Source organism: Nicotiana tomentosiformis, chromosome 5 (genome assembly GCF_000390325.3).
Source record: "Nicotiana tomentosiformis chromosome 5, ASM39032v3, whole genome shotgun sequence".
Classification (NCBI taxonomy): Eukaryota; Viridiplantae; Streptophyta; class Magnoliopsida; order Solanales; family Solanaceae; genus Nicotiana; species Nicotiana tomentosiformis.
The window spans coordinates 59,600,543-59,672,631 of NC_090816.1; the positions used below are offsets into that span (position 1 = coordinate 59,600,543).

Sequence of the window (72,089 nt, forward strand, 5' to 3'; positions counted from 1 at the left end):
GCTAAATGTTTGCAGGTTGGAATGTATATCATAAGAAGAGAGGAAAAGGTATATGAAACAGTTATAGGAAGAAAGAAAGGTGCTACCATAAGAATTAATGCAGCAGAAATTGGGTGCCATTTCAGTTTCTTTTTTTCTTTTAATGCAGCAGAAAATAGAAGAAACAGCATATCTAACCGTAACCTTACAGGAAAAGAGTTGGAAGTGTCATTTCAGTTTTTTTTTTTTTTTTTTGATGTAGCAAATAAATGGCAGAAATGAGAAGAAAAAGCTAAAATTTTAGGGGGACAAAAAAGATAGATATGAATCTTGGATTAAGAGAAGTGTCATGACAACACTTATTGGTCATATATATAGAGAGAGAGATTGTTCCATCCCTTCCCTTTTGTCTTCTTCGTTTCACTCACCACCGTCGTCAGCCATCTTCTTCATCTGTCGGCCGCTATTACCACTACAATCACCATAACTCAGGTTTGTGAAGAACCCTAATTGAATTTAGCTTGGCTTTAGCTAACTCATCTGGATGTGAGCATGTTGAGAAACATGAAAGTAAAGAAGGGGAATCTTGGCGTAACTGGTAAAATTATTGTAAGTGACCACGAGGTCATGGGTTCAAGCCGTGAAAACAGTCTCTTGTAGAAATGCAGGTTAAGACTACGTATAATGGACCCTTGTGGTCAGGCCCTTCCCTGGACCGGGGCATAGCGGGAGCTTAATGCACCGGGCTGCCTTTTAGACATGAAAATACAATCAAAATTTGACAGCTTGCTACATTGGCAGACTAACAAATTTTACTTTTGCAATCAAATCTCAATAGCCGCAACAATCTTTATTTTACTATATTAATTTTATAACTTTTAATTCTGAACCCTAGCAAAAGAAAGTATAATATCATTCAGAAATCCACCTAAAACAACTTAAGAAGCTTTACGGACTAAATCTTATTACTTATTTAATTAGAATGCTGGGCTACTGGTGAAATCAGTAGCCGTGATGGTGGTGGAACTGTGGGTGACATTATCTGATTGGGATGGTCTGCGCGATGATGGTGAAAGGGTGAAGGGATGTTTGATTGGGGTGATTTCACTGTGGTGGAGGAATCACAATGGTGGTGGTGATTTCAAAAATCATGATGCGTTGTTACTGGACCACGTAGTAAATGTAAATTGAACAGTCAACATAAGATTTGAAATTAAACTCGAAAATGGACATGGAGAATCAACTCAAATTATGGACACATTTGATTGTTATATGTACACTTGACACAATTAGTTGTTGTCATACTTTCAGCAGAAAAGTATAATGAAACAAAGTCAATACTCATTCCACCCAATTTATGTCCAAATCCTTGAGTTTCATGAGCCATTTTTGTGCATCTTGTGCAACAAAAGGTTTAGACGATGTTGTTTCACAATTAACATCATTAGCTAACACTTCAACTTTCGTCTCCTTGGCAAGGTTTGCTTGTCTGTTAGGATGCCTTACCTTAAGTGACAGAAGACGCGAAACTTCATGAAGGCCACCCCATTTTTCTAATGCACGAGCAATATCATAGCGACCTGTAGGAGATAACTTGAAACAATCAGAACCATTTGCGAGGTAAAGAACCACCACAACTCTACGCCTCATAAACATTATGTCAAGTGGCACCCAGATGGAATCCACATATCTGATTGTCCCAAGTGTCAACCACCATTGTGGCCCGGGACTATAGAACTTCCTCAAGATGAGTTACACTTTCAAAACACGTTGTAACGCAGGAACCCTATGAAGTTTGGTACCCATCAAAGTTACAGAGCATTGGAGCTTGATAAATACGTAGTACTATAAACGTAAACCCTCTTATTTGCTGATATTTTAAATTTCTCAGATTCAAATAACTAAATCAAATTTTCTTAAGCAAAGCTCAACAGTTAGCAAAGCCTGATGTTTTAAACTTTTTGTTTACCATTGATTCTTAAACCATCTTTCAGTTTGAACATTGCTGAAGTTGTGTGGCACTAAGCTAACTATGAATTTTGGTACTCGTCAATATTACACAGCTGCAAGTAACCATCATAGGTCTAAAACAAATATACGTATGAATGGAGTGTTTCTTCATGACTACCATCTGTCGCACTAAGTAAAGTATAATATTACCCCTGCAGAGGAAAGATTCAATCATTGCACCTTTATGAACAAAACTAGTTGATATTATTGGACTTCTTACAGTGGACAGTATCCTCCACTTTTATTTCACTTATTTCTTCCATTTTTGTAGGGCAGTGGGTGGAGCGGATGAGTCAATTATACCAAAACAGGAATAAAATCTTGTAATCAAGTTCCATACCTGCACGTTCGAAGGATTTTCTACTGGGCATATATGATGGATCCATTCCCCAATTCGTCTGGAAGCAACTGATCTGAGAAGTTGCAGTTGCGGATTAATTTCCAAACTTGATCAAAATAATCAAAAAAATATGAAATGCAACAAAAAAGGTGGTAAACTTTCTTAAAGAGTGAAACTCAATTATTTTCCCCATTGATCAGTATCTTATGATGTTTTCTGCTTTTGCATGTATTCACAGTTTATGCAAGAAATCAGAAGTTATAATTAGTACGAAGAACTGATATCTAACCTCCTCTTGTAAATTTTCCAAGCTATCCCAGTAACCTTTCGGTTTGCGGTGTTTGTAAGCAAGAGAGAGATTCATCAATGAAGCAATTCTTCTAAAACCTCCCATGCGTGTAATCGCCTTCTCAATGTCCACTCTTCCATGATTCCTGAGTTGCTTTCTCATAGGCATAAATCCTTCCTGTCCATGTTCAGAGATAAAAGCCAAGAGCTCAGCTTTGAGAACTTCAATATCCCTCTGCAGCCCTGGAACTTTCGGCCTTCGTCGAGGTGAATATAAACTACAACTGTCTGAATTCTGCGCAGCTGGCCTATCATAATAAACAGATGAATCCTTGATTGATGAACTAACCGATGCCTCTCTACACGCATCATGGTTAAATTTCTCAAGAGGTTTCTCAGTTTCTCTTTTCTCAATGTGATCACGGATTGCACATAAGTTAGAGGGAAGGTCCTCATATATGACCTGAAAATGTCACAAACTGCTGAAAGTCCAGTGAATCAATGTAATAATACGATAGAATATAGGGAAATTTTCAAAGACCTCTCCTCGGGTTTTGCTTCGTAATACTAACCTCCCTTGTAGTTTGCAGTATTACGCTTACCTCCCTTGTAGTTTGCAGTATTACGCTTACCTCCCTTAGTTTGATTTCTCCTTAACAATTATATTAATCTATTTCCTATGAATGGGAAAAAACTATAATCTGACTGATTTTCCCTTCATAATTTTATGCTCCTCTGATTAATTTATTTTAATGAATATCTTCTTTACAAGTCCCGGTAGAATAAGAAAAGAGAAATACCGTAAGCATGAAAGTTCTCTTCCGTTTTCTCTGCAAATCGACAGTTTGCTGTTTTCGTGTTCCTCTTCAGCCTTCTCATCATCTTCTGTAAATGCAGTCATTCTTCACTCATCATTTTTTCAGCAGCAGAAGGCACATGAAGGTTCTAATTCGTAATATTTCCTGCAGATTTATTGTCTTTGCTTATGTGAATTAGGTATTTTATTACCCTATAAGTTACATGTCAAGACAAGCTATAAGTTGCATATCATATAATTAGTTTCTCAAGGTTTGCGGTTTGCCCTATAAGTAGCATATCATTTAAACCTGACAAGCCAAGCAAGCTCTTTTCAACTTTCAATTGGCGGTTTTTATGGGATATAAAATGCAATGTCTCTCAAAGAAAAGGCCAACATCCTCTTTGGGGTTTGTTTTCATGCTTGTTCAGACTACTGCAGTAAATTGCAAACCTTTGCAGAAAGGAGATCATTCAGATGGAACTGCTCAACCAGGGAGAGAATCTAGATGCGATGAGCAAGCACACACAGAGTATAGGATTTAGCTATGAACTAGGTGCATGATGAAGTACAAAATCAACAAACTACCGTGTTCTCTCCCGGTGATTTGTTAATGCTATTTCCCTTCTCATTAATACCCTCAGCTTCGCAACTGCTACCCATTTTCGTCGTTCGGCATATATACTGGACAACAATACATTGTTACCAGAATTCCAAAGTTCATGCTTAATACTTAAGTGCACATTCAGCAAGATCCATTTCCCCTTAAGTGTAACAAGTGCTAATCAACGCACCCCATATAGTAGCATTTGGTTCCAATCGGCAATGGTTGTAAATTCACCAGTTATGAGCCTCCTTTAGACAACTACCACGACTTAGAAGATCAACCATGCATCAATAATGCTCAAATGTTGGCTATATACCAAGATTTGCAATCATCGAATCAAAAAATCTCCACCTCTTTGGACCAGACCTGCATGGACACAACATGCTATGACACCTACAAAAGTTGAACAATTAGGGCTCACACCTTCATCAAGCAATTGAACTCCCAACTCATTCTTTTCTCATAAAGGGTGTGTATGGGTATGCAGGAAAATGGGGTAGCGGAAATAAAGAATAGGCATCTCATTGAGACTGCTCGTACCGTACTCATACAATCTCATGTTCCGTTGTGTTTTTGGGGGATACAATTCTCACATCTTGTTATCTTATTATTAATCGTATGTCATGCTCAGCTATCCAGAATCAAGTTCCATTCTTTGTGTTGTTTCCTCACTCACCCTTGTTCCCTCTTCCACCTCGTGTCTTAGGGAGCACATGTTTTGTTCATAACCTTACTCCAGGAAAAGATAAGTTAGCACATGTCGCACACGCTGGTCATTTTATGATCTAAAGCAGTCTTCTCGAGTCTGATTTGGTAAGTTTAGCATATCTATCCAGGAGTTTTGCATGACTCATAGTGAAGCTGATCACTCTGTGTTTTATCGGCATTCTGCTTCAAATCTCTGTACTTATCTGGTGGTTTATGTTGTTGCTATTGTTATAACCGGCAATGATCAAGATAGTTATTACTAAATTGAAGCATCATCTCTTTCAGACTAAAGATCTGGGCAGATTAAGTATTTTCTGGGTATTGAGATCGCTCAGTCTAGCTCAGGTATTGCGATCTCACAACGGAAGTATACCTTAGACATTCTTGAAAAGACATGAATGACAGGCTATAGACCTGTTGACACTCCGATAGATCCCAATTCTAAACTTATGCTAGGACAGAGGGAGCCGCTTAGCGATCCTGCAAGATATAGGCAGCTGGTTTGTAAATTAAATTACCTCACAGTGACTAGACCTGACATTTCCGTTCCTGTGAGACTGTGAGTGTTGTAAGTCAGTTTATGGATTCTCCCCGTGATAGTTATTGGGATGCAGTTGTCCGCATACTTCGGTATGTAAAATCAGCTCCAGGAAAATGATTATTGTTTGAAAATCGAGGCCATGAGCAGATCGTTGGAAACTCAGATGCTGATTGGGCAAGATCACCTTATGATAAACGTTCTACGTCTGGATATTGTGTCTTAGTAGGAGGTAATTTGGTGTCTTGGAAGAGCAAGAAACAGAATGTGGTTGCTCGGTCTAGTGCAGAAGTAGAATATCGAGCAATGGCTATGGCGACATGTGAGCTAATTTGGATCAAACAGTTGCTCAAGGAGTTGAAATTTGGTGAGATCAGCCAGATGGAACATGTGTGTGATAAGCAAGTTGCTCTTCATATTGCATCAAATCCAGTGTTCATGAGAGAACTAAACACATTGAGATTGACTATCACTTTGTCAGAGAAAAGATACTCTCGGGAGATATTGCAACAAAGTTTGTGAAGTCGAATGATCAACTTGCAAATATTTTCACCAAGTCTCTCACTGGTCCTCGTATTAGCTACATATGTAACAAGCTCGGTACATATGATTTATATGCACCGGCTTGAGGGGGAATGTTAGATAGTTAATATAATTGTAAATAAGTATAGTCCCACATGGAATAGGATTAGTGTATATTGTGTATTGTTATAAATAGGGTCATTGTGCTATAGTTAAAACATAACAATAATATAATTTTCCCATGTATTATTTCTCACTGTTACATTCGTAACAAGCTCAGTACATATGTGTTATATTAGATAGTTATTATATAGTTAATATGTAATTAGTCCGAGTCCCATATTGAATAGAAGTAGGATCTGTATTATGTATAGTTATAAATAGGGCTCATTGTATTATAATTAATTGATCAATATAGATTTTCTCCCGTGCATTCTCACATGGTATCAGAGCATCAGTGAGAAAAGATCGTTGTGCGTCATTCCAGCGACATCCGGAAAGAAAGAACTCAGTCACCATGCGATTTTCCGGTGACCTAAGTGACTGTTTGCGTCAAAATCACTAATTATCAGTGTTGTGCAAAATCCAACACCACCACAAGGTTCCCAAGAGAGGCGACCAAACCCCAGAAAGATTCTCCTCAAAAGAACCACGCACGCGCCCCCACGCGCCTGTCGGAGATCTGCCGCCGGCAACGCGTCTGTCCCACGCGTCGGCGCATGAGGACTGTTCCGGCCAGAATTTGAAAAAGGTTCTGTTGGACAGTGTCATCGCCTTGCAATTCTGAGCCTACTCATCCAATTTAAACCAAATTTCGACCATTTTTATATTTTTCCGACGTGAACAGTGATTTCAAGAAAATTTTCTGATTTTTCTGGCGTGAATAGTAATTTCCAGAAGGGTTTTCGATTTTTCCGACGTGAACATTATAATGTCATTCGTATCAGAAGCCTTTGACTCACAATCCGCTGGATCCAATGCATTGAATCCGATCCAAATGGTTTCTTTATCAGATTATATTGAGTTCCTTCAATACAAAGCATGTAAACAGACATCTTCAGAGATAGCTTCTGTTGTTCAAATAGGTAGTAGCGTGACTTGTGTCTCCCAATCTTCAACCTCCGAGTTTTGGGTCATTGATTCAGGTGCATCTGATCACATTTCTGGTAATAAATCTCTTTTCACTAGTATTTCATGTTCTCAATCTCTTCCAACAGTCACGATGGCCAACGGGTCTCAAACCGTGGCAACTGGAATAGGCCAAGCAAGTCCACTACCTTCCTTACATTTAGATTCAGTTCTTTATGTTCTCGGTAGTCCTTTTAATCTCATAGATGTTAGTCGCTTAGCCAAATCACTTAAATGCTCTGTTTTATTTCTTGATGACCTTGTTTTTATACAAGAACGCAGTACGAGGCGGATCATTGGTACCAAACGTGAATCAGATGGACTTTACTACCTTACCCTTGCAAAATCACATGGACTCACATCTTGTCTTCCTTCAACAACTTGTCCTGTTACTGATTCACCAGATTTATTACATAAACGGTTGGGACATCCCAGTTTGTCAAAACTTCAGAAAATGGTATCTGGTCTATCGCACTTGTCCACTCTAGAGTGTGAGTCATGTCAGCTCGGTAAGCATACCCGCTCCCGTTTCCCTCGGCGTCTTGATAATCGAGCAGAGTCACATTTTACTTTAGTCCATTCAGATGTTTGGGGTCCTAGTCAGGTCAGTTCTACCTTGGGATTCCGCTACTTTGTCAGTTTCATTGATGATTATTCCGAGTGCACTTGGATTTTTTTGATGAAAAATCGATCTGAGTTGTTTTCTATTTTCCAGACCTTCCACGCTGAAATTCAAAATCAATTTGGGATTTCTATCCGCACATTTCGTAGTGATAATACCCTAGAGTATTTGTCTTCCCCATTTCAGCAGTTTATGAACTCTCATGGGATTATTCATCAAATATCTTGTCCGTACACATCCCAACAAAATGGCAAAATGGGGTAGCTGAAAGAAAGAATAGATATAGACACATCCCAACACCTTGTATGTTGATTGCATAGATATAGACACATCCCAACACCTTGTATGTCGGTTGAGTCTAAAGCAGTCTCCTCGAACCTGGTTTGGTAAGTTCAGCACAGTTATTCAGAAGTTTGGTATGACTCGTAGTGAAGCTGATCACTCTGTGTTTTATCGGCATTCTGCTTCAAATCTCAGTATTTATCTGGTGGTTTATGTTAATGATATTGTTATAACCGGCAATGATCAGGATGGTATTACTAAGTTGAAGCAACATCTCTTTCAGCACTTTCAGACTAAGGATCTGGGCAGATTAAAGTACTTTTTAGGTATTGAGGTCGCTCAGTCTAGCTCAGGTATTGTAATCTCACAACGGAAGTATGCCTTAGACATTCTTGAGAAGACAGGAATGACAGGCTGTAAACCTGCTGACACTCCTATGGATCCGAATTCTAAACTTCTACCAGGACAGGGGGAGCCGCTTAGCGATTATGCAAGATATAGGCGGCTGGAAGGTAAATTAAATTACCTCACAGTGACTAGACTTGATATTTCCTTTCCTGTGAGTGTGGTAAGTCAGTTCTTGGATTCACCATATGATAGTCATTGGGATGCAGTTGTACGCATTCTACGATATATAAAATCAGCTCCAGGCAAAGGATTATTGTTTGAAGATCGAGGCCATGAGCAAATTGTTGGGTACTCAAATGTTGACCGGGCAGGATCACCTTCTGATAGACGTTCTACGTCTGGATATTGTGTTTTAGTAGGAGGTAATTTGGTATCTTGGAAGAGCAAGAAACAAATTGTGGTTGCTCGGTCTAGTGCAGAAGCAGAATATCGAGCAATGGTTGTGGCAACATGTGAGCTAGTTTGGATCAAACATTTGCTTAATAAGTCGAAATTTGGTGAGATCGGCAAAATGGAACTTGTGTGTGATAATCAAGTTGCCCTTCATATTGCATCAAATCCAGTGTTCCATGAGAGAACTGAACACATTGAGATTGACTGGCATTTTGTCAGAGAAAAGATACTCTTAGGAGATATTGCGACAAAGTTTGTGAAGTCGAATGATCAGCTTGCAGAGATTTTCACCAAGCCCGTCACTGGTCCTCGTATTAGTTAGGGCTCATTGTATTATAATTAATTGATCAATATAGATTTTCTCCCGTGCATTCTCACATGTTATATATATATATATATGTGTGTGTGTGTGCGCGCGCGTGCGCGTGCTTAGTGTCCCACATTGGACAATAGGTAGTATGTATTGTGTAAAGTCTGTATATAAATAGGGCTCATTGTAAGATAAATAAGTTACGCATCTTAATAATATTTTCCCGTGCATTTACATCTCACACATCATTTCTTTTCTTTTTTTATTTCCATTTAGACGGGGTGGATCCCATACAAAGAAATCCAAATAAGGGAGGTAACTGTAATATGCAAACCACAAGGGAAAACCATAAGGGAGGTTAGTATTATGAAGCAAAACCTGAGAGGAGATCCGAAATTTTCCCTAGAATAGGTATTCGTATTAACAATATAAAATATTCTTCATAAATTCTGTCAACATTAGGTGTACCGGTATTTACGTAATATTCCTTGTTTAATAACTTTTCTTATTTAGCACTCCTTTTATAAGAGTTTAGACTACCCGAAATAAGGTAACTTCATACTACAACCAATTTAATACAAGTTGGTTTTTCAGACAAAACATTTCTTGTAATCCTGGCATATGAATGTAGGAAAATAAATCTCAATGTCAACTGGATGAAGAGAGTAGCCATTGATACAAACCTCTTCCATAATTGCTTCAGAAAGAAAAGAATTCTTGTGCATTTTTGACTCCACACTGTACTTCAGTAGTGTATGATGACTGCCTAATTGCTCTAAGATCCATTTTCCTTGAAAAGAATCGAAGTCTCCTTCCACCTGCTCAAAGCTAATTTCTTGTTCTATATGTTCAGATAAGTCTAGGACGACACGTGCATGGAGTACCATGTATAGGAGACCCTTGCATCCTTCCTGGAAAGGGACAAGTAGAAGCATCATCTTATTGATTCAAGGAGTTATCCACTTACTAATATATGATAAACATATTTCATTACAATACGGAACGTAATGCATTATTTACTGTACGAGAAAGTGAAGCAGACAGAAAGATTTCTAAAGGCAAACACTAATGACTTTTGAGCACAGTATACACGCGCTCCCCCACACACAACTCAGTATATGCTTTCAATATAGAACCACCCATTTTGAGTTCCTTATTAACAGCTCGGGAGACTTAAATATTACCAAGTTTTCTAAGATTAAGTTACATGTATAGAGCAATACCACTAGCTCCTGGGCACTTTGTGTAACAGTTTAATACAAGGAACCCACAACATAAGATATACCACCATTTTAAGTTACAGGTGATGGTCTATTTTTTTAACAACATTGATGCTATTGGGAAATAAAGTTAGACCATTGGGGAAGCGTATGCACTAAGGTTAATCCAATTTGACACAACCGGACTAAATTGATGCAAACTAAAGCAACATGACTAGATTGTACAATAAGAAAGACTGGTGGATTTAACCTGGATCGACAAGTATTTGTGCTTTTTCACGGGAAGATGAACTGTTCTTTCACCATGAAAAACTTAGTACCAGAATTTCAAAGTTGGATTTGCAGTCCGGGTAAACCCAACCAAAGTACCTTCCACACTGTTAAATATGTTATGTATACTTAGTGTCCCACATTGGAAAATAGGTAGTGCAACGATCCGACCGGTTGTTTTGAGTATTAGAACTTCATTCACCTATTTGATGCTTCCCGTATGTTTATTTGATGTTTTATGACTTGTGAGGATAGTTGGCTTTGTTTCGGGAAGGGTTGAGAGTGAATTGGAACACTTAGTTCCATTTTGGAAAGCTTAAGTTGTAAGACTTGACCAAGGTTTGACTTTTGAGGGAACGACCTCGAAATCGGGATCTAAGGGTTCTAATAGATTCGTATGGTGATATTATTGGACATAGGCATATGTTCGGATTTGAATTTAGAGGTTCCTAGAAGGTTTTGGCTCTATTTGTTGAAAGTTGGCAATTTGAAGAATTTGAGAGTTCTTAAGATTGACTGATAGTTGACTTTTGGGTTAATGAGCTTAGATCATTGTTTTGAGACCTTGGATAAGTCTTAATGGTTGATATGAACTTGTGTGCAGACTTTGGTTGTAATCCGGAATGTCAAGTGTGATTCAGACGCATTCGGCGAAGTTGAAAAGTTGGAAAGTTAAGAGATGGATTTGATCTTCGATTCTTGGTTTGTTGTTGTTTTTTATGTTTCAAGTCTTGCGACAAGTTTACGGGAGGTATATGGACTTGTTGGAACAATTGGGCGGGGTTTCCGGGGGCCCGGGTGTGATTCGGGCTGCTGGTTTTCTAGTGCAAGGTGGTGCTTCGATCGTGGAGCTAAGTCTCGCGATCACGGAGAAGGGGGTTAGGCTGGCGACGTCTTGCACTTCGCGATTGCGGAAGGATCTATGTGATCGCGAAGAAGGAACGTGGTCGGGTTTCGCGGTCACGGGCGAGGGGATGCGATCGCGTAGGTTGGAGAGGGCTGGTCACCGCATTCGCATGGTGTGATCGCGTTCGTGAATAGGTGCGGGGGGAGGGGGGGCCTACGCCATCGCGAGGTTGAGGGTTGCGATTGCATAGAGCACTGGACAGTTGTGCTCCGCGATCGCGAGGGCCCTGTCGCGATCGCATAGTGTACTGCTGGGCAGTGTATCTAAGTTGTTATTCCAGGATTTTTGCCCATTCTCTCATATTTTGAACCCTAGACTTGGAGATGGACAATTTTTCAAGGAGATTTTGATACAAGGCAAGAGGGTAAGTGATTTCTACTCATTTGTGATTATATTTCAAGAATCTACACGGGGTTATTTTTAACCCTAAATCAAGGATTTAAAGTGTAGAAATTGAGGTTTTTGGTATGAACTTAAAGAGAATGAATTTGGGGGTTTTGAATATAAAATTGGAACCCGATTTGAAATCTAACTACATATTTAGACTTGTGGGGTTATAGGTGAACAGGATCTACCCCTAGATTCGGGTTTTGGCCATGTGGGCCCAGATTGAATTTTGTTGACTTTTTGGGATTTGATTACAGATTGAAACTTTAGGGTTTGGAATTGATTCCTATGATGTTCTTTAACATTATTAAGTATTACTTGATTCAAGCCGGTTGTAGGTGAATTCTTAAGCAAAGGCCGTTTTGGAGGGTTGATTTGACTTGCTAAGGTAAGTATATTGTCTAATCTTGGTTGAGAGAATAACCATTACGATATGACCTTACTTGCTTGATAATACGTGGGAAGCGATGTATATGCAAAGTGACGAGCATATATACGGGTCCTATGTATTATTCAAGACCGAGTTAAACTTTAGGCTTTTATTATGCCTTGTTAGGTTGTGAGCCTTCCATAGTTTATGTTTTAATCAATTGTATGACTATGTGAGCTTAATTTTCATGCTAGTGATTATGTTTAGGATTACTACCTCTTAATTGGTCAAGATGGGCAATTTGTGAACTTGTTAATATACTTGATTTAGCCATAGTCATGTTATCTTAGATTGTCACGCCAAGACCATGACTTTGGCTATGACAGGATTGCCTAGATTAGGGTGGAGAGGGTACTTGGTCATTCTACAGGTAAGATAATCACATTCCTGAAGGCTCAGCGTATGGTTGAGAAGGAGTGTCTAGCATATTTGGCTTTCATTCGGGATTCTAGTGTAGAGGTTCCTTCCATGAATGTAGTACCAGCGGTGAGAGTTCCGGAGGTGTTTCCTACGAATTTGTCGGGTATGCCACCAGATAGGGATATCGATTTTGGTATTGACTTGGTTCTGGGCACCCAGCCCATATCGATTCCACCATATCACATGGCTCCAGGCTCCAGCTGAGTTTAAGGAATTGAAGGAGTAGTTGCAAGACTTGCTTGATAAGGGATTCATTAGATCGAGTGTTACTCCTTGGGGTGCGCAGGTGTTGTTTGTAAAGAAGAAAGATGGTTCTATGAGGATATCTATTGATTACAAGCAGTTGAACAAGGTTACCATCATGAACAAGTATCTATTGCCTCGCATGGATGATTTGTTTGATCAGCTTCAGGGTGCCAGAGCTCGAAGATTGACTTGAGATCGGGTTATCATCAGTTGAAGATTAGGGCTTCAGATATACCTAAGATAGCTTTTAAAACTCGTTATGGTCATTATGAATCCTTGGTGATGTCATTTGGTTTGATAAATGCCCTAGCGGCATTCATGGATTTGATAAACGGGGTGTTCAAACCTTATTTGGATTATTTTGTGATTGTCTTCATTGATGACATCTTGGTTTACTCTCGTAGTAGGGAGAAGCATGAGCAGCACTTGAGAGTAGTGCTTCAGACTTTGAAGGATCAGAAGTTTTATGCTAATTTTTCGAAATGTGAGTTCTGGTGGGATTCCATTGCATTCTTAGGTCATGTTGTGTCTAGTGAAGGTAAAAAGGTTGATTATAAGAAAATTGAGGCGGTTCAGAGTTGGCCTAAACCTACTACTGCTACAGAGATCAGGATATTCTTGGGATTGGCAGGCTACTATCGTCACTTTGTGGAAAAGCATCCATTGCAGCCTCATTCACTATGTTGACTCAAAAGGGCGCTCAGTTCATATGGTCTGATGAGTGCGAGGAGAGCTTTCAAAAGCTCAAGACTGCTTTGACTACAGCCCCAGTATTGGTGTTGCCCGTAGATTCCAGGCCATACACCGTGTATTGTGATGCTTCACGCATTGGTCTTGGCGTGATGTTGATGCAGGAGGGTAAAGTAATTGCTTATGCGTCATGGCAGTTGAAGAAGCCTAACGAGAAGAATTATCTAGTTCATGACTTAGAGTTGACGGCGATTGTGCATGCGCTTAAGATTTGGAGGCATCACTTGTATGGTGTGTCATGTATTGTTTACACTGATTATCGGAGTCTTAAGCATTGTTCAAGCAAAAGGATTTGAATTTGAGGCAGCGGAGGTGGCTTAAGTTGCTTAAGAATTATGATATTTCTATCTTGTATCATCCGGGTAAGGCACATGTTATAGCGGATGCCTTTAGTAGAAAGACGGAGAGCATGGGGAGTTTGGCATTTATTCCGGTAGAGGAGAGACCTTTAGCTATAGACGTTCAGGCCTTGGCCAATAGATTTGTGAGATTAGATATTTCTGAGTCCAGCAGAGTTCTTGTTTGTGTTGTTGCGCAGTCGTCCTTGTTTGAGCGCAGCAAGACTCGCCAGTATGATGATCTATATTTATTGGTGCTTAAGGACACGGTGCAGCGAGGTGGTGCTAAGAACGTGGTTTATTAGGAATGACTGTGTTATGCACCTTCAGGGTCGGATTTGTGTTCCTAATATTGATGGTTTGAGAGAATTGATTTTTGAGTAGACTCACAATTCGAGGTATTCTATTCATCCAGTTGCTACGAAGATGTATCGTGATTTGAAGCAGTATTATTAGTGGGAGAGGATGAAGAAGGACGTTGTTGGGCATGTGTCACGGTGTTTGAATTGCTAGCAAGTGAAGTATGAGCATCAGAAACGGGTGGCTTGCTTCAGAAAAAAGATATACCGGAGTCTATAGATGTTCAGGCCTTGGCCAATAGATTTGTGAGATCGGATATTTCTGAGTCCAGCAGAGTTCTTGCTTATGTTGTTGCGCAGTCATCCTTGTTTGAGAGCGGCAAGACTCGCCAGTATGATGATCCATATTTATTGGTGCTTAAGGACACGATGCAGCGAGGTGGTGCTAAGAATGTGATTATTAGGAATTATGGTGTTATGCGCCTTCGGGGTCAGATTTGTGTTTCTAATATTGATGGTTTGAGAGAATTGATTTTTTAGTTGACTCATAATTCGAGGTATTCTATTCATCCAGTTGCTACGAAGATGTATCATGATTTAAAGCAGCATTATTGGTGGCGAGGGATGAAGAAGGACGTTGTTGGGCATGTGTCACTGTGTTTGAATTGCCATCAAGTGAAGTATGAGCATCAGAAACGAGTGGCTTGCTTCAGAAAAAAGATATACCGGAGTGGAAGTAGGAGCGCATTACTATGGACTTTGTGGTAGGCTTTCCACGGACCTTGAGGAAGTTTAATGTTATTTGGATCATCGTGGATAGGTTGACTAAGTCAATGCATTTCATTCCAGTTATGCCTTCCACTTCAGAGAGGTTGGCTCAAATCTGCATCAAAGAGATTGTCTCGTTTGTATGGGGTGCCTGTGTCTATCATTTCGGATCGGGGTCTCAGTTCACATTGCCCTTTGGACGGCTGTTTAATAAGAGTTGGGTAAGCAAGTGGAGCTTAGCACTGCTTTCCAGCTATATACGGATGGGCAGTCTGAGCAGATTATTCAGATCCTTGAAGATACGTTGAGAGCATGTGTCATTGATATTGGAGGACATTGAGATCAGTTCCAACCATTGGCAGAGTTTGATTACAATAACAGCTACCAATCAAGCATTCAGATGGCTCCATATGAGGCCTTGTATGTTAGGCGGTGTCGATCTCCTATTGGTTGGTTTGAGCCTGGTAAGGCTAGGTTCTTGGGTACTAATTTGGTGCATGATACTTAGGAGAAGGTGAGATTGATTCAGGAGCGGCTTCCCACAGCACAGTCAGACAGAAGATTTATGGGGATATCGATGTTATTCAGCTGACCTCCAGCGATGCCTTATGTCTGCTGATGTTACCTTCTTTGAAACTCGGCCATACTTCACAGGCCTTGGTAATCACTTAGACATTTCTGAGGTTCTATAAGTTCATCTTTTGGAAATTCAATCACTATTTCCCCCTCACCTTCCTCCTCAGCTCCATCACCTACGGCTCCAACTCTAACTCCAGTTCCACCACTTATAGCTCCTCCTGCATCCTCAACAGCAGAAGTCTCCCAGGAACACCACTCTTGACTTATCATCGTCGTCCGTGCCCAGCATCAGGCCCAGCTGATTTACGTCTTGCACTTGACCCTGCTTCTACAGCAAACTTGTCTCCTTCTAGTCTACCGATTTCACTTCGAAAAGGTATATGGCCCATACTTAATCCTAATCCCCATTATGTCGGTCTAAATTATTATCGTGTGCCATCAACCCATTATACGCTTGTATCATCGTTGTCCTCTGTTTCCATCCCTAAGTCTACAGGTAAAGCACTATCTCATCCAGTATGGCAATAGGCTATGATTGACGAGATATATGCTTTACATACGAGTGGTACTTGGGAACTTGTTCCTCTTCTTTAAGTAAATCTATTGTTGGTTGTCATTGGATGTATGCAGTCAAAGTTGGTCCAGGTTGATCGACTCAACGCACGTCTTGTTTCCAAAGGGTATACTCATATATTTGGGCTCGATTACAGTGAAACTCTCTCCGTGGCTAAATAGTATCAGTCTGCCTTTTTCTATTCATGGTTGTTGTTCGCCACTGGCCTCTCTATCAGTTGGACATTAAGAATGATTTTATTCACGATGACCTTGAGGATGAAGTTTATATGCAGCAACCACCTTGTTTTGTTGCTCATGGGAGTCCAGTGGCCTTTTATGTCAGTTGCGCCGGTCACTCTATGGTCTAAAGCAGTCTCCTCGAGCCTGGTTTAGTAAGTTCAACACAGTTATTCAGGAGTTTGGTATGACTCGTCGTGAAGCTGATCACTCCGTGTTTTATCGACATTCTACTTCAAATCTCTATATTAATCTGGTGGTTTATGTTGACGATATTGTTATTACCAGCAATGATCAGGATGATATTACTAAGTTGAAGCAACATCGCTTTCAGCACTTTCAGACTAAGGATCTGGGAAGATTAAAGTATCTTCTGAGTATTGAGGTCGCTTAGTCTAGCTCAGGTATTATGATCTCACAACAGAAGTATACCTTAGACATTCTTGAGGAGACAGGAATGATAGGTTGTAGATTTGTTGACACTCTTATGGATCCGAATTCTAAACCTCTGCCAGGACATAGGGAGTTGCTTAGCGATCCTGCAAGATATAGGTAGTTGGTTAGTAAATTAAATTATCTTACAGTGACTAGACCTGACATTTCCTTTCCTGTGAGTCAGTTTATGGATTCTCCATGTGATAGTCATTGGAATGCAGTTGTCCGCCTTCTTCGGTATATAAAATCAGGTTTAGGCAAAGGATTATTGTTTGAGGATCGAGGCCATGAGCAAACCGTTGGATACTCAGATGTTGATTGGGCAAGATCGTCTTCTGATATACGTTCTACATATGGATATTGTATTTTAGTATGAGGTAATTTAGTGTCTTGGAAGAGCAAGAAACAAAATGTGGTTGCTCGATCTAGTGCAGAAGCAGAATATCGAGCAATGGCTATGGCAACATGTGAACTAGTAAGGATCAAATAGGTTCTCAAGGAGTTGAAATTTGGTAAGATCAGTCGAATGGAACTTGTGTGTGATAATCAAGCTGCTCTTCATATTGCATCGAATCCGGTGTTCCATGAAACAACTAAACACATTGAGATTGACTGTCACTTCGTCAGAGAAAAGATACTCTCAGGAGATATTGCTACAAAGTTTGTGAAGTCGAATGATCAACTTGCAGATATTTTCACCAAGTTACTCAATTGTCCTCGTATTAGTTACGTATGTAACATGCTCGGTACATATGATTTATATGCACCGGCTTGAGAGGGAGTGTTAGATAGTTATGTAATTAATATGTAATTAGTCTGAGTCCCACATTGAATAGGAGTAGGATATGTATTATTTATAGTTATAAATAGGGTTCATTATATTATAATTAATACATCAATAATATATTTTTTCCCGTGCTTTCTCACAAAATCCAATATCAATTTGGGGTTTCTATCCGCACATTTCGTAGTGATAATGCCCCAGAATATTTGTCTTCTCCATTTCAATAGTTTATGAACTCTCATGGGATCATTCATCAAACATCTTCTCCATACACATCTCAACAAAATAGGGTAGCTGAAAGGAAGAAGAGGCATCTCATTGAGACTGCTTGTACCTCACTCATACAATCTCATATTTCATTGCATTTTGAGGGGATGTAGTTCTCACATCTTGTCATCTTATTAATCGTATGCCATCCTCAGCTATCCAGAATCAAGTTCCATTCTCTGTCTTGTTTCCTCACTCATCTTCGTTCTCGCTTCTACCCCGTATCTTTTGGAGCACGTGTTTTGTTCATAACCTTACTTCAGGAAAAGATAAGTTACATGCCGTACTCTTAAGTGTGTATTTCTAGGTTACTCGAAAATGCAAAAGGGATATCAATGCTATTCATCTGACCTCCAGCGGTGCCTAATGTCTGCTGATGTTACCTTCTTTGAAACCCAGCCATACTTCACAGGTCCAATCGATCACTTAGACATTTCGGATGTGCTACCAGTTCCATCTTTTGGAGATTCAGTCACAATTTCCCCTTCATCTTCCTCCACAGTTTCACTACCTACAGATCCAGTCCCATCACCTGCGGGTACAATTCAATCTTCTACAACTCCACTACTCCTGACTTATCATCACCATCAGCATCCAGCATCATGTCCAAATGATTCACGTCCTGTATCAGATCCTTCACCTACTGCGGACTTCTCTCCTTCTAGTCTATTGATCGCACTTTGGAAAGGTGTTCGATCCACTCTTAATCCTAATACCCATTATATTGGTTTTGAGTTATCATCATTTATCATTACCCCATTATGCCTTTGTGTCATCTTTGTCCTCTATTTCTATCCCTCAGTCCACATGTGAAGCCCTATCTCATCCTGGATGGCAACCGACTATGATCGAAGAAATCTCGGTGTTACAAGCTAATGATACTTGGGAGCTTGTTTCTCTACCTCCAAGCAAATCTATCATTGGTTATCGGTAGGGGTATGCAGTCAAAGTTGGTCCAAATGGTCAAATTGATTGCCTTAAAGCCCGCCTCGTTGCCAAAGGTTATACTTAGATATTTGGGCTTGATTGTAGTGATACTTTCTCTCTTGTGGCTGAAATAGCATATGTCCGCCTTTTTCTATCCATGGATATTGTTCGCCATTGGCCTCTCTAACAGCAAGATATTAAGAATGTTCTTCTCCACGGTGACCTTGAAGATGAAGTTTATATGGAGTAACCACCTAGTTTTGTTGCTTAGGGGAGTCTAGTAGTCTTGTATGTCGCTTGCGCCGATCTAAAGCAGTCTCCTCGAGCTCGGTTTGGGAAGTTCAGCATAGTTATTCAGGAGTTTGGCATAACTCGTTGCAAAGCTGATCACTCTGTATTTTATCGACATTATGCTCCAAATATGTGTATTATTTGGTGGTTTATGTTGACGATATAGTTATTACTGGCAATGATCAGGGTGGTATTACTAGTTTGAAGCATCATCTCTTTTAGCAATTCCAGATTAAGGATATGGGCAGAATGAAGTATTTGTTAGGTATTGAAGTCGCTCAATCTAACTCTAGTATTGTTATTTCACAAAGGAAGTATACTTTAGACATTCTTGAGGAGACAGGAATGACGGGTTGTAGACCATTGACACTCATATGGATCCGAATGATAAACTTCAGCCAGGACAGGGAAAGCCTCTTAGAGATCTTGAAAGATATAGACGGTTGGTTAATAAGTTGAATTACCTCACAGTGAGTGACCTAACATTTCCTTTCTTGTGAGTGTTGTAAGTCAATTTATGAACCGTCCTTGTGATAGTCATTGGGATGCAGTTATCCGAATTCTTCAGTATATAAAATCAGCCGATTACTATTCGAGGATCGAGACCATGAGCAGAACGTGGATACACAAACGCTGATTGGGCAAGATTACCTTCTGATAGACATTCTATGTCTGGATGTTGTGTTTTAGTAGGAGATAATTTGGTGTCTTGGAAGAGCAAGAAATAGAATGTGGTTGCTCGGTCTAGTGCAGAAGCAGAATATCGAGTAATGTCTATGGCAACATATGAGCTAGTTTGGATCAAACAGTTGCTCAAGAAATTGAAATTTGGTGAAATCAGTCAGACGGAACTAGTGTGTGATAATCAAGTTGTCTTTCATATTGTATCAAATTTGGAGTTCAATGAGAGGACTAAACACATTGAGATTGATTGTCACTTCATCATAAAAAAGATACTCTCAGGAGATATTGTTACAAAGTTTATGAAGTCAAATAATCAGCTTGCAGATATCTTCACCAAGTCCATCACTGGTCCTCGTATTAGTTATATCTGTAACAAACTCGGTACATATGATCTATATGCACCGACTTGAGGGGGAGTGTTAGATATGTTGTGTATTCTTAGTGTCCCATATTGGAAAATAGGTAGTGTGTAATATGTAAAGTGTATGTATAAATAGGGCTCAATGTAAGTAAACAGTTAATAGGTATATTAATAATATTTTCTCCCATGCTATTTCTCACACACACCATTTCTCAACTCATAAAGAAGCGCAACGTCTTGCTTTTCTATTCTCTCTGGTTCTCCACAGCTACACAAATTATCTCAATATATCTCCCCATTTTATAGGCAAAAGAGTGGACCTAAACCTCCTATAGAAAGAAATCCTAGATGGTAACAATCAGATAGAAAACTACAATATAGTTGTATAGCAAATATGAGTTAATTTCAAAATAAGAAATTTCTATAGATGTTCAAAGGCAACAACACCAAGGAATAGTGGGAAAAAGATAAACTAACTAGGAGATTGAGTTTCCTAGTCCCTACTCCAGGTCAAACTTGGAAACTGAGTCATCCAAAATAAATGCCTAGAGGTGTCTCATGTCACCTAAGGTCCATAATCATTCAACGTTTTTTTCTAGTCGAAAACCTTAGGTCCTATATATTAAGAATTTTAATTATCATTACCATAGCAAAGTAAAAGACCCATTCAGATCATTGTGCTAATTTCTGGTTATTTTGGTTTTTCTCCAGGTTCTCTTGTAAGATTCAAGATTCCGCTCTACCAAATAAAAGAACCAGATTATAGGAATTAGTCCTGTGAGAAGGGAGAAAGGGGAAAAACAGAAACAATGTTACCAACCCCATCATGGAGAAGGCATTTGCTTTGCAGGCACAAGGAAAGAATTTATAGAGATACATCAGAGGTTTATTTAACACAGTTGAAGAAAAACTTTCTAAGATTCTTTTTCATGGATGTTTAGATATAAGAAAATGTTATTACTTTCAGTATGAACTAACACAATTCCGTGCAGTTCAAATGTAATATACTGCTTCTTTATTCTGTTATTTAATTCAAATGCAACCCACCTGAAGAATGCGAACTTTGTTGTTGTCTCGTGATAAGATCTTACTGATTGCCAAATTTGGAACTATCCTGCAACAATTCGGGACAAATTAACATTAGTATGACCGAGCCGGAAATTATAATATCTCAATACAAGCAAAGCAGTTAATTTCACAATAAGACGTCCTTGGTTGCAAGATAATATAAAGGCTAGGAATTTGCTTTACACTGAATAAGACTATGATTCAACGTGTTTCTATTTCTAAGCACTTCAAACATTGGATGAATTTCTAATGTCAAGTGCTTGGTTTAGTCTGTAGTTTAATTTCATTTTTACCGCACAATAATTAATTGACGAAGATTTACGCATCTTTAGGAAGCTAAGGTTTGTTCTGCCAGAGTTAGTCAAATGATTCTCTAATACCATTAAAATCTTTTACCTTCACAAGAACCAGGATACAGAGATATTTCTCTAAGCCGGTAAATCTGAAACATGGAATTAAACATCAGAGAGACTTTACTTAAGACAAACTAGAGAATGCTACCCTATATTACTGTTTGCAGCTTAAGAAACTTTTATGTAGCTAGCCAAAGGACATCTAGTGATATCTATGAATCAAAGCAAGACCAAGTTGTCCCTCATTTTTGCCACTTTAAGGCACATCAAAAATATTCACTAAGTGAAATGTAATCATCAGAGGAAACAGATATCAATGATGAGTTTACATGAACAACTTACTTAAAAAAACTCAAACATGATCAGAAGAAAGCCCTTAAAACTTACTCTGGAAGACTTTCATAAGCAGTCAAAACATTCCATACTTCACGAACTGGAGCCTTTACTGTAATACTAGCAACAACACAGCGATGAACACCTCCATTTTCCTTCATCCAAAATCAATTTATCAAAGGGACTACCAAAATAATATGGCTTCGCACGAAAAGGTAAGTCATAGTATAAAGTCTATCAATTACCAGTAGACCATCAAATCTTCGGAGATGGACTTCATCCACCACGCATGGCTTGTCAAGTCTGCAAGCTTTCCCAAATATTCCCCAATTATTACTCACATCACTTGTAGCTGGTGCCAACGGGCCAAAAGTGTCTTTGACAAACGTGTCCTTCAAGTTTTCACTGGAAGATTTATTCTCATGGGATATGGCACAATCAATATCTCTCATCACGGAAGTAAGGGAAGAACCAGGTTTTGCTTTGGTATTAGCACAAGTGACAGAAACACTCTGATCACCTTGATAACTGTTTTCAGCTCTGTAGGACAAGGCTTGAAGATTTACTGGGAGGTCTGACCTGATAATCCTCTCCAAGAAAATGGCAGGAAAGTTGAACCTTGGTATGACACTAACTTCATAACTTAGTATAGCTGTTGAAAACCTGAAAAGGAAACTAGGGCAATAAGAAACTAAGAAAGAACTATGTCTGCATGTAGAAATATGTCTTCATCATAAGTGCACTAGGGGAAATTGTCCTTTGACTCGTTTGAGGCCAATTCTCTCCTAATCCTACCTTATTTTCTGAAAAAGGCATTTGCAGGTTTTGACATTACTATGGAAGACAACATAAAAGGAAAATTAGGAAAAGAGAAGTTCTGTCTGCTCCAATAAAGATCTTACCTTTTTCCAGCTCTCACAGACCATCTGCCTTCAAATTTCTTGAAGTCACCGTCAACCATAGAGAAATGGAGTTCGCGAACATTATCCTAAATTTGGAGAATTTATAAAAGATATTAACCAAATCAAGGAAAATAAAGAGCAATGTAAGAAAACGGCTGTCATCTAGTCATAACCAAAGGAATCTTCAAGGAAATGTGCATTTATCACCATCCTCTCAGCAGGATGCAATGCGCTAGTTCTTATTGTTTTACTGCATGAATAGATTTTATGGGTTTTAATTGTACTACTCATCACAAGAGATTGATTTAAAACATAAGAACAGTCGGAGAATATTTTCTTTATGCCTGTTAAGAATTTATATGATTCGATTTTATTAGGAGTTTATTCAGAAATACACTTACCAAAAATGTATACAATTGTAATTGTTATAATTCCCAATCAAGCTTTTCAGCCTAATACTATGTCTTATGCTTTCTGCAACATCAAAAATCCTCGGTCAATTCCGCTTCCCAAATCCAAACTCTCACCATCTTCCATTGGAGTTGTTAGATAGTAGTGTATATAATAATATACTAGTGTCCCACATCGGAAAATAGGTATTAGTGTTATGTAATGTCCAGTGTTGTCAAAGGCTCATTTAAGGCGCGCTTAAGCCCTAAAGCTCATAAAAGCTCAGGGAGGGCGCTTCGCCTCACTTAAGCTGTGCTTCAGTGTAGGCAAGGCACCAAGACGTGCCCCTTATTGCCCATGAATTCTATCTTGAATGGAGCAATGCTAGACTACAAATATAATCGGCAAATAAGTGTATTAGTTGTTAAGGAAAACAATATGAATGAATTTGTTACTTTTCTCTTGAATTTCATATATATTTTTATTTTTTTCTTGCATTGCGCCTTTTTTAACTGAAGCCCATACTTAAATTGCACTTTGCGCTTAAAGCACCAATTGACCTAGAGCGCTTTTTAGAGCTTTTCGCCTTTGACAACACTGGTAATGCCTGTATATAAATAGGGCTCAGTGCAAGACAATTTAATATATCAATAACATATTTTCTCTCATGCCTTCTCACATGGTATCAGAGCATCAGTGAGAAATCTCTAGTATGCAGTAACCAGTGAGTCCGAGACGGTCACCGTGCCTCCTTTCCGGTGACTTTCAGGGTGCTTTTTATGTTACTTCCCCTCAAGTGGGTTTTCCGCAAAACCTAACACCACCACCAGGTGCAGGAAGCTCCGGCGACCAAACACCAGAAAACCACGCCGGCAGAATCCCATCCACGCGCTTCCAAAACCTCTTTACTTGTTACATGTCTTTGCTTCTCACATGTCTTTACTTGTTTCATGCTTTTATTTGTTTCATACCTTATCCTCTTATGCTATGTTGGATTGTGTGACTATTTGGTTGTTTACGTTAAATGACTGGTTTGAGTCTTTGTTGGGGTATCAAGCTCTCGGACATTGGAATGTTTATCGCATCTTGTTCGTGATCTTCTTTCCTTGTGAATTTTATGTTATGTTGTGAATTTTGCCACACCTGGCTGCTTGTCGGGTATTTCCTTATGAATTGATATTATGTTGGATCGAGTTGCATGCTGCAACGGTATTATGTTGGATCGGCCGATCGGGTTGCACGCCGCAACGGTATTATGTTAAATCAAATTGCATGTTGCGGCGGCCAGTGTTTTTAAGAGCGAGAAGCGCAAAAAAGCGACAAGGGATCGCCTCGCTTCAAAAGCGAAGCGCACGCTTTATTAAAGTGAAGCGCAATTCTTAAAAAACATAATGTAAACCTTGCAAAGACACAATATAAAATTATAAATAATCAAAAAGTTCAAATTGTCAAAATCAAAGCTACTAAATTACTAGAATCAACCTCTTATTCTTCTACTCTTCTTGTTCTTCTTCAAGATTGTCAAAATCTTGAATTCCTCTATTATCTTCATATTGCTCGTCATCTTCCTCCTCCCCCTCCTCTTCCTCTTCATGATCACTTTCATCTTCATCAATTAGGGATAGGGATCGACTTGTAGTAGCCACACTTTTTCCCTTCCTAATCGAGCTTGAACTTGAAGTATTCCCCCTTAAACCATAAGGATTCTCCCCAACTCCACTAGCAACCGCAACATCACCCCAAGTGAAATTAGAATCGCCTTCAAATACTTCTTCATCTTCATAATTTTCGGGGACTCCGGTTAGCCACTCATTAGCCTCATCAATATTGTCCAAAAGAATTGGATCAATTAGATTGCGGTGGTTGTAGCGACGCCTCAATGCTCTATTGTATTTTATGAACACTAGATTATGGAGGCGCTTCAAGGTTAGTCGATTCCTCTTCTTTGTATGAATCTGCAAACAAGATGTGTCAACTAATTAGTAGGAGTTGGGACAATTGAGATATAATTTACTTTATCTCAAAACACGAAATAATTCTTTTTATTTCTCACGTGTTCAAAAACGCTCCAGTTCCTTTCACATCTGGATGAGCTACAAGTTAAACTTAGAACTCTGATGGCGAAAGTCTGTAAATCCGGAGTCTCTACACCATATTGGTCCAACCACTCAACTATAGAAGTGAAAAAAAAAAATCAAGAGTTAATAAGTATAAAAAATACATTAAAGTTAGAGCTATAAAATATAGAAGCACTTGGTCACCTGGCGATTTCGTCTTTCTTTGTTTAATAGCAAGTCGGAGCTTAAAAAGTCCCTCAGCTGCCTTGTAAATAGCAAGCTGATCTACTATCTTTTCTTGCATGTCTTCATCTGGGGTCAACTTGATAACCTCATGGAATCCTGTCCACACTTCTCTAGCCAATGAATTATTCTCATGCTGATCATAAAAGAGTGACGGGTTCAGAATAAGTCCAGCTGCATGCAAAGGTCTATGAAGTTGCTCACTCCATCTTGCATCAATGATCTGAAAGACCTTTGCATATTTCTGCTCATCAGTGAATGATGCTTGAATAGCCTCCTTGGCCCTATCCATAGCTTCATAGAGGTAGCCCATTGGTGGTTTTTGCTACCCATCCACCAAACGGAGTACTTTAACCAAAGGGCCACCAATTTTAAGAGCATGAAGGACATTATTCCAAAAGGAATAAGAAAGAATAATGCGTACAACATCTTTCCCTGCACTTTCCTTTGCAAATTTACTCTTGCTCCATTCCTCTGAAGTGAACAACTTTCTCAAATTGGATTTTTGCAAGTGGATACTATGTAAAGTCAAGAAAGCAGTGGCGAACCTTGTCTTGCCCGGTTTCACCAAATTTTTTTGTCCGGTGAATCTTCTCATCATATTCTATTACAAGGGCCGCTGAGAAATATAAGAATACACCCTAACGCCCTGGCCAAAAACTGTAAAGAAGGGTTTTTCCTTGAAAATGTCCCCGAAGATTAAGTTGATACAATGAGCCGCACATGGAGTCCAATAAACATTCTTGTACGCTCCTTCCACCATGCCACCCGCTTTCACATTTTTACTCGCATTATCAGTGACCACTTGAACAACTTTGCTTGGGCCAATCTTTTCAATGGTGTTCTGAAACAAGGTGAACATTTTGATGTGGTCAGTGGATGAGTCGCTAGCATCAATGGACTCAAGAAACAAACTTCCCTTGGGAGAATTCACCAACACGTTAATAATCATTTTCCCATTTCTTGCCGTCCACTTATCCATCATAATGGAGCAGCCATACTTGTTCCACGCAACTTTATGTTCCTCCACAATTTTATTAGTCTCCTCTACTTCCTTATTTAGATAAGGACCTCTGATTTCATGATAAGTGGGAGGCTTCATTCCAGGTCCGTATTGACCAACGGCCTCAATAAAGTCTCCAAAAGTGTCAGTATAGTTGACATAATTGAAGGGGAGCCCAGCATTATAGACCCATCGTGCAAAAGCTCTAACTGCACGATCCCTCAAAATGTCCTTAGCAATTTTTTGTACATCTTTTCCACCGCTCTTTCCTTCCGGCTTCTTTGGGAAATAGCAATCTATAGGACCTTTAGTCCTACTCGTACCCGTCGATCCATGGCTTGAAGAGATTGCATCTCTTCCCCGTTTTGTTGGAAGTGACAATTCTTCAATATCATCATCACCATCATCATCAAGATTGATCACCAATGGTTGATGACTCATTTGATTTTTTTGCTCCTTCTTCTTCTCAACAAAATTCTTTATTTCATCCCTCACCTTCGGTGGACATTTCGGACAACTTGTGACGTTTCTATCGCCACCAATAAGATGGAATTTAAAGCGATAAATTCCACCCGTTGTAATCTTGTTACAAAACTTGCATACAATATTTGTATTCTTCTCATTAACTCTATCGCCATATCGCCAAGCCGGGTCTTTATCTTTCGATCTTTGAGACATTTTGAAATCCCTATTAAGATATAAGAAAATACATAATCAAATAAACTGAAAATACATATAATATATATAATAATTAATTTTATAAACCGAAATACACATTAAAAAAATCAAATAAACTAAAATATAACATATATAATTTTCTAAAATGAAATACATATAAAATTAATCAAATAAACTGAAAACATAACATATATATAATAATTAATTTTATATACTGAAAAATACATTAAAAAATCAAATAAACTGAAAAATATAACATATATAAATAATAATTAATTTTATATACTGAAATATACATTAAAAAAATCAAATAAGCTAAAATATAACATATATATATATAATAATTAATTTTCTAAAGTGAAATACATATAAAATTAATCAAATAAACTGAAAACATAACATATATATAATAATTAATTTTATATACTGAAAAATACATTAAATAAATCAAATAAACTGAAAAATATAACATATATAAATAATAATTAATTATATAAACAAAAATACACATTAAAAAATTCAAATAAACTGAAAATAAAACATATCATATATATATATATATATATATATATATATATATATAATAATTAATTTTATAAACTGAAAATGCATATAAAATTAATCAAAATAACTGAAAAATAACATATATATAATAATTAATTTTATAAACTGAAAATACACATAATATTAATCAAATAAACTGAAAATATAACATATATGTGTGTATATATATATATAATAATTAATTTTATAAACTGAAATACACATTAAAAATTAATTTTATAAACAGAAATACACATTGAAAAATCAAATAAACTGAAAATATAACACACATGTATAATAATAATAATTAATTTTATAAACTGAAATACATATAAAATTAATCAAATAAACTGAAAATATAACATATATATAATAATTAATTTTATAAACTGAAATACACATTAAAAAAATCAAATAAACTGAAAATATAACATTATATATATATATATATATATAAAATTAATTTTATAAACTGAAATACATATAAAATTAATCAAATAAACTGAAAATATAACATATATATAATAATTAATTTTATAAACTGAAATACACATTAAACAAATCAAATAAACTGAAAATATAACATATATATAATAATTAATTTTACAAACTAAAATACATATTAAAATTAATAAATAAGAAGAATAAAGAGGGTTGGGGGGGAACCAACGCCTGCACTAGCGCAGACACTGGACGAGAAAAACTAAAAAAGAGAAGAAGAAGAAGAAGAAGAAAGAAGAAAGAAGAAGAAAAGAAGAAAAATTACCTGGAGGCTGGAACCCTAGTTGGCTGCTGCTGCTGCTAACGTTCAATTTTTGGCAAGACAAAGAAAGGTCTTTTCACTTTGGGTCTGTTTTGTATAACAAAAACAAAGACCCAAACTTTTTTTTTCAAAATGACCCCTTTGGGCAGAAGCGCTCGCTTCTGCGCTTTTCGCTTCTGGATCGCTTCTCGCTTTCTTGGCTGAAGCGATCGCTTCTGCTGGTCGTGTCGCCTCGGTAAGGAAAAAGCGACAGCTTCTCGCTTCGCCTCGCTTAAAGCGACGAAGCGCTCGCTTTTCAAAACACTGGCGGTGGCATTATGTTGGATCGGATTGCACGCCGGCATTATGTTGGATCGGGTTGTACGCCGCAGCTGTATTATGTTTGGATGTGATTCCTTGTGCGTATTTCATGTACATTGTTTTTCCTTCGTGGAAATGGTTCATAAGGTAATGTCTTTATTTGCTATATCTATTAACTTGCTCAATAGTTCTCTTATTTGATGCCCTTACTGTAATTCGTCATATCTCTTGTCTTGTTTCCTGCTTATTATCTGACATGCATTTTAAGTGAGTATCTTTTGACTTAAAAACTTTGCCACTATTTCACAGAGGTTAGTCAAGATACTTACTGCGTACATGGGGTCGGTTGTATTCATACTACACTTCTGACACCTTGCGTGCAGATATTTGGAGCTAAGCAACTGCGGAGTTCAAGGGTGAACATTGAAGACTACAGTGTTCCAACCATCTACTATCATTTGTTCATGGTAGTATAGGATTTATATTTCTGTTTATGTAACTTCCAAACAGATGATTCTTGCCATCATTGTAAATTTCAATCTTAGTTGCTTCTGACTTGTACTTCCGGATCATGGGATAGTTGTACTGAAATTGTATTCTTATTTCTCTATTTATTTAGTATCTTCAGTTTGGCTGATGCTTGATGTTAGATGTTACTTGGTTTACCTAGCGGGTTTGGGTTAGGTGTATCACGCATTGATGGGATTTTGGGTCGTGACAGTATTCGTACTATTCGAAATCAACATCCTGTCTATAAATACTTGAGTTATCATCAGTTATCCCCATCATACTATAGCTTCATGTCTACCTTGTCTAATGTTCCTATATCAAAGGTTGTTAGCAAAGGATTGGAACATCCATGCTGGAGAGATGCCATGATAGAAGAAATGACTGCTCTACATGCCAATAACACTTGGGAATTGGTTCGGTTACCAAAGGGTAAATTTACTGTTGGATCTATATAGTGAAGGTGGGTCCAGATGGAAAAATTGATCGGCTGAAGGCTTGCCCGGTTGGCAGAAGATATATTTAAATTTATGGCCTCGATTATGGTGACACATTTTTCTCTGATTGCCAAAATTGAGTATGTCCCAATGCTTATATCCTCAGCAATGCGTCGTTGACGCTTCATCAGTTAGATGTTAAAATGCCTTTTTGCATGGAGAACTGGCTGAGGAAGTATATATGGAGCAACCACCAGGATTTATTGCTCTGAGGGAGTCAGACTTTGGATGCCGTCTAAGGCGATTGCTCTATGCTTTAAAATAATCACCAAGAACATGGTTTGGAAGATTCAGTTCCGTAGTTCAGCAGTTTGGGATGTTTCAACGTGCAGTAGATCATTCTATGTTTTATCGACATGATAGTCTAGAGAAATGCATCTACCTGGTAGTCTATGTTGATGATATCGTCATGTAACGATCAAGAAGACTTCTTCATCTAAAGCAGTATCTGTCCAACAACCAAGGACTTAGGATAATTGTGAATTACACGGGAAAAATAATATAATATTGATGCCCCCAGGGCCTAGCTTAAGTGGCAAAGGGTGGTGGATTTGTGTCTTAGGTCACAGGTTCAAGCCCCCACACCATGCAAAGCAAAGCCTGGTATTTAAGTGGAGAAGGGTAGAGGGGTGGGCCCATTATCCACCGAGTTTCGAAGGTTGCGGTTGGTCCAAAGGATCGGCCCCAGAAGGATTTCTCGGTCATCAAAAAAAATAATATAATATTGACTTATTAACAATGATACAATGAACCCTATATATAATACATGTTCTACTCCTACTACATATGGGACTAGGATTATTTACATATAACTATTTAACTAACACTCCCCTCAAGCCGGTGCATATAAATCATATGTACCAAGCTTGTTACATATATAACTAATACGAGGACCAGTAAGGAACTTGGTGAAAATATCTGCAAGCTGATTATTCGACTTCACAAACTTTATAGCAATATTTCCTGAGAGTATCTTTTCTCTGACGAAGTGACAGTCAATCTCAATGTGTTTAGTTCTCTCATGGAACACCGGATTTGATGCAATATGAAGGGCAGCTTGATTATCGCACACAAGTTCCATCTGGCGATTGTTTGATCCAAACTAGCTCACATGTTGCCATAGCCATTGCTCGATATTCTGCTTCTGCACTAGACCGAGCAACTACATTCTGTTTCATGCTCTTCCAAGACACCAAATTGCCTCCTACTAAAATGCAACATCCAGACGTAGAACGTCTATCAGAGAGCGATCCTGCCCAAGCATCTGAGTATCCAACAATCTGCTCATGGCCTCGATCCTCAAACAATAATCCTTTGCCTGGAGCCGATTTTGTATACCGAAGAATGCGGACAACTGCATCCCAATGACTATCATAGGGAGAATCCATAAACTGACTTACAACACTCACAGGAAAGGAAATGTCAGGTCTAGTCACTGTGAGATAATTTATTTTACCAACCAATCGCCTATATCTTGCAGGATCGCTAAGCGGCTCCCCCTGTCCTGGGGAAGTTTAGAATTCGGATCCATCGGGTGTCAACGGGTCTACAACCTGTCATTCTTGTCTCCTCAAGAATGTCTAAGGCATACTACCGTTATGAGATCACAATACCTGAGCTAGACAGAGCAACCTCAATACCTAGAAAATATTTTAGTCTGCCCAGATCCTTAGTCTGAATGTGTTTAAAGAGATGTTGCTTCAATTTAGTAATACCATCTTGATCATTGTCGATAATAACACTATCGTCAGCATAGACCACCAGATAAATACAGAGACTAGAAGGAGAATGCCGATAAAACACAGAGTGATCAGCTTCACTACGAGTCATGCCAAACTCATGGATAATTGTGCTTACCAAACCAGGCTCGAGGAGACTGCTTTAGACCATAAAGTGACCGGCGCAAGCAACATACAAGGCCATGAGACTCCCCCTAAGCAACAAAACCAGGTGATTACTCCATATAACCTTCATCCTCAAGGTCACCGTGAGGAAAAGCATTCTTAATGTCCAACTGATAGACAGGCCAATGGCGAACAATAGCCATGGATAGAAAAAGGCGGACTGGTGCTATTTTAGCCACGGAAGAGAATGTATCACTGTAATCGAGCCCAAATATCTGAGTATATCCTTTTGCAACAAGACGGACCTTAAGTCGATCAACCTTGCCATCTGTACCAACTTTGACTACATAAACCCAACGACAACCAACAGTAGATTTACCTAAGGAAGAGGAACAAGCTCCCAAGTACCACTCGTATGTAAAGCAAACATCTCGTCAATCATAGCATGTCGCCATCTTGGATGAAACAATGCTTCACCTGTAGACTTAGGGATGGAAACAGAGGACAAAGAAGATATAAAAGCATAATGGGGTGATGACAGACGATGATAACTTAAACCGACATAATGGGGATTAGGATTAATTGTGGTCCATATACCTTTCTGAAGTGCAACCAGTGTACTAGGAAGAGACAAGTCCGCAGTAGGAGCAGGGTCAGGTGCAGGACGTGAATCAGTTGGGTCTGATGCTGGGCGCGGACGACGATGATAAGTCAAGAGTGGTGTTCCTGTGGCTGGGGATCTAGGAGGAGCAACAGTAGACTCCTCAACGGTTGGTATTGGTAAGAATTCTACGGTTGAAGGTGGAGGAGGAGCTATGGTAAACTTTTCAAAGGTCGGTATAGGTAAGACCTCAGATATATCAAGATGGTCAGAAGAGGTAAAGACAGGTTTAGACTCAAAAAATGTGACGTCAACTGACATAAGGTACCTCCGAAGATAAGGTGAGTAACAACGATATCCCTTCTGAACACGAGAATAGCCAAGGAAGACACACTTGAGAGCACGAGAAGCCAACTTATCTTTCTCAGGGGCTAAGTTATGAACAAAACATGTGTCCCAAAAATACGAGGGCGAAGAGAGTATAAGGGTGACTGGGGAAACAATACCGAATACGGAATCTGATTCTGGATGGGTGATGAAGGCATCTGATTAATCAAATAACAAGCTGTGAGAACTGCATCGCCCCAAAAACGCAACCGAACACGAGATTCAATGAGAAGTGTGCGAGCAGTCTTAATGAGGTGCCTATTCTTTCTCTCTGCAACCCCATTTTGCTGAGGGGTATAAGGACAAGATGTCTAATGAATAATTCCTTGAGAAGTCATAAACTGCTGAAACTGAGAGGATAAATATTCTAAGGCATTATCAGTGCGAATAAAAACACCAAATTGATTTTTTATTTCAGCAGAAAAATTCTTGAATATAGAAAACAACTCAGAACGATCTTTCATTAAAAAGCCAAGTACAACTTGAATAATCATCAATGAAACTAACAAAATAATGAAATCCCAAGGTTGAAATAACTCTACTATGACCCTATATATCAGAATGAACTAAAGAGAAAACAGACTCTACATGACTCTCAACACTACGCAGAAAGAAGGCTTGGGTATGTTTCCTAAGCTGACACGACTCACAATCTAATGTAGACGAACTAGACAAACTAGGCACCATCTTCTGAAGCTTGGATAAACTCAGATGTCCTAAATGTATGTGAATTAGGCCTGGAGGATCTGTAACTAGACATGTTGTGGAGAGATTGAGTGAGTTAAGGTAGTAAAGGCCTTCTGATTCACGCCTTGGTGCCAATCGTCTGTCCCGTACTACGGTCCTGCATAATAAAATAATCATCACTAAAATATATACCACAATGGAGGGCACGAGTCAAACGACTAGCAGATGCAAGACTAAAAGGACAGCCAGGGATATAAAGAACGGAATCTAGAGTGACCGAAGATAGGGGATTAGCTTGTCCAACTCCTTTTGCTTTAGTTTGAAACCCATTCGCTAAAGTAACAGCGGGAAGAGACTGTGAATACACAATATTCGACAAAAGTAATTTATTACCAGAGATATGATCAGAAGCGCCTGAGTCCATGACCCATGGTCCAAGAGTACTAGATTGGAAAACACAAGAAAAAAAATTACCAGCAACAAAAGTATCAATATGAGCAACCGAGGCTACTTGTGGAGATGTCTGCTTACTCCATACTGAAGGAACTCATTATATTCCCCTTCAGATAAAGAAAATCCCAGGTTACATGTAGTCTCGGTCTGAGCAACATAAGCATTTTTTGGTGGTCGACCATATAAAGAATAGCACACTTCACGAGTGTGTCCAAGTTTATTACAATAAGAACACTTGGGTCTAGATCTTCAAAAACGACCGCCTCCTCATCTACTCTCCATAGTTTGAGATGCCCGATTTTCCACTATCTAGGATGCGAGAACAGAGGAGTCAAGTGTTTGTGATGCGATCACTGGGTGATTTGGTGCTGCAGCAAGGCGAAGTAATCGAGAGAATAATTCATTAACTGTAGGGATAGTCGGGCTAGGCAAAATCTGGTCACGTACTGAATCAAGGTCATTAGGAAGTCCAGCGAGTGTACGAACTAGAAACATCTTCCGTCGTTGCTCTTGTTGCTTTTCAATACTAGCAGAAACTGGTATCAACTTCTCAAATTCCTCCATAACTGCATGTACTTGTCCCAAGTAAGTAGGCATATCCAATTCCTGTTTCTTCAAGTTTGTCATTCGCGATGTCACATCATAGAATCGAGATATGTCATTAGTGTATAAAATGCGAGCCTTTTCCCAAAATAATTGACATGTCTGGAATGGACGAAACAAGGCCATCAGCTTGGAATCAATAGATCGCCACAATATACTACACAATTGAGCATCGATCTTTTCCCAAAGTGCTTTGGCCTTTTCATCTCCCTCACTAGCCTTTTTTGGTTAAGTGATCTTGAACACTTCAACCCTTGCACCACAATTCAACAACGGAAGCCCAAGCTAAATAGTTTGGACTTCCCATTAAGGGCTCTGAAGTAATCATAAAGCTTGAATTTACAGAACCCGTATTTTTAGAACCAAATACATCAAATCCAAGAGACATGGTTGTACCAAATAGCAAAGACAAGTACGACCAGCAATAATCTCACCAGAAAAGTGAAGAGAAATGGTCGGAATATGAAAATCACCGGAATCTAGAAAAACAGTTGCCAGAAAATAGAAAAGTCGTTGGAAAAATAAAAAGGTTGTTGGAATGTGATGAAACTTGAATGGATAGGGTCGGAAAAGCCTTGCGAACAAGCTGTCTCAAAAAAGGTCGGCCAAAAAATGGTTGGAAGAGCGCGTGGGCCCTCATCTCGCTGGAAAAAAAGAAACTCTGATGGGCGCGTGAGAGCGCGTGGAGACTGACGTCGGAGATTCTTTTCGGGATTTGGTCGCCGAGGGTTGGAGGACCTTTTGGTGGTGTTGGTTTTTGCACAACACCACAAGAAATTGTTTTGAAAAAAACAGCCCCACAAAGGTCGCCGGAATTGAAGCACGGCGACTGTTTCGGCTGGGTTTTCTTTCCCGGATATTTTCTCACAACCTTGCTCTGATACCATGTGAATTACACGGGGAAAATTACATTATATTGACTTATTAACAATGATACAATGTGCCCTATATATAATACATGTTATACTCCTACTACATATGGGATTAGGATTATTTACATATAACTATTTAACTAACAATAATTAAAGTACTTTTGGCGATCTATACAATCTAAGACAAGTATTGCGATTTCACAAAGAAAGTACGCCTTAAATATACTAGAGGTGACCGCCATGGCAGAATATAAACCTATTGATACTCCTATGGAAATGAGTGTCAAACTTGTTCTTGGATAGAGACAGCTTTTGACAGATCCTGGCAGAGACCGAAGATTGGTCGGTAAGCTGAATTACCACGACTAGATATTTTATTTGCAGTAAGTGTCATCTGTCAATTCCTCCAAGCACCGTCTAAAGGTCATTGGGATGCAAGAAATTCGTATCTTCAAATACATCAAAAGAGCTCGAGAACAAGGATTCTTATTCAAGACAAGGGTCATCTAGACATTGTTAGATATTTTCATACGGATTGGGCAGGTTCTCCATCATATAGACGTTACACTTTTGGATATTGTCTTGTGATTGGAGGAAACCTAATCTCTTGGGAAAGAATAAAGCAAGATGTTGCCGCCACATCTAGTGCATAAACAGAATATCAAGCTATGCCCCTTGCCATTACTTAACTTATCTGGTCGAAATAACTCCTCCAAGAGTTATGGTTTGTAGAAGTCAAACAAATGAAGTTAATTCGCAATAATCAAGTTGCTCTCCACATTGCCTCAAATCCTGTTTTTCATTAGAGGGACAAAACATATAGCGGTGGATTGTCATTTAATTAGACACAGGATCAAGTCCAGATGCTTAGTCACCAGCTTTGTTAGCTCGAAGGATCAGTTAAATGTTCTTACTAAATCCCTAAAATGACCTCGGATCGAATACATTTGTAACAAGCTTGGAGCTTATGATATATAAGCTCCTGCTTGAGAGGGAGTATTAAAATTCTATATGATTTGATTTGATTAGAGATTTGATTATGAGCTTATTCTGTAATTATACACTAGTCAAAATTGTATGCACTGTAACTGCTATAAATTATCAATCAAGCTTGAGGGAATAATCAAGCTTTTCAACCTAATACACTCTAATTTCTCAATGCAAAGACTATGGAAGTTGGTAAATAAGTTCACAAGAGCTCAATTACAAGTCTTCCATCTTTCAGAGATCTTTTCAATCACTCAGCATATTAACTAAATCAAATCTATGTACCACATCTAACATTATTATGTAATGAATCGGCATCTCTTTTATGTTGACTAAAGAAAATATTCCTAGCTTAATTAAATAGCCTGACTCTGTTGCAGTGGCAGTTTGAGCCCAAACCCATTTGACCCCCTCAACCTATCCAAGGTTGGGCCGGTCATTGACCCGTCTATTTGTTGAACTCAGCCCATCTTGACCCAACCATCTCAGACCATCTAAAGTTTAGCTGATTTTTAGCCCAAATTGATCCCTGAGTAGCTTTACTAAAATATCTTTAAAATAATTCTTTTTTGTTTGATATGTTATATATGACCATAACAAAAGGAAAAAAAAAGTCTTATTTGATAAAAAACAATTCATAAGAAAACAACAAACAATTATCAGCGAAAGGCAGTTATATTTTCTTTACAGCGAGTTGAAACCTAAAATTTTGGCCACAATGTTGCCGAGTTCATTTTAGTAAAGACTTGGGGTCCTAGTCGGGTCAATTCTACCTTGGGCACCTCACTCCTAGTAAAAAATGGTTTTGACGCAAACAGCCACCGGAAAAGTTGCACAGCGACCGTTTCTTCCCGTAATCGTTGGTAGATTGCACAACGAGTATTTTCTCACTACCTCTCTGATACCATGTGAGAAAGCACGGAAAAAAAATATATTATTGATATTCTATTAAATGTTTTCCAGTAGCCCTATTTATAACTATACACAAATCACAATACATATTCTACTCCATATGCTACACATGAAATGCAGCTGCAAAATGGATCTGAAAATTGTTTAGATATACACAAATATTGCTATTAAGGAGACAAGCTCTGAAAATTAAAATTTAGAAAGGAAGCTCCTAGGAGATCTTTCTCATGAAACAGCGAAGTAACTGACATTCTTTAGACGTCTCCCAGTGTTCTAGATGACTGCTGGAAAAGCGAATATTGTTCTATATGCGGAAAAATAAGAAGAATTATCGCTGCTTGTGAAAAATGTAATCATATTCTGCACAATGACTTTGCTTAGGAGAAGCGCACTCGAAAAGTTATAAAGTCTATAAGTACCATTTAACCCCAGACACCTATACTTAAATACAGAAGAAATTTCATATAACTAATAACCACTTCTTAAGTAACATTTTCAAGTTGAGTCAACTGTCATGTTGGGATAATTTATAGAAACCCCCATAGCTTTTGCATCTGACGCATTTGGCACTGGAGATTTAAGGATCAGTATGTCATAGCTTAAGTACAATGAATGAAAACTAGAACAATACAGTAGTCATACCCTCACTTAATCGAAACAAAAAGATATGGGAATTTCGACTGTCAAATGGGTTTGGTATTTGGCTCTATGGAGATTGACGTGAATCCAGTAACTGATAAACAAAAGCAAAATAACCAAAAGGAATTGCTCATTTGCAACTCCATCAATTGGATAAGAAATAGGGAAGAGGATAGGCAATGGACAAATATTATTTATCAAGAAAACTGGATAGACACTAGTAAGATACTCTCTGTATTGGCTTATTTTCCAGCAGATTAACTTTTTGTTTTTCAGACTTACTTGTGGCACAACTCTTGTTTCTAGACAAGCATGGACTGTAGTCAGAGTATGCTAATAGTCTACTATTAATTTAAAATACCCAATCAAATTTTTATGTGAGCCTTCATAGATTAGAATGTCACAGCTCCCAAAAACAGATTTCATATGCTTACCGAGTTAATGAATTCTTGAAGATCCAATACAACGCGAGCTTCTATGTGCCAATAAAGCGCTTGTTGGAGACCTCTTTGCTCCAACCAAATCCGTCCAGGACATGGACAAGTAATTCTCCTACTGTGATTAACAATTCATTCATGCGTCAGCAATCTAGTGCAAAGTTGCAAAGTATATGCATAAATCATCATAGCCATAGCCACAAATATATGAAATACGAATTTCATGGGATTATGACAGACAGAAAACTTCAAGATAATATAAAAGTTGCAGTATCTGATGATAGATTCTTCCTGGCGTTCAGATGTTAAGTACAAGTTAATTTTTTTTAGTTTTGGAAATACGAGATCGAAACATTTCCCAAATGTCATCAAATATGGATGTTAGCAAAGACTGCAGAGACACCTAATTCAGATATCCATCTCTACTGTGAGTATTATGGTCATAAATGTGTTTATGCTGAAATTGTACCTGCAAAAGGTGCAATACAGCATCTCACTGCAGTAAGTCGTAGGCATGTCTCTGATTGCAGTGAATGGCTCACTAACCACAGAGGATTACAAGTGCAAAATACGAACTTCACTAAAAACAGAAGATATAGATAAAGAGAAGGGAAAGTAGGGGAGGAAGAGTATGAGCCAAGAGCAAGAGTTTCTCTATTTCTCCTAAGAAACAAGGAGATGGACTCAATTGTGACATGGTGGCTTTGACATAACATGGACTGGGGCAAATGACACTACGCTCTCCAATGATGTAGAATAGGAAAACATATATTTCCGTTAGTAATCTATATGACTCAAACCTAATTAAAGGCTGTATTCTTGTACCATACATAGGCTAGATCAGAAATAGAAGTGCATAGTTGAAACTGAACAAGAATTTTAAGACAACAAGATCTACGTTGGGGGGATTTCTGCTATTAGCAGCAACACAAGGAAGACATCGTTACAGCACTATTGATCAATTGTAGCACGTACGTCTCTGTCCAGTTTAAGGAACGTCCTGGACTGCCCCTTTCATTTCCTTCTCTTCCTTTTTTGCCAATTTTTATGTGTTCCTTTCTACATTCCTCCATCATTACACTCTTGCTATTCAAACCAAAAAATGTCATCAGACATCATGCAAGTTATGCTTAGGGTATCTGGACCAGACAAGTCTCCAGAGAGAAAAAGAGGAAATACTAGAAAAAAGTCAAATGCATGGTTCGCCCACATACCTCAAGATTCAAAAAGGCATCATACGAGTTAGAGTGTTAATGCATGTTTTATAATTATATATCCCTCTGCTCCAAGTTAGACTTTTACCCCTTTCTTTTTGTCGTTTATCACATTCAGTTCCCAGTGATCCCACATGTATATTTCTTTTTTAGTAATTACCACCTGTATATTTCTCCCTATATTAAACCTCTCACATCTTAAGAACTGGACATCCAAAGTGGAACTTTGTTCTCTTTCGAACCTGGTGTATCGCCAGGGTAGTGATTACCCCATGTCTTGTACAAAGGGATATGGCTACCTGATAACCCTAGGTAAATCTCACAGCGGCAAAACACGAAAGAGATGTCGGGTATATAAGGGATCAAGACTTTAGACCCTAGTGACACAGGAAATGCAGAGCAGCGCTATCGCGACGTTGAGTCCCTAAGCGGGTGTATGTGACACACCTAGACAAATCAAAGAGGGGAGAGATGAAGCAAGTCTTAGTTGCAAAGCCGTTTGGGCATAAGCCCGGACAATATCACTAGTGGGCTATTACAATAGCAGTAGTAACTCTTTCTGTAATAGCAGTAGTAACTCTCAATGCAGTAGTATCAATGTAATATGTTGTATTACTCTACCTTAATATCTACAATGATATCCTTTGAAGCAAAACAAAACAGAAAAAAAAAAGATAAGGAGAATCTAAAACAAAATCAAATTTTGGAAAACAGAAGAATACATTTTCTACAACAATATAATGGGGTGTGTATACATTAATTGGTGTTACCTGCTAACGAGATTAGGGACGAAATCGGCAAGCCTTTCGTAGTCAGTGAGAGCATTCCAAACAGAATTCACATCAGCGTTCACCGGAATCTCAGCTTTAATCCTCCGTTCTCGCCAAGACACCACTTCCACTTCACACCGAACCTGCGCGGCAACCACCACATCTCCTCCTCCGCCTCCTAACAGCGGATCCTCTCTAATTCCTCCTTTTCTGCTATTGTAGGTATAGGAATTCCTTCTGCTTTTATGACTACTGACAATCTGATGCTTATTGACACCCAATCTAATACTGTATTCGGAAGCTGAGAAGCTGGCTTGAGAAGATAGTACTGATGGAACTTTCTTCACATAGTTTGTAGGTCCGATTATGAAACTGAAACACAAAGAACGCATGCTCCGACCAAAATTTTGTCACTAAGAGAAAAACGGGTAGTAATGGTGACTAGTGAATGTGAACAACTTGGTTATCTAGTCTAGTTTTAATTTGCTTTGATAATGCCAGAACTAATTTTTATTGGGGCAGGTCAAGAGCTGCATAATCATGTTTACTCTATGCTTTGACTGATGTGGTTGCCTTACTTCGGTAATACTCTATATTTGCGCTTGACCGTTAATTCCTGACCACTTATTTACACTTGCTATGGATAGAGGGTAAAGAACGAGCGGTCGCATAGGCTTATGATTTTATTTTATTTTTGTGGATAATGATTGTAATTTGATTCGACAAAAAACTTTTAAAAGAAAAGGAGATTTTTAAAGTTTTAAGGATAAAATGGTAAAATAAAAAGTCTAAAGTTAAATTATTTTTAAATATAAAAATATTTTATTCTTTCTTAAATGAAATAAAAAAAAATATATGTTACATAAATTGAAACAGATAAAGTATTTTTTTACCTCTTTAAAGGAAAAATGGGTCTCGTAGATATTTGTTGCTGGCACTTTAAATTTTTAACAAGGACTATAAGGAGAATTCTTAAACTTTCATAAGGAGAAATAAGGAGAATTAACTATGTAGTAGTGGTAAGGAGGTCACAATGCTAACAAAAATTAGAATTTTTAACGCAAAAGAATTGTCGAAATTTAACTCGTGGAAGATTATTTTTGACAGAAATAAGTTGTAGTTAATATGTTTTGATGGTATCAAAAGCCAAATCATAGTCTTTAACGTGGGTAAGGAAACTCAAGTAGTCATACATCAATTTAAGGCATAACACAAGAATAACAAGTATGAATATGTGTTCATAATATACATGTGACCACGTCTAAAATAAGTATATCAATGATCTCAAGAATAGTTCGTCATGCTCAAAATAAGGTATCATTAACCTAAACATTGTCTCTAGCATGGCTTATTGCGCTCATGTAGTCATTCAATCAAGTAAAGCATATAACAAGTAGAACACACAACCAAACAAGGTATAAAGTAATCTAGGATCTATCCCAAGAATGAACAACCATGGCACATGCATATATACTCGTCACCTCGCATATACATCACCCGCACATATAGCACAATATCATTTATTAGGAAAAATTTTCTCAAGCCAAAGCTAGGTAAGACACGTACCTCATCGGGACTAGTCTAAAGCTCCAAAATCGCTTTTTAATGAGAAATCACCTCACCCGACTCGAATCTATCCAAGAAAGTCAACCAATATCATAGGAGGAAATCCCAATCAATAAAAGCTTTTGATCTTTGAATAATTCCCAAAAGGTCAATAAAAGTCAACACGGGATCGCGTGTCCGAAATTCGAAACAAATACTGAATCGCGATGACCCATAACCTGCCAAGTCCAAATATGTGATTTGTAACGACCCAACCTGTCGTTTTGAATTAGCATTTTGTTCGATGGTTCGGAACTTTGAATAGCTTCATATGATGTATTATGACTTGCGTGTATAGTCGGTTTTGTTTTTCGAGAGGTTTGGGATTGATTTGGAAGAATGACTTTCTATTTGGAAGCTTTAGGTTGGAAGAGTTGTCCATGATTTGACTTTTTGGTGAACGAACTCGGAATCGGGTTTTGATGGTTCCTGTAAGAAATTTTAGGTCTATCCATAAGGGGTGTTTTAAAGCTCAATAGGGTTATTAGTTAACCCTAATATTCTCTATATAAGTACACTTATAATGCACAATAAAATATACGCTTAGTAGTATTTTCTACGCTCTCTTCTCCCAAATCAGATCAGGGTTTAGATTCTGATATAGGAGGTTGCTCCACCATACCGTGACAACTACCGCCGATCAGTGATTCTAGCCACGGTTCGTTTCAAATTTTTGCTTCCGCTTCATGAAAAACAAGTAAGTTCTCATTTTATGATTTACGAGCTATCTATTGTGTTTAGATTATTATTTTCCTTCATTGGTATCAAAGTCATATGCTGGTTTTTTGGTCCGAAAAATAATAGAACTGTTCTAATTTCTTTTAAGTGAATCTAGAATAAGGTTTTGATATTTTGTACCCCATACAATCAAGAATGTCAAACTAATTATCGATAGTAATTTGGTATTAGTATTGTATCAGTGTTTAACCAATTTTATTAATCTGATATTTTTTTGAGAATCTGGTATTTCTCGAAAAATGATAACAAAAAAAAAACAGAATTCTAGTTATTTTTGGATCTGTCTGGATGTTGTCATGTATGCCGCCGAGCAATATTTTTTTGTGTCTTTATGTCATCGCCAGAGATCCACCGCCGCCGCTAATAATCGAACCTTGGTAGCGAGATCTCCCTGCCATGGAAGGATCATTAACGGTCTCGAAGAGGAGTGATTTTTTTAAATAAAAGATAATAATAAAAATGAAGCTTGGTGCTTCATAGTCATGACAGTGAAAAGGAAAGGAAGCTATGATTTTATTTTTTTTAGTGGAAAGGGGTGAAGGAAGAAAACATAAGAGTATAGGAAGATGAGAAAAAATTCTACTTTCAAATTTATTTATTTTTAAAAACAAAGGCAAAGTTTGGAGCTTTGTGCTCCATGGCTGACGATGGTAAGGGCTAAAGAAGAAGAAGAGAAACTAGGTTTCTCTCTTCTAAAGTCAAAATCTTTTTAATATTGTTAATTTTCAAAAAAAATGTAGGCGTTAAAAGTTTGGGTTGCAACTTATTTTTAGGAAAATCTACACTAAATGCCCATTCAGGTCATTTTTATTACCCATTCTTGCCCGTTCTGATTTGTCTTACAATACATGCCTATTCAATCCAAATTATTTACCCGACTACCCACTTTCAGAGTCCTTTCCTTCTAATCCCAAATCCCAAATCGCATGAAAACCTATTAACCGCCCAACCCTTTCCCTTATAATCACAGGTCCTAAATCACAAAAAAGGTATTAATTGTCCAACTCTTTCCTCTTTTAACGCTTGAATTGGTCGTTGTTGAGAGAATTTTAGTGGAAGAAATAGAATACCTGTCATTGTTGAGCTTGAAACTCTTATATTTAAAATTTCAACTTGAAGATGTATTGCCGATTTGAAGTGGGTATTACAAATAACTATTTCTAGTATCTTTGAGAAGTTCATGCTAAAATTTGGTTTCATTTGGAGCTGATATGAGGTGCTTGGGATTGAACTTTTAAAGACTCACCGTTGTTGAGCTTGAAGCTCTTGAATTAAAATTTTATCTTTAAGATTTGTTGTTTGATTCAAAGTAGATATTTCAAAATATTATTTATAGTACCTTTAGAATGTTCATACTGGAGATTTGTTATTAGAAAAATTAAATCCAACACTGAAAGTCCTTAAAACTTGAAACTCATATATCGGGTTTGTTGAGTATGTAGTTGTTTTGATCCGATTTTACTTGGGGTTTGTTTGAAATGTTGATTAGAGGTCGTGGTAAAAGTTTGAGCCAATTTAGTAGAGATATTACAGTAAAATCGTGAAATTTGGGTTGAAATTAAGTTGAACTGACAAAGAAGATGGATTTGTACTATATACCAAAATGGTATATATGTATACTATTTTGGTATATAATTTTTGATTTAATAGTATACAGTTTATTCCAGTAATATACTGTTATAATATTCAGTATAGTGTAATATTATACCATTACAATTTGGTCCTTTTTTAAATTTATTGAAATTTTTATTGAAACTTTTTCTAATGTTTCAATGGAGTTTTTATTCCCTTTCCAAATTTTTTTCTTAAATAAAAATATTTTATTTTAAATGTTGAAGGCCAAATTTGATGAAACTTTTGCACTAGATTGTGAAATTTGGGTTAAAATTGGGTTGAACTAGTGAAAAGCACGAATTTATATTGTATACCAAAATGGTATACTTGTATAACAGTTTGGTATCATAGAAGCCTGAGCTCTTTTTTGAAGGAATGAACCAGATCTCTATCATGTTAGTATATGATATATACCATGTGAGTATCATAGAGGACTGACGAGTATTTGTTTTGTTAGAGAAATGAACCCAATGATATTTGTTACATGATATTTCTTATTTGTTTGAGATAGCACATGATATTTAAGGAAATTCATACTGTCATTTTTTTGGAGGATTATGTTAGTTATAGTTTCTTACCTCATCATTACCGTTGTGTTTCATATCTATTTATAATTTATTGGACCACTAGTAAGTGTTGATGTTAACCCTCGTCACTACTTCTCCGGGGTTAGATTAGATATTTACTGGGTACGCATTGATTACGTACTTATGCTACACTTCTGCACTGATTGTGTAGGTACTAAAATAAGTACTTTTGGTGGTCATTTGGGCATGTGGGCACAACTGTTGGGAGGACTTTACACTGCTTTGCATTCTATGTTATGATCCGCAGCACAGAGAGTCTCCATCGTATTCATTTATTTTGTCGTGTCTATTTTACATTCTAAACAGACGTTGTATTAGTATTGTACTTCCTAGCATATGCTCATGCACTTGTGACACTAGGGTTTAGGAATTCCTAGTAGATGTTTATGGTATTTATATAGTATTTTCACCTTTTCCTTTTATATTTTTATTAATGCTTTTATATCTCCTTATTTTTCTACACCTAATTTCCTTTACTTAATAAAACCCATAATTTTAAAAATAATAAAATAAATAATTAAGTTGATAGTTCACCGTTGGCTTGCCTAACGGCAACGTTGGGCACCATCAAGACCTATAGCGGGAATTGGGTTGTGACAGTTTGGTATCAAAATACTAGGTTCACTTAGGTCTCACGAGTAAGTCTTGTAGAGTCTTGCGGATTGGTACGGAGACGTCTGTACTTATCTTCGAGAGGCTACAAGGCTTTTAGGAGAACTTCCCTTCTTGATTCCTCGTCATGCGATTTGATTTCATTGAAGCTTATGTCTTCATACTCATTCGTAAAGCAATGTCGAGCATTCAATATCAGTTGGGCACCGACGAATTGTGAAGTTGCTACAGATGTAGTGCAAGATATTTTTTCCTGCATATGCGGGCGGACTATTATCATTTCCTTGTGGAGGGGTGTTCTGTCGTTTCAGCCCACTGTTAGTGTCGCCCATGGTTTCGAGGCTATGCGCAATGTATTGTGATGATTATGCATTGTTATCACATAGTGCTGACGTAAATAGTAGGGTGGTTACCTATGTGTCACTGCAGTGAGTGATTCAGAAGGAGAATTATTCGATTCATTATTGTGAGATTCGGCATTTAATTCTAGCGAAGGAGAGGCAATTGGACTATGGATGTTCAGGCAATTGTTGGAGAGTTATGAGATTGGATATTTTCTAACTTGGTAGAATTCTTGTTTATGTTGTAGTGTTATCGTCCTTGTTTACACGCAGTAAGGCTCGTTGGTACGATGGTCTTCATTTGTTTACCCTTGGGGGCACAATATTGTGAAGCGGTACCCAAGAAGTGGTTATATGAGATGATGGTATATTGCGACTTCAAGGTCAAATCGGTGTTTCTACTGCTGATAGCTCGAGAAAGATAATCTTAAGGAGGCTTAGAGTTGATGGCAATCTATTTGTTCGGGTGCTACAGAGATGAATCATGATTTGAGGCAACATTTATTTGCAGCGAAGGAAAAGAAGGAACATGGTGGATATAAGACTAAGTCTATGTATTTCGTTTAAGATGGTGGCTTCTATACTTAGGAAATTTGAATATGGAAGAAAGGATTTTGCTTGGAATGTAGAGGAATGTGAATGCTTAATTGTCGTCTTGGGGTGCAATGTGACTTCGAGTTTGAACGTATTGTTGTACCTTCAGTTGATGTTAATGGAATGAATGAATTCTTATAGTTGGCGGATGAGTGTGGACCTGGGAGAATTAATTGATTTCATAATGGATGTAACTATGATAACGTCGTTGGAGGATGTCGATATGAGGTCACGCAGGTGGGTTATATCCTATGAGAAGGTTAAGCGTGTATGATCTCTTATGAAGTTCCTATGAAGAGTTCGACCTTCTATCCAATGGAGTGCATGTGCTACAATGTGGGCTTAGATCGCTTGAAAAATATGGTACGACTGTCAGGAGGTCGAGTGTGCATTTGTGGATGATAATTCAGGATGTTTTATGAAAAGTGTAACATGAACTTGCGAGAAATTTGGCTGGGTAACGGTGTGAGATCATGGTAGCTAGGAGGAGAAGTCATTGTGGGTACTTGAAGTTTGCGAGTGTGGCTTAAAGCTAAGTAGGGAGCCTACCGTCTATGATTGGGTCATGTTGTTATGTTCCTTTGCAGTTTCTGGTTATCTGTATGTTGGTGGATTAGTTATGACTAAGGGAAGAAAATATCAGGGGTAATTCGAGCAAGGGATTTGATGGATGTGTGCTACAATTAACCTTATTGATATGTAAAGGTTGTGGAATGAATGTGATTTTATACTTCTTGTGGATGTGATGTACAAGGGAAAGGATTCTTCCGGTTGCTTCTTTGGAATGTTCATGTGCTAACGGAGCACTAGCTATTTGGTTATATAATCGAGACTGGATTAGAGTGGGCGACTCTTAATAATGGCTCTAGTGGATTCGAGAATTAATGTGTGATGCCTAAACATTTTCGGGTTTGTCGTGTGGCTAAGGATTTAGTTTTGCAGCGGAGTGTGAAACAGACTTGGAGTATTTCTATAAATATCACTAGGTATGCGGTGTGGTGTAGAAAGATGGAAGAAACAACTTCGGATTCGTAGTAGATCTTTTCAGAATGGGCTACAAAGTATTATTTATGTATCGCGAGGTGATCCTTTAGGCTAAAAAATTTAGGACCCCCCATTATGTCTAATTGTTCCTTGTATATTTGCTTGTTGAGAAACCTAGATTTGACTAAGATATACCTTGTAATTTCCAAAGAGTTGTACCAATTAGTTTATTAGTGGACAAATTATTCCCTTTACTTGTGTACGATTACTTTCAATCAATCGCTTCATCAAATTGCTTTATTTGATTTCCTTCAGGTACCTCCTTTTTCCCATCCCTTTACTTGCTCAAAACTGCTACATCATGAACCTCCCTTCCCCATTTCCTTTATTTGCTTCATTTAATTGTGTTTTCCAAATCTTGTGAACCATGCTAACTATTTCCTTTGTCTTTTCTTTTCCCTTTCTCTTTCGCTTATTTTATCGCATTATTGAATACTGCCTTTATGTGCTTTCACCATGCAAATTACTTGACTATATGTTATCACTTTTGCATAAGCATGTTTTCGAAGTCATGTTTCACTCGTGCCAATTATCAACATAGCGATGCTTGATGAGTGTTCGCACTTTCTATAAATACCCTTGTCAAATCGAAAAGGCTTATTAGGAGTAGACTAGTCGATCAGCGGTGCAGTCGACGGTTCCGTGCCTTTCCCTCTTAAGTCGTCCGCTTGAGAATATCAATCTAGACCCTTCTAGAAACCTACTCTAACTGAAAATGTGCATGAATCATGTTAAACCTAGGATGGATCAAATATCCATGGCGTATTAAATCCGTTTAGATAAGCCTTGTCCAAAGTCCAAAGTGATCTCTACAATCCCGAGGGACACATTCATGCTATGTGCATTACTTGGAGAAAATATGTCAACATATTGACTATTATCGCTGAATTAATCAATCAGGAGGGGGAGGGGCTGACTCTTTTGTTTGATGCAGAAAATAAAGCACAAAATTCTCAGGTTCGGGATGGTCCAGAACATCCCACCTCTGTTAATTGATTGGTGGAACGACTTCACACCGTATGACATGAATCATGTAAGAAAGGTATTGGATAATTTACCATCCTTGATAAACATCCCATTAAGAAGAGAACTAATTGAGGTAGCCACTATGTACTGGAATGAAAAGAGGGCCGTCTTTCGGTTTGGAAATTTGGAGATGACCCCTCTTTTGGAAGAAATTGGAGGTTTTGCCAGACTTCCATGGTATATTCCAGGTTTGTTGGTGCTAGAAAATCATACACATCGTGATTTTCTGAAAATGGTTGGGTCCAAGAAGAATGATGAGTTGGGTTGCCTGAAGAAGTCCTACATTCCCTTTGACTTTCTATACGAATGATATGGACATAGAAAATTATACCGCTTGTATCATGAAGATTTGACCATCACCTCCATTGGATGGGTTCATTATCGAGTTTATGTCTCCATAGTGTGTTTTCTAGGTTTGCTGGTTTTCCCAATACAAGGAGGGAAAATTCACACTCGTTTAGCCATGGTTGCCAGAACCATGATGGAGGGAATTGAGAGACAGAACTACACTATTATCCCCATGATACTAGGTGAGATGTACCGAGCCTTTGGCTGATGCAATCACGAGGCTGGTTATTTTGAGGGATGCAATCTCATGTTACAAGTTTGGTTATTAGAACATCTTCAAAGAGGCGACTACCGTTAGGAGTTTCTTCGCAGGCTAATGAATGACTATATTTCCAGCCATCACCCAAAAGAGATGACATTTGCTCCCAAAAGATTTGCAAGGCCTACGAATGGTGAGGGATGGGTACGCCTTTTCAGCAATCTGATCGACGAATAGGTACACTGGATGTTCTAGTGGTTTTACAGCAAGGAGTTTATAATCCGGTCCAAGAAGGCCACCCATTTGGTGTTCATTGGAATGCGAGGCATTTACCCTTATGCTCTAATAAGGGTGATGAGACAAGCCGAGAGAAAGTAGGTTATACCCCAGATAGCCAACATGACCCAGTATAAGGCAAACTTCAAAGGGGACGTCATTCCTTTTAAGTTCGAGGCTCAGCACATGTGGAATCAAAAGATCATTGTAGATGGTGGGACTATAGATCCTGATAGGTACCATGCTGGACACATGTACTAGTACCTTTTGTGGCTAGAGGATGAAATAACTGGGGATATCAAACTGGGGATTAAGCTGAAGGGAAGGATCATAGATGAAGTGGCCAAAGCTCAGGTAAAGGGTGTACAAGGGGGTCTTCGAATATGAGGCCAAGCACTTGGAAGATCATAAGACAGACATGGAAGCAATAAGGGAATAGAAAGAGATAGCAAACAAGTCGATAGAGAGGTTGGAGCACTGAGAACAAGGGTTGGTGGAGTTGGAGGGGGAGATGAGGAAGAGGCTCTAGGACTACCAAGGTATGGGGTATGACGAAGGAGGAAAGCTAGCAATGGCTTATTTATTGCTCGACATGCGCGACCTTGGGAACGTGATTGATGGGACCAAGAAGGCAAGGCATGGAGAAGGTCCATCTGGGACCATGTAGAATATGAGAGTTTTCTTTATGGTTTTATAGTTAGATTTCGTTTAGAGTCGATGTAATAAGGCTTTTTGCCATTAGTAACTCTATATCATTATTTCAATTTAGTAATAGATTGGTTTGATTTATTTTTGCATTAATGGGATGAAGCAATGCTGACACAAATTTTTCCAAGTTTATTTGTCGCTTAGGCCTACCTCGAGCACAACGAGGTCCCCAAATTAGGACGCAAACTATTGCATGTCTTATATGCTATATGTTTAAATACCGCAAGACTCTTTTATTTCTCCTTACTAACTTGGCTACTTTTTGTTTTTCTTTCTTTTGATTATTCCTATTACCAAAGGTTGGTTCATGTACCGTGGAAACATCAGCATACCACACCAGATCAAGAGGTCCTCCACCTCCTCCCCCTCCAAGCGGCATCAAAATCAAGGGTAAATGAAAGATGGATGATTTGAGTGGCAACAGGAAAGACAACGCTCCTTTTGGCAGAGAATGTGGAGACTTCAGATGGAAGAAGTACATCGGGGCAGAACGAACTGGTTGTGCGATTAGAGCAAAAGATTTTGAAATTACAAGGCGAACTCGAGCTGGTCTGCAACCTCGCTAACCTCTCCCTCACCTTAAATGTCCCCGATATTAATCACCAAAATACCACCACTCAAAAAATCCGCAATCCTAGAATCCACAACCCCAAGCTCCACAAAATCCCCCCACTCAACAATACCACAAACCCACACTCCCGCAAAACCTAAACCCTCCACCGTTACAAGTTCCTCAACAACATCCTCATAATACGACCCAGTATCCGCAAACCGCCACTTACCCCACTCATTAAAATGTACTGCAACCCACCCATGATCCACCTAGGCATCCACCAATGATCATCCATACACTTATGTCCCCGGAACCAACCAAAGAAACCTCATATACATGAAAACTCTACCATACACAACACAACAAATATTATACATGCCCGAACCTACTGAAAAAGACATGCCCGTAAGGAACATGACCGAAGAGTTAAAGAAGTTGTCTGGAAGAGTCTAGAGTGTCGGGGGAGGAAAGTGTATCAAAGGTTTGAATTATGAAGACTTGTGTATTCAACCAGATGTGTAACTACCTGAAGTTTACAAACCCCTAAAGTTTGAAATGTTTGATGGCAACGGTGATCCCAAGGTGCACTTGAGGACTTACTACGACAAACTTGTGGGTGTAGGCAAGAACGAGAAAATCCGCATGAAGATGTTTATGCGAAGTCTCACAAGAGATGCCTTATCATGGCACATCAGTCAAAACCCAAAGAAATGGTCTAATAGGGTAAGTATGGCATCCGACTTTATGGACAGATTCAAGTTCAATATAGAGAATGCACCAAATGTTTTCTATATACATAATCTCAAGGATAAACCCACGGAAACCTTCCATGAGTATGCCACTCATTGGAGATCAGAAGTTACTAAGGTAAGGCTGCCATTAGAGGAAGAACAAATGAATAAGTTCTTCGCTCGGGCTCAGGACCCACAATACTATGAAAGATTGATGGTCATAGAAAATCACAAGTTCTCTGACATGATCAAGTTAGGAGAAAGGATCGAGGAATGTATCAAAAGTGGAATGGTTACTAATATTGAAGCCCTTCAGGCCACTAATAAAGCTTTGCAGTTTGGAGGTATTTTAAGAAGAAAAAGTGGGTGTCGTGATGGTAGCCCAAGATCCAAAGTCTCCCCTCACCTATCAAACACCCCCACCAGCATATCATCCCTCACCCCTAAAATACCATTATCATGCTACACCTACCATATCTACAATATCCAACCAACCTCCTATCACTTATCTCCACATGTCCAATAGAATTACATTAAACCCTGACCCAACTTCAACCAGAGAGCTCCCAGATAGTACACCCTTCTCGCTGAACTAATAGCCCAATTGTACGGGAGACTGAAGGCCGCCGTTTATGTCACTCCCATTCCCGAAGTCACGATTGAAAACCCCTCTTAGTGGGTCAACCCCAAAAAAACCTGCGCCTATCACTCAGCCATGAACTGGCATAACATCGAAGAATGTCGCATGATGAAAGACAAGATCCATACATTGATTTATACTAAGGTAATACAGACAAAGGAATCCGGACCTAATGTCCGCAAAACCCCCCTTCCCAACTATAGGGGTGAAGGAGTAAATATGATCGAGACTTATTAAGAATGGGACCAGAAAGGGTCCATCAGTATTATCCGAGAAGGAGACACTGGTATGACGTCCCCTGTCACACTCTCACCGATTGTGGTGCAAACCAAGGCAACATTTAAGGTTGAAGTGGCTACACCTAGGCCACCGTTCACTGTGATGGTAGCTCAATTGCCATCCTACAAATCTGATGTTGTTCCATGCGACTATGTGGTAGAAGCAAGAAGGAAAGGAAAAGCTAAGATGGAAGAAGCAGGCGCCGCCCAAGGAATGACTAGAACAGGAAGAGTATACACGCCGGAGAATCTCGCCCGGCTAGGGAGGAGCAAAGAGACCATGCCAAAAGTACTTGTTTTGGAAAGATGTGCCGATTATTTGTGGAGAAAGATACGGGCAAAAGAGTATTCTGTTGTTGATCACCTAAACAAAACCCCTGCCTAAATATCTATCCTGTCATTGTTTCAGAACTCAGACATACATAAGAATACCTTAATGAAGATGTTAAGTGAAGTCTATGTTCCAATTGGTATCACCAATGGAGAAATGGAAAATATGGTAGGGCAAGTACTAGAGACACACAAGATTATTTTCCACGAAGATGAGTTGCCACTAGAAGGTTTGAGTCACAACAAAGAATTTCACATCACCGTGCAGTATGAAAACAAATTCATTTCTTGAGTCTTGATTGATGGGGGTTCGAGTCTGAACATATGCCCTCTGACCACCCTAAAGAGATTGGGTATATGCATACTTGATATACGGTTGGGGAGTATGAACGTGTAGGCATTCGACGGATTTCAAAGAGCTACCATCGTAGAAATTGACCTGAGTTTGAAGATAGGACCGACCATGTTCGATGTCGAGTTCTAGGTACTACATATCTCTATCACCTACAACCTGCTATTAGGATGACCGTGGATACACATGGCTAGGGCAGTTGCTTCTAGTTTACATTAGGCCTTGAAGTTTGAGTGGAACCACCAGGAGGTGGTTATTCACGGAGATGGAAACAATCTCATCTATACCAACCGGACCATACCAACAGTTGAAAACAGAAGAAAGTTAGGAGGAGAGACATTCTACAGTATTGAACTGATAAACACAGTCGAGAAGGGACGATGGTGGAGCAATAAAGTGCTAAGGATGTTACTTTGGTTGGGATGTGAGCGGGCCGAGGGCTTGGCCCCAAGCTTCAAGGGATAACAAAACCAATATGTCCGCGTACTCAAGACACCACTTTTGGTTTCAGGTACGAGTACACTTTGCAAGCATATGAGGATTGGTCACCGCCATGGCATGATTTCTATTATCCGTTGCCTAAACCCATACCGCCGTTGTTCTAGACATTCCGCAAAGCCTACATGATTTGGGATTATGAAGAAGATGAGATCCTAGCCGACATAAGGGACCTATTTCTGAATGAAGAAGATATGGATTGCAATGTGATCTTGGGGGAGGAGGAGGAAGATCTCACCATTTAGATGGTAGGAGATGGAGCCGTTCTCAGGATCTGGACTGCTGCACCGTCTCGGGCTCGATGAGCACCTAGGTAACTTTGGCAGACTAGCATGGTTTTCCATTAAATTATTTTTTAGGCATTTTAGATATTCAATATTCTGTTTTGAAATAAATACTCTAGATACCGAGTCGTGCTTGTTTTGACATTTTATGTTTTAAATTAATGAATTATTGCTTTTCGTTTATTTATATTATTATCTCTGCATACTTTTTAGCATAACTATTTCCTATCCTGTTGAATCTACAACCATGACTTGTAACGAGACAACACGTTGAGAGTGATTCAGAAGAATGGGAAAGCGACATAATACCTAAGGAAATTGTCAGAGAAGTAGAGGATTTCAAAAACAAACCAAAGTCCAACTTAGAAGAAACTGAGGCAGTTAATATGGAGGATTCTGAAACAGTCAAAGAGACTCGCATTAGTATTCATCTATCATCGTCAGACAGAGAAGAGTGTATCCAATTTCTGAAAGAATATGAGGACATCTTTGCATGGTCCTATGATGACATGACAGGGTTGAGTACATCCATAGTGGCCCATAAGCTACCTACCAACTCAATGTGTCCACCGTTGAAGCAGAAGCTAAGGAAATTCAAGAAAGATATGAGTTTAAAGATAAAAGAAGAGGTTACCAAGCAGATCAAAGCGAAGGTCCTCCGAGTGGCCGAATATCCAACCTAGTTAGCCCATATCGTACCCGTACCAAAGAAAGACGGGAAGGTCAAGGTGTGCATTGACTACCGAGATCTGAATAGAGCAAGTCCGATAGATGATTTTCCACCACCAAACATACACATCTTGATTGATAACTGCACCAAGAATGAACTCTAATATTTTGTTGATTGCTTCGCAGGATACCACCAGATCTGGATGGATGAAGAGAATGTAGAGAAAATGGACTTCATCACACCATGGGGGGTGTATTGCTATAAAATGATGCCATTTGGTTTGAAGAATGCCGGGGCTACCTACATGAGGGACATGGACACTCTCTTTCATGACATGATACACAAGGAAATATAAGTTTACGCGGAAGACGTCATCATACAATCCAAGAAGATACTAGATCACATAGAGGATTTGAGGAAGTTTTTTGACTGCCTACGGAAGTATAACCTGAAACTGAACCCTGCAAAATGTGCTTTCGAGGTTCCAGCCGGGAAATTACTAGGTTTTATTGTCAGCCGTCGAGGCATTGAGCTGGACCCTCCAAAGATCAATTCCATCCAAGATCTTCTATTGCCAAGGAACAAGAATGATGTGATAAATTTCTTAGGGCATCTCAACTACATCAGTCGTTTCATAGCTTAGTCGACGGTAATATGTGAATCAATTTTCAAGATATTAAGGAAGGATGCTGCAACAAGTTGGACCGAGGAGTGTCAAAGGGCCTTCGATAAAATCAAGGAGTACTTGTCCAAACCTCATGTGTTGGTCCCATCGGAGACCTCTACTGCTGTACTTGTCCATGTTGGACAGAGCATTTGGATACGTCTTAGCACAACATGATGAGACCGGAAGGAAGGAGCAAGCAATATACTATCTGAGTAAGAAGTTCACCCCTTACGAAGCTCGGTATTCACTATTGGAATGTACTTATTGCGCTTTGACATAGATAGCCCTGAAGTTGAGGCATTATTTCTGTGCATACACCACATACACCACATAAATAGTCCTGAAGTTCGACATCGTTCATGTGACTCAAAAGGTAGTCAAAGGGCAAGCATTGGCTGATCATCTGGTGGAGAGCACCGTGGGTGGAGATTTCGTTCATGTGACTCAAAAGGCAGTCAAAGGGCAAGCATTGGCTGATCATTTGGTGGAGAGCCCCGTGGGCGGAGATTACGAACCATTAAAAATGTATTTTCCCGATGAGGAAGTGTATTTCATAGAAGATGATACCGCCTAAGCTTATGATGATTGGAGAATGTTCTTAGATGGAGGAGTGGGCATTGGAGCTATCTTAGTATAAGAAATCGGCCAACATTATCCACTATCTGCCAAGCTCAAGTTCCCATGCACCAATAATATGGGTGAATATGAGGCTTCTATCTTGGGACTCAGGTTGGCCATCGACATGAACATCCAAGAATAATTGGTAATCGGAGACTCAGACTTGCTGATACATCAAGGACTTGGAGAGTGGGCCACCAATAATACCAATAAACTGCCATACCTACACTATGTGCATGATTTAATCAAGAGGTTCACAAATGATAGAATTCAAACATGTTCTTCGAATTCAAAACGAGTTCGCAGATGCATTGGCCACCATATCTTCCATGATACAACATCCAGAGAAGAATTATATTAACCCCATCCCAATAAAAATCAGCAAGCATCCTGCTTACTGTGCTCACATCAAAGAAGAGTTTGATGGCAATCCATGGTTTCACGATATCAGGGAGTATTCGGAAAAGGGAGATACCCGGAAAACACTACACATTCTCAAAAGCACACGCTACGAAGGTTAGCTAACCATTTCTTCCAGAGCGGAGGAATTTTGTATAGAAGAACTCCCGACTTGGGATTGCTAAGACGTGTCGATGCCAAGGAAGTGTCTAGGTTTCTCGAAGAGATACATGCAGGAACCTACGGACCTCACATGAATGGGTTTGTTCTAGCCAAGAAGATATTAAAGGCAAAATATTTTTGGATGACTACGGAAACTGACTGCATCAAGTATGTACAAAAGTGTCATCACTGCCAAGTACATGCTGACATGATACGAGTACCACCTAATAAACTCAATATGATGAGTTTAGCTTGGCATTTTGCTACCTGGGACATGGATGTCATCGGCCCAATCGAACTTGCTGCTTCTAACTGATGCAGATTTATTTTGGTAGCCATCGATTAGTTCAGAAAATGGGTCAAGGCTGCATTCTACAAAGCCGTGCCAAAGAGGGTAGTAGTAGATTTATTAGGGACTGTATTGTCTTCCGATTCGGGGTGCCCGAGTCGATCATTAATGATAATGCCGCCAATCTCAACAATGACCTAATGAAATCCATGTGTGAAGCGTTCAAGATCAAGCACCGGAACTCTACCGCATATAGGCTACAAATGAACAGAGCCGTAGAAGCCGCCAACAAAAATATTAAGAAGATACTAAGGAAGACGGTAGACAACTACAGACAGTGGAATGAGAAGCTATCATTTGCTCTGCTCGGATAGCATACCTAGGTCCGAACGTCAACTGGGGAAACTCCTTATTTATTGGTCTATGGTACTGAAGCTGTTATACCCGCCGAGGTGGAAATTCCTTCCCTACGGATCGTGCAGGAACCTGAGCTTAGTGATGCAGAATGGGTGCAAAGCCGATATGATCAGTTCTCTCTCATTGATGGAAAAAAGATGAATACAGTATGTCACAACCAACTTAACCAGAATAGAATGGCAAGCGCTTTCAACAAGAAGTTTAGACCAAGGCAATTCATACCGGGGCAACTAGTTCTGAAGCGGATTTTTCAACATCAGGATGTAGCAAAGGGGAAATTCTTACCTAACTGGCAAGGTCCTTACATAGTTCACCGAGTGCTGATAGGAGGAGCACTCATACTAGAAGAAATGGACAGAGAGATATTGTCACGCCCCGACCTCGGGGAGCACGACCAGCGCTGAACCGAGATAACCCGGTCAAACAAGCCTACTAGATGATTTCTACACGAACTTACCCATGAACAAAGTGAGGATGTATTCCATTAATTAGACAATGTGAAGATTACATGAGTAATACCAAATTCCTTTCCATTAGTACATCATTCGAGAATTCCAAAAATATTATATTACACATTCATAGTTTAGGAGTGGAAACACGTGATACAAATACAACATCTTCAGTTTGACTTCATGACACAACCCACACTATGTCTACGAAAGCTTTAATGGACATAAAAGAGTAGCATGATGGTGCTGACAACAAGGCTCCGGCTATACCTCAAAACAATATACATAGATGACAAAGATACAAGACCCCGAAATGAAGTGAGGCTCACCAAGTCAGCTGTGGAGAAAGGGTGTACCGCTATCACTGGTTGATACCGCTTGCTGTAGAACCACCAGTATCCATTAAAGATGCATCGCTCTCGGCAAAAAGGGTGTTAGTACATATGGAATAGTACTAGTATGTAAGACTAAACACCCCCTCAAAGAATCGAGTAATAGTACAAAGGAGGAACAACATAGAATCAATGAAATCCTCAAACAATATAAAAGCATCAAGTTAGGAGCAAGATAAGTTTCAAGTAAATTCCAATATTTTAGGTTGGGAGATCTTTATCATCGATATACCACCAGTGTTTTAGCACGGAGTCCAATCATGGCCCGATCGGCTAAGCCGTCTTACCCCAAAGACATCTAATCACAATACCACCGTGCTTTTAGCACGGAGTCCGATCTCAGCCCGATCGGCTAAGCCGTCTCGCCCCGAGACATCCACCCACAACACCACCATGTGCGCGACATGGCGTTCGATCTCAGCCCGATAAGCTAAGCCGTCTCCCCACATGTGTCGTGTGAGTCGACATCTGATCCAAGGTTAGCAACAATCTCATCCCAATCAAGGGGAATAATTTCAATACATCCATCTCATCCTATTTAGGGGAAAACAATCTTAACACAACAGTACGGGTATTTACCCCTCAATCACACCTATACTGGCACTTGTAGTTTTGGTGTTTGGTTATTTTAACCTACCCTTCCTCGGTGGCTAATGATACTCCCATATCATTTATTATACAAAAATGTTACAGTTTGTTTCATAGTATTTCATACATTCTCTTTCATTTCATTGGCACTATTGGTCACAAGTATAGTTCTCATTCTTGGCACGATTGCCACATTTTACATCTCATATTCACTTCTTTCATTTTCAAGCTTCATCATGGATTATCAACAACAAAAGCAAATGGAACCAAGACTTTGAAAATGTATATGAGAAATATGAGTCTTAAGCACATTGAATTCTCTTTCACGATTTGGCACAATAACCTTTATTTGAAACACGAACTGAAGTTATAGAATTTTAACACACAAATAATACTCGAACACATTCCCGAAGGAGAGCATAATGTGATAGAAGCAATTGAAACACATTTTGAGCATATAAATTTTGACACAACACTTATTTGGAATAATCAGATTTATTAGGACTAACTCAGAACGTGAGGAATAAGAACACGGGCCAATCACACTTGGGACTTACTAGTACAACATGTAATTTGATTCTACAAGAGAAGTTTAGCCAACATATCTCTCTTTAAGCTCTCTTTAAATTACTACATTGTTCCGGAAATTCGAGCAACTTTAATCTATTTAAAGGCATAACAACTTCAATCTAGGCTGGCCTGGTTCAGTCTGCGACAGATCTGTGGTCCGCAGATCAGTTATGCGGTCGCATAATGGGTTGTAGAATCTCTCTCCTGGAATCTTTATGCTAGTTCTATGATGGATTGTGCGGCCCGCGAAATGGTTATGCGGCCGCATAATGGACCGCATAATGGTCTTCAAAATTAGCTCAAGTCCTGTTGCACTCTGCGACCGATCTGCGGTCCGCGTATAGATTCTGTGTCCGCATTGGACCGCAGAAACACCATGTTCTGCAAAATTCTTCCTTCAACTCCCCGATGCACTGTAAAACCCAAAAAGGCCGTACCACAACGAGCTTTTCTTCAATCATCAAACACAGTAGCCTACCTCGGCACCATAAAACTCCACTTTTAGTAAAATTGTACGGGGCCTTACATCCTCCCCCACGTAAGATCATTCGTCCTCGAATGAGGGTCAAAATTCGCCATTAGCATCCAATGTGGCTCAACTATTACTTCATACACCAGCAGGTCCAAATTTTGATTAACTCCCTAAATTTCTAGATATTTTGGGAGAGTTTCCCCTTTAACTAGGACTATCCACATGTCAGAGAATCCCAAAAACCAGTCCTAACAACATATACATAATCCAATGACATAACATAATATGAAAACAACACAAACCGTGGCCTCATAAGCAATACATATTACCAGAAAGGAACACCCTTAACATCAATTGTACAAGTGATACATAATTCATAGATGGTAAGCTCTTAACATTTTCATAGAACACAACTACCTAATTACATAGTTATTCAAACAAATGAGGGTACTTCTTCTTTATCTCTTCCCCGGCCTCCCAGGTGGCCTCTTCAACCTCTTGGTTTTGCCATAGCACTTTCACGGAGGCAATCTCTTTATTTCTCAGCTTTTGGACTTGCCTGTCAAGAATGGCAACTAGATTTTCTTCATAAGTAAATTCCTCATTAACCACAATAGCCTCCACCGGAACAATGAGTTTCGGGTCTCAAACCACCTTCTTCAACATGGATACATGAAACACAGGGTGCACTAAAGACATCTCTGGAGGTAGCTCAAACCTGTAAGCCACCTGACCAATCCTCTGAATGATTCTGTACGGTCCGACATACCTCGGACTCAATTTCCCTTTCTTACCAAACCGCATTATCCCCTTCATAGGGGAAACCTTCAATAATACCCAATCATCCTCTTTGAACTCTAAATCCCTGCGACGTACATCCGAATAGGATTTCTGACGACTCTGGGTAGTTTTCAACCGTTCCTTAATCATATTAACCTTCTCCATAGCCTGATACACGAGATCTGGCCCTATCAACTCTGCTTCCCCAATCTCGAACCACCCAATGGGAGATCTACATATCTTACCATATAGAGCCTCGAACGGTGCCATCTGAATGCTAGCATGGTAATTGTTATTGTAGGCAAATTCTATGAGTGGTAAGTGATCATCCCAGCTACCCTTGATGTCAAGAACACAAGCGCGCAACATATCCTCAAGCGTCTGAATAGTCTGCTCTACCTGCCCGTCGGTCTGTGGATGGAAGGCTGTACTAAGATTCACCTGAGTACCCAAACATTGCTGAAATTTCTTCCAAAATTAGTTGTGAACTGTGCCCCCCGATATGAGATAATAGAAACGGCAGTTCCATGCAACCTGACTATTTCCTTGATATTCAACTGAGCATACTGTTCTGCTGTGTCGCTATCCATAACAGGTAAAAAGTGTGTTGATTTTGTGAGTCAATCCACAATCACCCAAATCGAATCGAACTTGCAAGGAGTGCGAGGTAGTCCTACCACAAAGTCCATATTGATCATCTCCCACTTCCAGATTGGAATTTCTATGTTCTGTGCCAACCCCCCCCAGGCCTTTGGTGTTCGCCCTTCACTTGCTAATAATTTGGACATCTTGCCACAAAGTCCGCTACATTTCTCTTTATATCATTCCACCAGTAGACTTCATTAAGATCATGATACATCTTTGTAGAGCCTGGGTGCACGAAATCCTGGAAGTGTGAGCCTTAGTCATGATTCTTTCCTGGAGACCATCTATATTTGGAACACATAATCGCCCTTGGTACCTTAGCATACCATCATCCATACCAAGAGAAAAAGCTATGGTCTTATGTTTATGAATTCCCTCCTTCAACTGTACCAACAACGAATCATCATATTGCTTTTCCTTGACTTCCACGACAAGGGATGATTCAACCCTACTTTGCACAACCACCCCTTCTTCACTGGAATCCGCAAGACGAACTCCCAAACTAGCCAACCGATGAACTTCCCTGGCCAACGGCCTTTGATATTCCTCCAAGTGAGCCAAACTACCTGTAAGGCCCAGTAAAACTTTACCTAAAACCCGGGGTTTTGTCATGCCGAAGTAGGATTATGTGTTGAAAAGTGCGTTGGGGAGTTAAAGAAAAGTTTTGGAAGTGCAGAGAATTTCTGTGGCCATTCTGCGGTAGCAGAACTGATCTGTGGACCGCAGATCTGTCGCAGACTGAAGCAGAAGTCTGGGCAAATGTTTGGAACATTATGCGGCCGCATAATCATTTTACGGGCCGCATAACCCATTGCAGACCCAACACAAAAAATTTTGGAGGGAAGTTCTGCGGCGCATTATGCGATCGAAGAATAGGCCTGCGGACTGCAGACCGATCGCAAAGTAAGGCAGAAGTGCCCAGTTCCGGAGGGCCAATATGTGGTTCATTTTGCAGACCGCAGAAGCATTATGCGGTCACATATGCGAGCGCATATCTACATCGGTGCTTTTTTTTTCTTTCTAATTTTTGACCCAACCCTATTTCGATATATTGGAGTAAAGGGCCACTTTTGAAGCAAAAATATGATATTTCTAGAGACATGGATTACCATAGAGTGAGAGGGGAAGTTCCTAAGCTTATTGATCACTAAATCTTGCTCAAAGTTGAAGAATTCACAAGAAAATTCACTAGGTCTTCATCCTAGAGGTAAGATTCTACTCCCTAGCCCTCAATTTCGTGCTTTTAACTGGAAATAGGTAATAAGCCAAGCAATTCTTGGGTATGGGAGTTTTTGATTTTGCATGCATGTACTAATAGGGTTGTGGGTAGATTGTTGAGCTCAATTGGGTAGATTTTTGGGTAGTGAAATAGAGGAATCGATCTTGAGATCATAATGACCACCTAGTGTTTGATAAAATGCTCAAATAAGCTAGAATCACGAACTCCTTCCTAATTCGTTTTTAATGTTGTTGTGTCTCTAAATAGATCAAAGTTGCTAGGATTCCAGAACTGTGTAGTGAATTAAGGAAACCTCAAAGCAGGTATGTTTGCTAAACTTTTCTCTTAGAATTGAACCCCACAATTTCCTTGTATGTCCCGTGATGCTCATTATAAATTGATTATCCAAAATAAGCCTTGTATCAAAATAAATATGCGTTCAATATGTATTCCGAAGATTCTTGTTATGTTGAGTCACTATTGAGAATATGGTTTAAGTATGGGCTGTTTGTTATTACGTTATGATTTAAAAACGTGATTCTAATGAAATCTATCATGTCAATTGTGTAAGAAATCACATGTGCCTAAGACCCTAAATTGCTCAAATATGTGTTTAAAGTCTTAATTTGAAAGGCCTTGTTGTTGATTATCCATGATAATGTTTGAAAGTGGCCAACGTGCCAAGAATAATATTACATAATGGCCATTGGTGCCAATGAGGTGAGTGATATGAAAAAAATTACGAAATGAGTGGTAAATCCTTTTAATAATAAATGCCTTGGAAGTATCGTTTAGCCACCGAGAAAGGGTAGGTCAGAACAACCTAATCCCGAAACTACACGTGCCGATGTAGGAGTGATTGAGGGTTAAATCCCCGTGTTAATGTGATGAGATTGTTTCCCCTTATATGGGATACGATTGATGTGTTGAGATGTTTCCCCTTAAATGGGATGAGATTATTGCTAGCGAGATGTGATGTGATGTCGACCCATATGGCATTGTGGTGAGACGACTTAGCCGGTCGGGCTGGGATCGGACGCCATGCTGCACAGATGGTGGTATTGTGGGTGTATGTCTCGGGATGAGATGGCTTAGCCGGTCGGGCTGAGATCGGACTCCGTGCTAAAACATGGTGGTGTATCGGTGCTAAAGATCTCCCAACTTAAATTACTAAAACTTACTTAAAAATTTACTTTTCCCCTAACTTGACACCTTGATACTGTTTGAGTCTCTTATTGATTCCATATTTTATTCTCCTTTTTTTGTTACTCGTTCTATTGAGAGGGTGTTTAGTTTTACATACTAGTACTATTCCATATGTACTAACGTCACTTTTGCCGGAGGGGATACATCTCTAATGGATGCAGGTGGTTCCATAACAGGTGGTATTGATCAGTGATAGCAACACACCCTTTCCTCAACTGACTTGGTGAGCCCCACTTCATTTCGGGGTCTTGTATCTCTTATCCTTTGTACATAGCGTTTTAAGGTATAGCCGGGGCCTTGTTGCCGGAACTGTCGTAGCACTCTTTTGTTCCTATTAGAGGCTTCGTAGACATAGTGTGGGTTGTATTTATTTTTGGGAAGGTTAAACTAAAAAATGCGATAATCGTATCATCTGTTCCACTTTAACTATGATTATACAATGTACTATTTTGGAGACTTGTTAATGATGTAACTAATGGAAATGAACTGGTGTTATTCATATGACCTCTTACTGTCTAATTAGTGAAATGTATTCTTCTCTTTATTCATGGACGAGTGGAGTAGACGGCACTGTGCAGGCTTGCTTGATTGGGGTAACTCTGTTGAGCGCCGGTCATGCTCCCCGAGGTCGGGGCGTGACACTACCCATGGATTTACGGCTAAGAGCATCCGCCACCACATTAGCCTTTCCCAGATGATATAGGATATCGATGTCATAGTCTTTGAGTAACTCAAGCTATCTTCTCTGCCTCAGATTCAATTCCTTCCATTTGAAAATGTATTGATGGCTTTTTTGGTCTGTGAATATGTCCACATGGACCCCATACAAAGAATAATACCAAATCTTCAATGCGATAACCACCGCCGCGATTTCTAAGTCATGTGTTGGATAGTTATTCTCATGATTCTTGAGTTGCCAAGAAGCATAAGCGATTACCTTGCCATGTTGCATCAATACACACCCAAGTCCGATTCTTGAAGCATCATAATACACCACAAATCTATCCATACTTTCTAGTAGGGTCAACACCGGTGCCGTAGTCAATCTTGATTTCAACTCTTGGAAGCTCTTTTCACAAGCATCTGACCATTGGAACTTAACTGCTTTCTGTGTCAACTTAGTCAACGGAGAGGCAAGAGTAGAAAACCCCTCCACAAACTTCATGTAATATCCAGCTAAGCCCAAGAAACTGTGAATCTCTGTTGGAGTTGTAGGTCTAGGCCAATGCTTCATCGCTGCAATCGTCTGAGGGTCAACCCTAATTACTTATCGGGAGACGACATGACCAAAGAATATGATAGATTCAAGCCAAAACTCACACTTTGAAAACTTCGCATACAACTTGTGTTAATATAGAGTTTGCAGAACTGCCCTAAGATGGTCGGCATGGTCCTCTATACTTCGTGAATATACCAGAATATCGTCAATGAACACTATCACAAAAGAGTCGAGGAATGGATTGAAGACACGATTTATAAGATCCATGAAAGTTGTCGGGGCATTTGTTAGCCCAAAAGACATAACCAGAAATTCAAAGTGCCTATACCGGGTTCTGAATGCTATTTTTCGGAATATCCTGCTCCCTGATCTTCAATTGGTGATACCCTGATCGTAAGTCAATCTTAGAGAAATATTTAACACCCTGCAATTGGTCAAACAAGTCATCTATCCTTAGCAGTGGGTACTTATTCTTGATTGTGATCTTGTTGAGATGCCGATAGTCAATACACATCCTTAGTGACCTATATTTCTTCCTTACAAAGAGAACCGATGCACCCCAAGGTGACACACTCGGTCGGATAAAACCCTTCTCTAACGAATCCTTCAATTGTTCCTTTAGTTCCTTCAATTCTTCTGGTGCCATCCTGTACGATGGAATTGATATAGGTTGCGTGTTTGGCATCACATTGATCCCAAAATCAATCTCCCTGTCCGGTGGGATCCCAGGGCGCTCATCAGGAAAGACCTCTAGAAATTCATTCACAACTGGTACAGACTCAAGTGTAGGTGTCTCAACATCGTTGTCCGTAACCTATACCAAATGGTAAATATACCCCTTGTTGATCAACTTTGTGGCCTTAAGGTAAGAAATAAACCTGCCCTTCGGCACTACGTCATCCCCCTACCACTCAATAACTGGCTCATTTGAAAATTCAAACATAACAGTTCTGGTTCGGCAATCAAGCTTGGCAAAACATGAATAAAGCCAGTCCATCCCCATTATCGCATCAAATTTAACCATTCCCAATTCAATAAGATCGGCCATGGTGTCTCGACCACGCACTGTGACAACACAATCCCTATAAACCCGCGCAGATACAATAGACTCGCCAACCGGAGTAGATACAGAGAATGGCTCATGAAGCTATTCCGGTTCTATACCAAATTCCATAGCAACATAAGGAGTGGAATATGGCACAGTGGAACCCGGATCTATGAGAGCATATACATCATGAGATTAGACAGTCAATATACCTGTGACAATATCTGGAGAAGCCTCTGAACTCTAGCGACCCCTCATAGTATAGAAACGGCTGGGTCCTCCCAAAACCTGTGCACCACCCCTAGCTGCACCACGCCCTGCGGGTGATAGAGTGCCTCGAGTTAGAGGTACCGTGGATGAAGTAGCTGCAGAACTAGCTGACTGTGTCGTTCCCCTACCGACACTCTGGAAGGATGAACGACAATCCCTCTAAATGTGACCCCTCATAACGCACCTGTAATATATGGGTAGATCAATGTAGCAGACCCCAAAGTGCATCTTCCCACACCTAGCGCATGGGGACCTCCACTGCTGCTGGAATCTCCTACCAGGCCGACCCTGCTGGTAGAATCCCCTGTTGCCCTGACTTGGCCTGAAATGGCTCCACTGCTGCTGACTGGGCCCTGATGGTAGTGCACTGACTGAATACTGAGCAAAGGATTAGGATGGCTCTGATGACCCTCCTCTAAATGATGACCTACCACCACCACCGACACCGGAAGAACCACCAAAGTTGCCTGCGGACCGGGCATTATTGCTACCCTCTCTCTCCATTCTATTCTTCAATTTGCGGGTCTCCGTGGCTTGAGAAAATGCTACCATCTTCCCATAGTTCATATCAGAGTTTAAGGCAGCTGTAGCGGCCTCATTAATAACCAAGGGGCTAAGGCCCTGCACAAACCTGTGCACTCTAGCCTCCATAGTGGGCAATATGTAAATAGCATACTTGGACAAGCACACAATTCTTATATGGTACTCCCACACACTCGAACTACCCTGCCTCAGGCTCTCAAACTCAGCGGCACGGGCTGCCTTAGTCTCGGTAGGCAATAAATGATCAATGAAGGCTTCGGCAAACTCACTCTACTTTGCCGGTGGGCTCCCCTCCTCACGGGACTCCTCCTACATCTCAAACCAAGAATATTCCACCACTTTCAGGTGGTAGGAAGCCAACTCCACTGCCTCCGTCTGTGTAGAACGCATAATTTGGAGGGTCCCTTGCATCTCATCAATGAAGTCCTGGGGGTCCTCCTCGAGATTGGTACCCGTGAACACTGGAGGATCCAACTGAAGAAACCTGTTCACCCTAGAACTAGCAGAATCCCCTTCGGTCGTGTTTAGTTGTTCTTAGTGGTTTTGAGACCAGAGCCGATCTATTATTGCTCAGTATGGTAGATTTTGATGTTATTTTTGCTGTGGACTGGTTGTCACCCTATCATGCTATTCTTGACTATCACGCGAAGACTATGACTTTGGCTATGCCAGCTTTGCCACAGTTAGAGTGGAGAGGTACTTTAGATTATGTTCCTAGAAGGGTTATCTCATTTCTAAAGGCTCAGCGGATGGTTGAGAAGGGATGTGATGCGTACCTAGCATATGTGAGAGATGTCGGTGTTGATACTCTTACCGTTGAGACAGATCCGGTAGTGAGGGATTATCCAGATGTATTCCCGGCATATCTTCTAGGCATGCCGCCCAACAGGGATATCGACTTTGGTATTAATTTGTTATCGGGAACTCAACCCATTTCTATTCCTCTATATTGTATGGCCCCACCCGAGTTGAAGGACTCAAAGGAGCAGTCGCAAGAGTTTCTTGATAAGGGTTTCATTAGGCCCAATGTATCACCTTGGGGTGGTCCGGTCTTGTTTGTAAAGAAGAAGAATAGTTTTATGCGCATGTGCATTGATTTTCGCTAGTCGAACAAGGTTACAGTGAAGAACAAGTATCCATTTCCACTTATTGATGACCTATTTGATCAGCTACAGGGTGCCAGGGTGTTCTCTAAGTTTGACTTGCATTCAGGCTATCGTCAGTTGAAGATTCGGGAGCCAGATATCCCGAAGACTGCCTTCAGGACTCTGTATGATCATTACGAGTTCCTTGTGATGTCTTTTGGGATGACCAACCGCCCAACATCATTCATGCACTTGATGAACAGTGTATTCTAGCTCTATTTTGAATACTCCCGAAGCCGGAAGGATCATGAGCAGTACCTGAGGATCGTGCTCCAAACATTGAGAGAAAAGAAGTTATATGCAAAATTTTCAAAGTTTGAATTCTGGCTTGATTCGGTGGTATTTTTGGGTCATGTAGTGTCAAGTGAGGGGATAAAGGTAGATTCGAAGAAGATTGAAGTAGTACATAGTTGGCCCAGACTATCTTCACTTATTGAGATCCAGAGTTTTCTTGGTTTGACAGGGTATTACTGTCGATTCGTAGAGGGTTTCTCATCTATTGTTGCACCTATGACCAGATTGACCCAGAAGGGTGCTCCATTCAGGTGGACTTAGGAGTGTGGGGAGAGCTTTCAAAAGCTCAAGACTGCTTTGACTACAGCCCCAGTGTTGGTGTTGCCTTTGGGTTCAGGGTCTTATACTATGTATTGTGATACATCGCGTATCGGTCTCGGCGTGGTGTTGATGTAGCACAGTAAGGTGATTTCCTACGCGTCTTGATAGCTGAAGGTGCATGAAACGAACTATCATGTCCATGACCTTGAGTTAGCAACTATTGTTCATGCTCTGAAGATTTGGCGGCACTATTTGTACGGTGTCCCTTGTGCGGTCTACACCGAACACCGGAGTCTACAACATCTGTTCAAACAGAAGGATCTTAACTTGCGGCAGCAGAGGTGGTTAGAGTTTCTTAAGGACTACGATATTACCATTCTATATAATCCCGGAAGGCCAATGTTATGGCCGATACCTTGATTCGCAAGGCGGAGAGCTTGGGTAGTTTAGCATATCTACCGATAGCAGAGATGCCATTAGCCTTGGATGATCAGGCCTTGGCCAACCAGTTTTTTAGATTGGATGTTTTTGAGCCGAGTCGAGTTTTAGCTTGTGTGGTTTCCCAGTCTTCTCTTTATGATCGTATCAGAGAGTGTCAGTATGACGATCCCCATTTGCTTGTCCTCAAGGACACAGTTCAGCACGGCGATGCCAAGGAGGTCACTATTGGGGATGACGGTGCATTACGGATGTAGGGCAGGCTATGTGTTCCCAATGTAGGTAGCGTGCATGAGTTGATTCTTCAGGAGGCTCACAATTCGCGGTACTCCATTCACCCGGGTGCCACCAAGATGTATCAGGACGTGAGGCAACACTATTGGTGGAGGAGAATGAAGAAGGACATAGTGGAGTATGTAGCTTGGTGCCTAAATTGTCAACAGGTGAAATATGAGAATCATCGGTCATGTGGATTGCTTTAAAGGCTAGAGATTCCACAATGGAAATAGGAGCGGATTACTATGGATTTCGTTGTTGGGCTCCCACAGACTCAGAGGAAGTTCGATGCAGTATGGGTAATTATGGATAGATTGACCAAGTCAGCTCATTTCATTCTAGTGGTGACTACTTATTCTTCAGAGCAGCTGGCTTAGTTTTATATTCGCGAGATTGTCAAGCTTCATGGCGTGCCCATATCCATCATCTCTGATCGGGTACGCAATTTACATCACAGTTTTGGAGAGCCGTTCAGCATGAGTTAGGCACGCGGGTGGAGTTGAGTACATTATTTCACCCTCAGACGGACGGACAATCCGATTGCACTATTCAGATATTGGAGGATATGCTCCGTGTGTGTGTGATGGAGTTTGGGGGTTATCGGGATCAGTCAAGCATTCAGATGGCCCCGTATGAGGCTTTGTTTAGTAGACGGTATCGATCTCCGATGGGTTGGTTCGAGCCGGGTGAGGCTAGGCTATTCGGTATAGACTTGGTTTAGGATGCTTTGGAAAAGGTTAAATTGATTCATGATCAATTTCGTATAGCCCAATCCAGACAGAAGAGTTATGCGGATCGGAAGGTTTGCGATGTTGTATTCATAGTTGGGGAGCTGGTCTTGCTCCAGGTTTAGCCCATGAAGGGTGTTATGAGGTTCGGGAAGAAGGGAAAGCTGAGCTCCAGATATATCAGTCCTTTTGAGATACTCGAGAGTATTGGAAATGTGGCTTACAGGCTTGCACTACCACCCAGTCTAGCTGCAGTTCATCCAGTATTCCATGTTTCTATGCTCCGGAAGTATCACGTCGATTCGTCTCATGTGTTGGATTTTAGCTCAGTCCAGTTGGACAAGGATTTATCTTATGTTGAGGAGCCGGTGGCCATTTTGGACAAGCAAGTTCGAAAGTTGAGGTCGAAGAATATTGCTTCAGTGAAGGTTCAGTGGAGGGGTTAGCCAGTCGAGGAGACGACTTGGGAGACCGAGCATGATATGCGTAGCCGTTATCTTCATCTTTTCACCACATCAGGTATGTCTCTATACTCGTTTGAGGATGAACGTTTATTTTAAAAGGGGGAAGATGTAACAACCCGGCTGGTTGTTTTGAGTATTTTAGCCTCGATCCCCTAAGTTATGTTTCTTCTATGCTATATTGTGGTTATGTAACTTGCCGGGGTGGTGGGTTTTGGTTTCGAGTGTATTTCGGAGTGAAATGGGACACATAGTCTCTAAGTTGGAGGTTTAAGTTGTAGGAGTTGACCGTAGTTTTAGTTGTGTGAAGGAGACTCCGAAATGGGGTCTTGATGGTTCCGATAGCTCCGTTTGGTGATTTTGGTCTTCAGAGCGTGTACAGATGTTGATTTGGAGGTTGGTAGGTCATTTCGGCGTGATTTGGCAAAAGTTAGAAAGTTGGAAGATTTTGGAAAGTTTGATTGAGAGTTGACTTTATTGATATCGAGGTCGGATCCCGATTCCGAAAGTTGGAATAGGTCCGTAATGTTAATTATCACTTGTGTACAAAATTTGAGGTCAATTGGAGTTGGTTTGGTATGAATCGGCATTGGTTTCGGAAGTTCATAATTTCTTAAGCTTGAATTTGTGTTGCGATTTGTAGAATTTATATGGTTTGATGTGATTTTTGGCCTCGAGTAGGTCCGTTATATGTTTTGGAACTAGTTGGTATATTCGGACGGGGTCCCGGGGGCCCCGAGTGTGATTCAGATCAAATAAGGAACAAGTTTGTATTTTTGAGACTGCTAAAGCTGGGCTGTTCTGGTGTCATCACACCTGCGGAGGGATCGGCCGCAGGTGCGGACTCGTATAAGCGAGCATCTGGTCGTAGGTGCGAAAATGGCTTAGCCTAGTTGGGATCACAGGTGCGAGGTGTGGACTGCATCTGTTCATCCGCATATGCGGAGAAGTGGTCGCAGATGCGGAAGAGGGGCTGCTTGGTCATTCATCGTAGAAGCAGAGAATCCTCCGCAAGAGTGCACTCGCAGGTGCGATGTTTTTTCTGCAGAAGCAAAGTTTCCTGAGTTAAGTGAAATCTGCACCTGCGATGGAAGTTCTGCAGGTGTGGAGCCGCAGATGCGGCAGTTGGGTCGCATGTGCGATTTAACTGGGCAGAAAAGGGGCTGGTCGAGGGTTAATTTTCATAACTCATTTAGGGACTTAGAGAGCTTGGTGGGAGACAAAGTTTCGAGGGTTCTTCAAGGAACGCTTTTGGGTAAGAAATTAGAACTCGTTTTTGATTAATTCAAATGGATCTATTGATAATTTCTTCATTTAATTAGTTCTTTGGTGTTGGAAATTAGGGGAAAATGGTAGAAACTCCTTAGGCTAAATTTTCGAGTTTTGAAAAGCGAATTGAGGTCGGATTTGAGTAATTCTTATAGGGTTGGACTCGATATCACACGGGTGTTCGAATTTTGTTATTTTGGTCGGGTTACGAGACGCGGGCCCGAGTTGACCTTTTTGGGGGATTTTTCAATTCTTTGCAAAGATTGTAATTTCATTATTTAAATTAGTTTCCTATAGTTATATTTATAGTATAAAATTGTTTTGGCTAGATTCGAGCCGTTCGGAGTTGGAAAATCGAGGGAAAGGCCTTCTAGTTGATTGATTTAGCGTGGTTTGAGGTAAGTGACTTGTCTAACCTTGTGTGGGGGAATTTCCCCTTAGGATTTGGTATTGTTGTGATAATTGTGATATGTGAAAGCCGTATACACAAGGTGACGAGTGTGTGCACGGGCTAAATGTTGAAATTCCCAATTTTTGGCTATGTAGTTTCCTTTCACGCTTTAATTGAGTTACTTTAACATGTTATAGTTATCATATTTAGTCTAATTTCACATGTCTACTTGTCTTATATCTTAGTTGCTAATTGCTCTACATGTTTAGTTGAAATTCTTATTTCCTTAATCCGTATTCATTATTTAACTGTTGAACTCTTACTTGAAATTGTTGTTTCTTGGAATATCTTGTTGTTGAGATTTGGTATTGAGTTGCAAATGCCGTGGTTCCTATTGAGGCAAAGTGTAAGTTGTGAAATATCATTTTATTGAGTTACTCTCCGGTTGTTATTGTTGAGACTTTGTGTACATCGTGGTTGAGTCGTGGGCTCCTTATTGTGAAATTCTGTTATTGTTTGGCTTTTCTGGCAAGTTGTGATATTGGGCACTTGAGGTGCGGATTTTGATACGTTGTGATATTAATACGCATGCAGTGGTATAAGGTCTGGGTGTTAAAACACATGCAGTGAGATAAAGTGGGCTTGATACGCGTGTCTAGTAGGAAAACTACTAAAAGCCATGCGGTGCGATAAATTGGGCTAAAACCCGGGATGCTATT

The 72,089-nt window shown here is 39.6% G+C and overlaps 3 protein-coding genes across 4 annotated transcripts; 1 reads left to right on the plus strand and 2 right to left on the minus strand.

The window, feature by feature from the left end:
• Positions 1-1,218: 1,218 nt before the first annotated feature.
• LOC104088352 (uncharacterized) lies at positions 1,219-40,695 on the minus strand. 2 transcript variants are annotated; one of them, XR_011407818.1, is made up of 11 exons: positions 40,130-40,695; positions 38,143-38,263; positions 22,743-22,828; positions 22,086-22,503; positions 21,895-21,995; positions 21,134-21,200; positions 9,615-9,842; positions 3,418-3,502; positions 2,619-3,096; positions 2,330-2,402; positions 1,219-1,559 (listed from the first exon to the last, which is right to left on the minus strand). XR_011407818.1 is itself a non-coding variant. In XM_070174949.1 (10 exons), exons 1-10 carry the CDS (start codon positions 40,519-40,521, stop codon positions 1,321-1,323), a joined length of 2,187 nt encoding a protein of 728 aa, XP_070031050.1. In that variant the 5' UTR covers positions 40,522-40,693; the 3' UTR covers positions 1,219-1,320. The 2 variants fall into 2 exon arrangements, 1 of the variants encoding a protein (XP_070031050.1); XM_070174949.1 differs by lacking the exon at positions 3,418-3,502 and having other exon boundaries at positions 2,619-3,080; positions 40,130-40,693.
• Positions 24,626-26,191, minus strand: LOC138891697 (uncharacterized). Its single transcript, XM_070175449.1, has 3 exons — positions 25,394-26,191; positions 25,186-25,304; positions 24,626-25,087 (listed from the first exon to the last, which is right to left on the minus strand). The coding sequence occupies exons 1-3, from the start codon at positions 25,743-25,745 to the stop codon at positions 24,626-24,628; spliced, it is 933 nt and encodes a 310-aa protein (XP_070031550.1). The 5' UTR covers positions 25,746-26,191.
• A 25,987-nt stretch (positions 40,696-66,682) lies between the features above and the next one.
• LOC138892425 (uncharacterized) lies at positions 66,683-67,213 on the plus strand. The gene has a single exon (XM_070176140.1). The coding sequence runs from the start codon at positions 66,683-66,685 to the stop codon at positions 67,211-67,213; it is 531 nt and encodes a 176-aa protein (XP_070032241.1).
• Positions 67,214-72,089: the final 4,876 nt, after the last annotated feature.

Coding starts and splice junctions, on each gene's coding strand:
- LOC138891697 (XM_070175449.1), bottom strand. CDS start 25,745: ATGGGCTACCTCTATGAAGCTATGGATAGGGCCAAGGAGGCTATTCAA. Junction 25,305..25,393: donor AAGAAAGACGAAATCGCCAG/GTGACCAAGTGC, acceptor TCACTTCTATAG/TTGAGTGGTTGGACCAATAT. Junction 25,088..25,185: donor ACTGGAGCGTTTTTGAACAC/GTGAGAAATAAA, acceptor TCTTGTTTGCAG/ATTCATACAAAGAAGAGGAA.
- LOC104088352 (XM_070174949.1), bottom strand. CDS start 40,521: ATGCGTTCTTTGTGTTTCAGTTTCATAATCGGACCTACAAACTATGTG. Junction 38,264..40,129: donor GTCCCTAATCTCGTTAGCAG/GTAACACCAATT, acceptor TGTTAATCACAG/TAGGAGAATTACTTGTCCAT. Junction 9,843..21,133: donor ACAAAGTTCGCATTCTTCAG/GTGGGTTGCATT, acceptor GTCCCTTTCCAG/GAAGGATGCAAGGGTCTCCT.
- LOC138892425 (XM_070176140.1), top strand. CDS start 66,683: ATGGTAGATTTTGATGTTATTTTTGCTGTGGACTGGTTGTCACCCTAT.